General features: G+C 46.5%; 1 protein-coding gene across 1 annotated transcript; it reads left to right on the top strand.

Annotated features, from left to right (window-relative positions):
• The first annotated feature begins 27,656 nt into the window (after window positions 1-27,656).
• LOC137319152 (E3 ubiquitin/ISG15 ligase TRIM25-like) lies at window positions 27,657-42,641 on the top strand. The gene is made up of 6 exons (XM_067981497.1): window positions 27,657-28,292; window positions 28,896-28,991; window positions 30,066-30,296; window positions 30,745-30,767; window positions 37,409-37,542; window positions 40,456-42,641. Exons 1-6 carry the CDS (start codon window positions 27,732-27,734, stop codon window positions 40,974-40,976), a joined length of 1,566 nt encoding a protein of 521 aa, XP_067837598.1. The 5' UTR covers window positions 27,657-27,731; the 3' UTR covers window positions 40,977-42,641.
• The last annotated feature ends 24,507 nt before the right edge of the window (window positions 42,642-67,148 follow it).

Below are 67,148 nucleotides of genomic sequence, written 5' to 3'. Positions count from 1 at the left end.
TTCTGATTATACAGTGTTTAATAAATCTAGCACCAAGCCAACAAGTAATGAAATTTAAACAGAGCAACAACCGACACTGCGAGAACATAATAGGAGCAGGAGTAGGCCACATGGCCCCTTGCGCCTGCTCCACCATTCAATCAGATCAAGGCTGATCTTTGACCTCAACTCCACTTTCCTGCCCGATCCCCATATCCCTTGATTCCCCGAGAGTCCAGAAATCTGTCTATCTCAGTCTTGAATATATTCAACGACTCAGCATCCACAGCCCTCTGGGGCAGAGAATTCCAATGATTCACATCCCTCTGAGTGAAGAAATTCCTCCTCATCTCAGTCTTAAATGGCCGACCCCTTATCCTGAGATTGTGCCCCCTGGTTCTTAGACTCTCCAACCATGGGAAATAACCTCTCAGCATTTATCCTGTCAAGCCCCCATATAATCTTATATGTTTCAATGAGATCACCTCTCATTCTTCTAAACTCCAGAGAGTATAGGCCCATTCTACTCAGCCTCACCACGTATGACAACCCTCTCATCCCAGGAATTAATCTAGTGAACCTTTGCTGCACCGCCTCTAAGGCAAGTATGTCCTTCCTTGGATAAGACCAAAACTGTACACATGACTCCAGGTGAGGTCTCACCAAAGCCCTGGACAATTTGAAAGCCCTGAGAAAAATTGATGTCCTTTTTTAAGTTCATCGAATCATAGAAAGGTTACAGCATGGAAGGAGGCCATTCGGCCCATCGAGTCCGAGCTGGCTCAATGCAAGGGTAATCCAGCTCGTCGCACTCCCCCACCCTGCAAATTTTTTCCTTTCAAGTACTTATCCAGTTCCCTTTTGAAGGCCATGATTGAATCTGCCTCCACCACCCCCTCAGGCAGTGCATTCCAGATCCTAACCACTCGCTGTGTAAAAGTTTTCCTCATGTCACCTTTGGTTCTTTTGCCAATCACCTTAAATCTAGGTCCTCTGGTCCTTGACCGCTCTGCCAATGGGAACAGTTTCTCTCGATCTGCTCTGTCTGGATCGCAACCATCTCAGTTCCAAGGAGAACAAGCTCAGCTTCTCCAGTTTATTCACATAACTAAAGTCCCTCATCCCTGGAATCATTCTAGCAAATCTCTTCTGCACCCTCTCAAAGGCCTTCACGTCTTTCCTGAAGTGCAGTGCCCAGAACTGGACTCAATACTCCAGTTGTGGACGAACCAGTGTTTTATAAAGGTTCATCATGACTTCCATACTTTTGTACTCTATGCCTCTATTTATAAAGCCCAGGATCCCGTATGCTTATTTAACCGCTTTCTCAAACTGCTCTGCCACCTTCAACGATTTGTGCACATATACCACCAGATCTCTCGGTTCCTGTACCCCTTTTAGAGTTGTGCCCTTTAGATTATATTGCCTCTCCTCGTTCTTCCTAACAAAATGTATCACTTCACATTTTTCTATGTTAAATTTCATCTGCCACATGTCCGCCCTTGCCACCAGCCTCTTGAAGTCTATCACTATCCTCCTCACTGTTCACTACCCTTCTAAGTTTTGTGTCATCTGCAAATTTTGAAATTGTGTCCTGTACTCCCAGGTCCAAGCCATTAATATATATCAAGGAAAGCAGTGGTCCCAGCACCAACCCCTGGGGAAAACCACTATACACCTCCCTCCAGTCCAAAAAACAACCGTTCACCACTACTCTCTGTTTCCTGTCACTTACCCAATTCTGTATCGGTGTTGCTACTGCCCCATTTATTCCATGGGCCATAATCTTAATAGCAAGCCTATTATGCAGCACTTTATCAAATGTCTTTTGAAAGTCCATACACACTACATCAACCGCATTGCCCTCATCAACCCTCTCTATTACCTCATCAAAAAACTCTATCAGGTTACTTAAACATAATTTACCTTTAACAAATCCATGCTGGCTTTCCCTAATCAATCCACACTTGTCCAAGTGACTGTTAATTCTGTCCTGGATTATCGTCTCTAAAAGTTTCCCCACCTGACTGGCCTGTAGCTGCTGGGTTTACCCTTACACTCGTTTTTGAACAAGGGTGTAACATTTGCAATTCTCCAGTCCTCTGGCACCACCCCTGTATCTACGGATGTTTGGAAGATTATGGCCAGCACCTCTCCAATTTCCATTATGGAGGTGCCTTCCCTCAGATGATGCTTTAAACTGCGGCCCTGCCGGCCTGTTCAGGTGGATGGTAAAGATCCCAGGGCATTATTTGAAGAGCAGGAACGTTTTGTGTCCCGAATAACATCCCTCCCTCCAGCAACACCAGGAAATTATTGGTCATTGATCTGAATGCTGGTTATGGGATCTTGCTGTGCACAAGGTGGTGGCTGTTTGTGACAAGTCATTGCTTCCACAGTAATTGATTGTAGGTGAAGCACTTTGAGACACACAGACAGGCACCGTATCGATGCAAGTCTTGCTGTGAATTTGCAGCGTTTCTGTGTGTTTGAGGTTTCTCCAGTTGTTGCCAGTTGTGGACACGGCTTTTCTCGGATTAGATTTTGAAATGCCGGTGTTTTGTATTTAAAGGCCGAGGAGGTGAGTCCGCCCTGAGTTTCTCTGCCCTGAGAATGGAGAAGAGCCGTGACTGTGTGCGGGAGGTGCGGACAGGCTGTGCGGATCTCCATCAGCAGCGACAAGGTGAAGGTGGCGACTCCCATCTTGTCTGATGGGCTCATTTCCCCCCCGAGCTCAGCCAGTCCCACATGTTGGAGCCGGGAAGCTGAAGCCCAATCGCTCACCGGCACTGAGTGAAAACGGCAACACCTGGAACTGGCGGCAGACCTGCCGGGCCCGGGATCGTCTCTAAACCCCGCCGTTCCCACACGGACTGTCCGGTCCGGGCCCGGGATCGTCTCTAAACCCCGCCGTTCCCACACGGACTGTCCGGGCCGGGCCCGGGATCGTCTCTAAACCCCGCTGTTCCCACACGGACCGTCCGGGCCGGGCCCGGGATCGTCTCTAAACCCCGCCGTTCCCACACGGACTGTCCGGGCCGGGCCCGGGATCGTCTCTAAACCCCGCCGTTCCCACACGGACTGTCCGGGCCGGGCCCGCCCGCCATTTGTTTCTGTCGATGTTAAATTGTGTGGGTGGGGGATGGAATTGGTGCAGTGACTTGGAAAGTTGCCGATAAAACACGGAAAAGCGGCAGAGCCCGAGGAATAATTCAGCTCAGTGTTTAATTTATTGTATAATTAAGCTCAGTGTTTCATTAATTAATCAGATCGAAGGGGATAAAATTCAAATTAACTAAATAGAGGATACTAACATTAAAGGGCTCCTAATTTATATTAAAATCTGGTATTCATGTATAATAAGGAGGGGCCATGAAATAACACTGGCGAGCAAAATAAAGGAAAATCCTAAGATGTTTTATAAGTATATTAAGGGTAAGAGGATGACTCGGGAAAAAATAGGGCCCATTAGGGACAAAAATGGCAATCTGTGTGTGGAGCCGGCAGATGTAGGAGGGGTTCTAAATGAATTTTTTGCATCTGTTTTCACTATGGAGAAGGACGATGTAGACATAGAAATACGGCAGGGGGACTGTGATATACTCGAACATATTAACATCGAGCGGGAGGAGGTATTGGCGGTTTTAGCAGGCCTAAAAATGGATAAATCCCCAGGCCCGGACGAAATGTATCCCAGGCTACTGTGTGAGGCAAAGGAGGAGATTGCGGGGGCTCTAACACATATATTCAGAACCTCTCTGGCCACAGGGGATGTGCCAGAGGACTGGAGAACCGCTAATGTAGTACCATTATTCAAGAAGGGGAGTAGGGAAAAACCGGGGAACTACAGGCCAGTGAGGCTAACATCAGTGGTAGGAAAATTATTGGAAAAAATTCTGAAGGACAAAATTAGTCTCCACTTGGAGAAGCAAGGATTAATCAGGGATAGTCAACATGGCTTTGTCAAGGGAAGATCATGTCTGACTAATTTGATTGAATTTTTTGAGGGGGTGACTAGGGGGTGATGAGGGTAACGCAGTGGATGTGGTATACATGGATTTCAGTAAGGCCTTCGATAAAGTCCCCCACAGGAGACTGGTCAAGAAGGTACGAGCCCATGGAATCCAGGGTGCATTGGCACTTTGGATACAAAACTGGCTTAGTGGCAGAAGGCAGAGGGTGATGGTCGAAGGTTGTTTTTGTGACTGGAAGCCTGTGGCCAGTGGGGTACCACAGGGATCGGTGCTGGGTCCCTTGCTGTTTGTGGTCCACATTAATGACTTGGATATGAATGTAAAAGGTATGATCAGTAAGTTCGCTGATGATACAAAGTTTGGTAGGGTGGTAAATAGCGAGGAGGATAGCCTCAGTCTGCAGAACGATATAGATGGGTTGGTCAGATGAGCGGAACAGTGGCAAATGGAATTTAACCCGGAAAAGTGCGAGGTGATGCACTTTGGAGGGACTAACAAGGCAAGGGAATACACAATGAATGGGAGGACCCGAGGCAAGACAGAGGGTCAGAGGGATCTTGGTGTGCAAGTTCACAGATCCCTGAAGGCGGCAGAACAGGTAGATAAGGTGGTAAAGAAGGCATATGGGATACTTGCCTTTATTAGCCGAGGCATAGAATATAAGAGCAAGGAGGTTATGATGGAGCTGTATAAAACACTGGTTAGGCCACAGCTGGAGTACTGTGTGCAGTTCTGGTCGCCACACTACAGGAAGGATGTGATCACTTTGGAGAGGGTGCAGAGGAGATTCACCAGGATGTTACATGGGCTGGAGCGCTTCAGCTATGAAGAGAGACTGGGAAGATTGGGTTTGTTTTCCTTGGAGCAGAGGAGGCTGAGGGGGGACATGATTGAGGTGTACAAAATTATGAGGGGCACAGATAGGATGGACAGTAAGGAGCTTTTTCCCTTCGTTGAGGGTTCTATAACAAGGGGGCATAGATTCAAGGTAAAAGGCGGGAGGTTTAGAGGGGATTTGAGAAAGAACTTTTTCACCCAGAGGGTGGTTGGAGTCTGGAACTCACTGCCTGAAAGGGTTGTAGAGGCAGGAACCCTCACAACATTCAAGAAGCATTTGGATGAGCACTTGAAATGCCATAGCATACAAGGTTACGGACCAAATGCTGGAATATGGGATTAGATTAGACTGGGCTTGATGGCCGGCGCGGACACGATGGGCCGAAGGGCCTCTATCCGTGCTGTATGACTCTATGACTCTCTATGACTCTAATAAATAGGCGTTAAGGAAAAATAAAATAAACAAGTCAATAAACAAAAAACAAGGCTAATTAGCTGCTAATTAATCTGAAATCAAGCTAAATCTATCTACCAAATGTAATCTTGATCTCAAGTAATTGAATTATATCTGGAACTAAATTCATACAAATAAATAAAAACTAAAAACGACAGGGCAGGCAATGTGGCGGGACTGTGATATGTGGGAGTTGGTGGACGATCCTGGATTGCCACATCTGCAGGAAATGGGAATCGGGGAAAACTCTCCAGTGGCTGGAGTTATACCGAGCACAAAGGGAGATGTTGGTGGTTGTTGGAGGCCAATCATCTCAGCCCCAGGACATTGCTGCAGGAGTTCCTCAGGGCAGTGTCCTAGGCCCAACCATCTTCAGCTGCTTCATCAATGACCTTCCCTCCATCATAAGGTCAGAAATGAGGATGTTCGCTGATGATTGCACAGTGTTCAGTTCCATTCGCATCCACTCAGAATATGAAGCTGTCCGTGCCTGCATGCAGCAAGACCTGGACCACATCCAGGCTTGGGCTGATAAGTGGCAAGTAACATTCGCGCCAGACAAGTGCCAGGCAATGACCATCTCCAACAAGAGAGAGTCTAACCACATCCCCTTGACATTCAATGGCATTACCATCGCCGAATCCCCCACCATCAACATCCTGGGGGTCAACATTGACCAGAAACTTAACTGTACCAGCCATATAAATACTGTGGCTACAAGAGCAGGTCAGAGGCTGGATATTCTGCAGCAAATGACTCACCTCCTGACTCCCCAAAGCCTTTCCACCATCTACAAGGCACAAGTCAGGAGTGTGATGGAATACTCTCCACTTGCCTGGATGAGTGCAGCTCCAACAACACTCAAGAAGCTCGACACCATCCAGGACAAAGCAGCCCGCTTGATTGGCACCCCATCCACCACCCTAAACATTCACTCCCTTCACCACCGGCGCACTGTGGCTGCAGTGTGTACCATCCACAGGATGCACTGCAGCAACTCGCCAAGGCTTCTTAGACAGCACCTCCCAAACCCACGACCTCTACCACCTGGAAGGACAAGAGCAGCAGGCACATGGGAACAACACCACCTGCACGTTCCCCTCCAAGTCACACACCATCCCAACTTGGAAATATATCGCCGTTCCTTCATCGTCGCTGGGTCAAAATCCTGGAACTCCCTACCTAACAGCACTGTGGTGGAAACTTCACCACACGGACTGCAGCAGTTCAAGAAGGCGGCTCACCACCAGCTTCTCAATGATAATTAGAGATGGGCAATAAATGTTGGCCTTGCCAGCGATGCCCACATTCTATGAACGAATAAAAAAAATGTCTCTGCCTTCAGACATTCCAGCTCAGAGTCCTTGAGCTGGAGTCCGAGTTAGAGACACTCCAACACATAAGGGAGGGGGAGGAGTTTCTGGATAGTTTTCTCCAGAGTAGTCACACCTCAGAGGAAGGAGAAAGCCTCCGAAACTTGTGATTTTCAAATAAAACTGTTGGACTATAACCTGGTGTTGTAAGATTCCTTACATTTGTCCACCCCAGTCCATCACCGGCATCTCCACCTCAGAGGAAAGCACAGGTACAGGAAGGGGAGAGTGTAACGGTTAGTCAGCAGGGTAAGGGGAACCGAGGGGAGGTAGAGAAGGAGATCCTGCAGACACTGGTCCTGTCCAACAGGTACAATGTACTTTCTACCTGTGAGGATAAGGACACGGGCTGTGGGGTGGACAGCCAGAATGCTGAACATGGCACCGTGGAGCAGGAGGCAGTCCAAGGGGGGGAGGAGCAGAATAGAAAGGTTCTAGTCACAGGGGATTCCATAATTAGGGGGATAGATAGCGTCCTCTGCAGTCGTAACCGAGAGTCCAGGAGGGTGCGTTGCTGAACTGGTGCAAGAGTAAAGGATATCTCGGAGCAACTGGGGAGGAACGTGGAAAGGGAGTGGGAAGATCCAGTTGTCATGGTCCATGTTGGGACCAATGACATAGGGAAAAAAAGGGAGGAGGTCCTGCCAAGCGAATATCAGAAGTTAAAAACTAAATTAAAAATCAGGAGCTCACGGGCGGTAATCTCAGGATTACTACCTGAGCCATGGGCTAATTGGCCCAGGGATAGACAGGTCAGGAAGGTGAATGGGTGGCTGAAAGACTGGTGTGGGAAGGAGGGGTTCCATTTCATGGGACACTGACACCAGTACTGGGACAGGAAGGAGCTGTACCTCTGGGACGGGCTCCACCTGAACCCCAATGGGACCAGAGTCCTGGCGGAAAGGATAACTAGGTCTGTGGATAGGATTTTAAATTAGTAAGACTGGGGGGAGGGATCTGGTGATAATAACATAAGTCTGAAGATAAACGAAATAGGAGATGAGAGTAAAGGTCAGACCAAGGTAAGGAAAGGATAACAAACAGTCAGGGAACAGATACAGTTATAGAACATGAGCACAAAATGACTGTTAAAAATAAAGTGAGGGGAACAATTATTAAAAACAAATTAAATTGCCAGAACAGCAATGTGCACAGCATCCGAAACAAAATAGGGGAACTGGAGGCAATAATTTGTAGCGAGGAGCCAGGTGGAGAACGAATAACTGAAACATGGCCACATAAAGAGCAGGAATAGCAGTTAAATATTGCAGGATATAATGTGTTTAAAAAGTATCGGGAGGGAGGGGTGTGGGGTAGTTGCATTAATTGGAGACAACATAATGGCAATAGAAAAAAGGGTCATAACTCATGTAAAAGACAGAAACTGAATCCATATGGATTGAGACAAAGGATAAGAAGGGATCGATCACGTTAATGGGGATATTCTACACACCACCTAATAGTGGAAGGGAAGTGGAGGATGAAATCTGTAGACAAATCTATGAAATGAGTAAAAAACATTGAATAATAATCATGGGAGATTTCACCTCCCCCCAAATAAACGGGCAAGAAGAGGTGGGGAAAGGGGAAAGGGGAATGGAGTTTTTACAGTGTGTACAGGACTCCTTTCTTACCCAGTATGTGAGACGACCAACAAGAGAGGAATCACTGCTGGATCCAGTAATGGGAAATGAACCAGAGCAGATAAGAGAACTAAGCGTAGAGGAACATCTAGGCAATAGCGATCATAACATAATAAGATTTAAAATAATGATTGAGAAAGACACAAGACAAAGACCAAAGTAATAGATTGGGAAAAAAAGCTTATTTTGAGGGGATGAGAATGGAACTAGGGAAGGTAAACTGGGAAAAAGTGTTGACAGACAGAGAGATAGAAGAGCAGTGGGAAATATTGAAAATGGTGATAGATTTCAGGAGAAATATATTCCTCTAAAAAACAAGGACAAACTGTCCAATAATGAAACACCATGGATGAATAAAGAGAGAAGGGTAAAATTGAAACTGAAGAAAAAGGATTACTCGAAGTACATGGACAATAAAGGAGAGGATGACAAAAGGGAATACAAAGAGGTTCAGAAACAAGTCAAAAAAACAATTCGAAAAGCAAAAAGAAACTGAGATTAAATGATCAAGGAATATAAAAAGAAATAGTAAACTATTCTACAGACACATAAACAGCAAAAGAATAATCAGGATAGGGATTGGGCCACTAAGAGATACACACGATAAACTCACAGGTAATGACAGCAAAATGGCAGAAATATTGAATCGTTACTTTACCTCGGAATTTACCAGGGAGACGATCAAGGTGGGCATGATATTCGAGGAAGAGATCGAAGAAAATATAAAGACATTTAAGATCGAAAGGGGAGAGATAATTGATAAACTAATCAAACTTAGAGAGGATAAAACCCCTGGTCCGGATGGATTGCATCCACACATATTAAAAGAAGTTCGGGAAGAGATCGCAGAGGCATATTACATATATATAAACATTCATTAGAAAAGGGAATAGTTCCAGAGGACTGGAGGACAGTTAATGTGATTCCTATATTTAAAAAGGCAGACAGGACAAGTCCAGGGAATGATCAACCAGTTTGCTTAACGTTGGTGGTGGGAAAGATCATGGAATCTTTACTCAAAGATGTAATAGAAAAACATTGAGAAAATGAAAATATAATAAAGATTAGTCAGCACAGATTTCAGAAGGGAAAGTAATCCTTGACCAACCTTACTGAATTCTTTGAAAAAGTAACAAAGAGTAGACAAGGGTAATGCAGTAGATGTAATATATATGGATTTTCAAAAGGCTTTCGATAAGGTACCACATTGTAGACTCATGACTAAGGTCAGAGCATGTGGAGTCAGGGGACCACTGTTGTTCACAATTTACACTAACGATTTGGACTCGGGAATCGGAAGTACAATTTCAAAATTTGCGGGTGACACCAAATTGGGGGGTGTAGTTAATACTGAGCAGAACTGTGACAAAATACAGGAAGACATTAATAAACTTGCAGAATGGGTGTGGAATTTCAATATCGATAAGTGTGAGGTGGTGCATTTTAGTAGGAAGAATAAAGAGGCCACAGACTACATGGATAATAAGACTAAATGGGATAGAGGAGCAAATGGATCTCGGGGTACGGATACATAAATCACTAAAAGTAGTGATGCGGGTTAATAAGGCAGTAAAAAGGCAAACCACGCACTGGGGTTCATTTCTAGAGGGATAGAATTGAAAAGCAGAGAAGTTATGTTAAACTTGTATCGAACCTTGGTTAGACCACACTTGGAGAACTGTGCACAGTTCTGGTCTCCATATTATAAAAAGGATATAGAGGCACTGGAGAGGGTGCAAAATGATTTACTAGAACTGAGAGGATAGACTTATTGGGAAAGGCTGAACAGGCTGGGGCTCTTTTCTCTCGAAAAGACAAGGCTGAGGGGTGACCTGATGGAGGTCTTTAAAATTATGAAGGGGTTTGATAGGGTAGACGGAGAGGAAATATTTCCACTTGTGAGGGAATCCAAAACTACGGTCCATAGATATAAGATCGTCACTAATATATCCAATAGATGTGTTTAAAGGGAAACGAGATAAGCAGATGAGAGAGAAAGGAATAGGATATGCTGATAGGGTGAGATGAAGAGGGGAGGGAGGAGGCTTGTGTGAAGCATAAATGCCGGGATAGACCAGTTGGGCCGAATGGCCTGTTTCTGTGCTGCAGAGTCTATGGGGGAAAAAATTGGATAGGGCCTATTATTGGGTGGGGGTAGCACAATCCGCTATTACCCTGTGCCCAATGACCCCTGAGCAGGCAAGGGTAATGCAGTAGATGTAATATATATGGATTTTCAAAAGGCTTTCGATAAGTTACCACATTGTAGACTTTCGTGAGGCCTGAGGACTTACCTTTAAGCAGCGTTCCGAATCAGCGTTCAATGAGGATTCAATGCAATTTGCACTTTCCAACGGCAGGGGGAGCTCCAATCTCTTAAAGGCAGTTTGTCTCTTAAAAGTCTCTTAAAGGGAGCTGGTACCTGTTATTTGCTTAAAATAACTGTCTGCTGTCTGCATGGAAATCAGACATCGCACATGCAAAACACAGATGCAGCTCCCGTCCCTGTGTTTACAAACTGATGAGTTATGTTAAAACATTGAATAAAGGTTGCACACCATTAAATCCCACATCCTCGAATCTGCATTCCAGACCTCACCGACCTGCTGGTCCGAGTTGGTCCCAGGCCTGTGAGAGTGCGTGCACCAAGTTTCTCTGCTGATCCACTAGAGGCCTTGGTGCAAGAGGTGGACAGAAGGAGGGGCATCCTTTATCCACTGTGGGGGTGGGGGTGCAAGAGGCCCTCCAGACAAATGCCCAAAAGGCAGTGGGGGTCAGCGGGGGACGAAGTCAATGCCAGGCTCACAGCTCCACGAACATGGATGCAGTGCAGGAAGAAGTTCAATGCTTTGCCATGAGTGGTCAAGGTGAGTGAGGTCAAGTGTCCTTGGCATCTCCGATCAACTGCTCCACCCACTACACCCCCATCACCCACATACCAACAAACTCTTTCCATCAGTACTCATCTCTTACAATCAGATGCTTCCTCTCACCCTCACACATCACCACTGTTGCAAGCCACCAACCCACAACTCACAGGTCACACACACAGGCAGCTATTCAACCATGACAGGCACATCACCCAGACACACTTCTCGCTTCCTTGCAGGAAACGGTGGAGCATTACAGGAGGCAGCAAGTGACCGTGGCATTTAGTCCCTCGAGCCTGTTCCACCATTCAATGAGATCATGGTTGGTCTGTGACCTAACTCCATATACCTGCCTTAGCCCCACATCCCATAATACCCTTGGTTCACAGAAATCTATCAATCTCAGATTTAAAATTCACAATTGAGTGAGCATCAACTGCCATTTACAGAAGAGTGTTCCAAACCTCTCCCACCCTTTGCGTGGAGAAGAGTTTCTGAACTTCACTCCTGCACATCCTGGCTCTAAATGTTAGACTATGTCCCCTCATCCCAGTATTCAAATATAGGAGACCTCCAAAAACAGTTACAAATGCATCAGCAGCCAGAAGCAATAGTCCAGCAACTAACCTGTAAATCCTGCATGATCCCTTTAAATAGCGCTGGTGGGGGGTCCTCCAGGCTGTCTAAGACACGTTCAGATGGTCGGGGTTAAAACTGTACGTTGAGTTGAGCGTTAAGTTCCAAAATGGTGTCTATCACTTTAAATCAGCGTTGCACACTGATTGCATCCATTTTCTCCTCACTTTACATCCTTCTGGCGTTCGGTATTTGCACCTGCGCTAACTCCGATACCAAGATGGCGTCCGGAGCACGTCACGCTGGAAACACAGCCAAGGCGCCATCTACGATGTTGGAGAGGCCGCGTAGCACTGAATCAACGGATGCTGCACGGCCCAATTTAGCGCCCCATGTAATTCTATATAATCACTGCACCACACTTCACTAAACATCCTTCTCCCCATCCTCACACACTCAGCACTGTCACAAACTTCACTTACCCACAACTCACATCTCACACACACACTCAGCTATTCCACCATGACAGCCACATTCTCCAAACACCTCACAAGACTCTCACTAACACACTTCCCTCTTTCTTGCAGGAGAATTAGGCCCATTAGTCTAACGTCTGTTGTGGGGAAGTTACTAGAATCTGTTATTAGGGACAGAGTGACTGTCCGGTTTTTAATTTACTCTCTTTACTCTTTAGGGTAATCAGAGGTAAGATCAAACAAGGCTTTAAACTTTTCGAACCAATTGGTTTTATTAACATTAAAATACCAGTTTTACAGATAGAGATTGATACAAGCTTAATTAGAAGCACAACTCGAAACTCAGAATGGCCAATTCTTCTGCTTCGGGAGACTGAGAGGTTCATTCTCCATCACCATCCTGTGATGTGATCTTCTGGTCTGTCTCTGGTCTCTCTCGTGGACTGTCTCCTTCGATCTCACTGAAATGGCTGGTTTTAGACCTTTCTTGCTGCTCAAAACACATTGTTGTTCCTTTTCCCACTCTCTCTCTTTCCCATGGTTTAAACAAGTTGATACGACAGCATCTGATGTTTACAACAGCTTCTCACAGACTTTCAAGGCCTCACCGCTGTCTTATCTTTAACCGTCTAGACAGTCTGCTGAATAAGACTTTTCCAATGTGACCAACCTTCCCAGCATGCTGCCTTGAACAATCAGATTAACAGTTCCTTTGTTGAATTAATACTTTTAACCAAACTCAGCTCCTTTAGCAGGTAATTCATAACTGGGATTGAAAAGACCAAAATCCTTCAGTCTCCCCTCAAGTGAGTGTGAGCGATCAAACAACTGACTTTAAATCATTCAATGAATCTGAATTGTACTCACCACAGATAAGGTTAAGAATTGTTGTTACAAGAAGTTTAATCACCGTGACATCGACACAAAAGTTCTTTCAAATACGACAAATGAAAGAAAAGTGTTCCAATCATAACAAGCTGAATAATAACAAAAAGTATAGACATGATTTTCACCCAAGGGTGCTGTCCCACATTATAGACGACCTCCCACCATTCATGATTCCCAAGGGGAGAGGTCCCCTTTTCAATCTCAGCATTACGTTGTTTCATGTGCACTGTCAGTCTATCAATATTAGGGGTTTTAAACTACAGAAGTAATCTAAGAAAGTGGTTTCCCTTCTTACTTCTCAGTCTCAATCTTCAACAGCCCCTCCCTCCCCCTCCTTTGTGGGATCCTGGGGACCATTATCACCCATGGTCACCTGGGACACTGATTGTATACCCCAATTGGTGGGGCAATTTTCCTGCTTAAACCTCATGCACTTAAAGGAGCAGGATTGGGGGAGGGAGGGACTGTTGGAGAATAAGACTGAGAAGTAAGAAGGGAAACCATTTTCTTAGATTGCTCGTGTCTACTGAAGTAAAACATCCCATAATATTACCATTTCATGTTGGTCGTGAGCCCTGGAGGAACCTTACTGTCCAATAATGTCCTTTAGGGAAGGAAGCCTGCCGCCCTTACCCGGTCTGGCCTATATGTGACTCCAGACCCACAGCAATGTGGTTGATTCCTAATTGCCCTCTGAAATGACCTAGCAAGCCACTCAGTTGTAAAATCTCGCTACGAAAAGTCATAATAAGAATAAAACCGGACGGACCACCCAGCATCGGGCCACTAGGCACCGGACACGACAACGGCAAAACACCAAGCCCAGTCGACCCTGCAAGGTCCTCCTCACTAACATCTGGGGACTTGTGCCAAAATTGGGAGAGCTGTCCCACAGACTAGTCAAGCAACAGCCTGACATAGACATACTCACAGAATCATATCTTTCAGCCAACGTCCCAGACTCTTCCATCACCATCCCTGGGTATGTCCTGTCCCACCGGCAGGACAGACCCACCAGAGGTGGCGGTACAGTGATATACAGTCAGGAGGGAGTAGCCCTGGGAGTCCTCAACATTGACTCTGGACCCCATGAAATCTCATGGCATCAGGTCAAACATGGGCAAGGAAACCTCCTGCTGATTACCACTTACCGCCCTCCCTCAGCTGATGAATCAGTCCTCCTCCATGTTGAACACCACTTGGAGGAAGCACTGAGGGTAGCAAGGGCACAAAATGTACTCTGGGTGGGGGACTTCAATGTCCATCACCAAGAGTGGCTCGGTAGCACCACTACTGACCGAGCTGGCCGAGTCCTGAACGACATAGCTGCAAGACTGGGCCTGCGGAAGGTGGTGAGCGAACCAACACGAGGGAAAAACTTACTTGACCTCGTCCTCACCAATCTACCTGTCGCAAATGCATCTGTCCATGACAGTATTGGTAGGAGTGATCACCGCACAGTCCTCGTGGAGATGAAATCCCGTCTTCGCACTGAGGACACCATCCAACGTGTTGTGTGGCACTACCACCGTGTTAAATGGGATAGATTCAGAACAGATCTAGCAGCTCAAAACTGGGCATCCATGAGGTGCTGTGGGCCATCAGCAGCAGCAGAATTGTATTCCAGCACAATCTGTAACCTCATGGCCCGGCATATTCCTCACTCTACCATTACCAACAAGCCAGGGGATCAACCCTGGTTCAATGAGGAGTGTAGAAGAGCATGCCAGGAGCAGCACCAGGCGTACCTAAAAATGAGGTGCCAACCTGGTGAAGCTACAACTCAGGACTACACGCATGCTGAACAGCGGAAGCAACGTGCTATAGACAGAGCTAAGCGATTCCACAACCAACGGATCAGATCAAAGCTCTGCAGTCCTGCCACATCCAGTCGTGAATGGTGGTGGACAATTAAACAACTAACGGGAGGAGGAGGCTCTGTAAACATCCCCATTCTCAATGATGGCGGAGTCCAGCACGTGAGTGCAAAAGACAAGGCTGAAGCGTTTGCAACCATCTTCAGCCAGAAGTGCCGAGTGGATAATCCATCTCAGCCTCCTCCCGATATCCCCACCATCACGGAAGCCAGTCTTCGGCCAATTCGATTCACTCCACGTGATATCAAGAAACGGCTGAGTGGACTGGATACAGCAAAGGCTATGGGCCCCGACAACATCCCAGCTGTAGTGCTGAAGACTTGTGCTCGATTGAGGGATAAATAGTATTCAGTCCTGCACTGGAGTGTCAGCCTAGATTTAGTGCTCAAGTCCCTGGAGTGGGACTTGAACCACCACATTCATGATGGAGGGAAGGTCATTGATGAAGCAGTTGAAGACTTGTGCTCCAGAACTAGCCGCGCCTCTAGCCAAGCTGTTCCAGTACAGCTACAACACTGGCATCCACCCGACAATGTGGAAAATTGCCCAGGTATGTCCTGTCCACAAAAAGGAGGACAAATCCAATCCGGCCAATTACCGCCCTATCAGTCGACTCTCAATCATCAGCATAGTGATGGAAGGTGTCGTCGACAGTGCTATCAAGCGGCACTTACTCACCAATAACCTGCTCACCGATGCTCAGTTTGGGTTCCGCCAGGACCACTCGGCTCCAGACCTCATTACAGCCTTGGTCCAAACATGGACAAAAGAGCTGAATTCCAGAGGTGAGGTGAGAGTGACTGCCCTTGACATCAAGGCAGCATTTGACCGAGTGTGGCACCAAGGAGCCCTAGTAGAACTGAAGTCAATGGGAATCAGGGGGAAAACTCTCCAGTGGCTGGAGTCATACCTAGCACAAAGGAAGATGGTAGTGGTTGTTGGAGGCCAATCATCTCAGCCCCAGGGCATTGCTGCAGGAGTTCCTCAGGGCAGTGTCCTAGGCCCAACCATCTTCAGCTGCTTCATCAATGACCTTCCCTCCATCATAAGGTCAGAAATGGGGATGTTCACTGATGACTGCACAGTGTTCAGTTCCATTCGCAACCCCTCAGATAATGAAGCAGTCCGAGCCTGCATGCAGCAAGACCTGGACAACATCCAGGCTTGGGCTCATAAGTGGCAAGTAACATTCGCGCCAGATAAGTGCCAGGCAATGACCATCTCCAACAAGAGAGAGTCTAACCACCTCCCCTTGACATTCAACGGCATTACCATCGCCGAATCCCCCACCATCAACATCCTTGGGGTCACCATTGACCAGAAACTTAACTGGACCAGCCATATAAATACTGTGGCTACGAGAGCAGGTCAGAGGCTGGGTATTCTGCGGCGAGTGACTCACCTCCTGACTCCCCAAAGCCTTTCCACCATCTACAAGGCACAAGTCAGGAGTGTGATGGAATACTCTCCACTTGCCTGGATGAGTGCAGCTCCAACAACACTCAAGAAGCTCGACACCATCCAAGATGAAGCAGCCCGCTTGATTGGCACCCCATCCACCACCCTAAACATTCACTCCCTTCACCACTGGCGCACTGTGGCTGCAGTGTGTACCATCCACAGGATGCACTGCAGCAACTCACCAAGGCTTCTTCCACAGCACCTCCCAAACCCGCGACCTCTACCACCTAGAAGGACAAGGGCAGCAGGCGCATGGGAACAACACCACCTGCACGTTCCCCTCCAAGTCACACACCATCCCGACTTGGAAATATATCGCCGTCCCTTCATTGTCGCTGGGTCAAAATCCTGGAACTCCCTTCCAAACAGCACTGTGGGAGAACCGTCACCACACGGACTGCAGCGGTTCAAGAAGGCGGCTCACCACCACCTTCTCAAGGGCAATTAGGGATGGGCAATAAATGCCGGCCTTGCCAGCGACGCCAACATCCCGCGAACGAATAAAAATAAATAAATAAATAAATAAACTAAAAATCATTACCCCATAAACCATAGATTAAAAGTTCCCAGTCTGGTCCAATCTATCAATACATTGACTTAGTTTAGGACAGATGTGTTACCCCCCTGGGCAGTCCCAGAAGCTCTCAGCGATGCCCAGGAGACCCCGGGGGTGCAATTAGTCTCTGGTGTTAGTGCAACACGGGCGATAGTGAATGGACAGCCCATTTTACACCCCGCACGATTTTCCTTTCCACTGAAGTCAGTGTAACTCGGGCTGTCGATTCACCATCGCTGTTTTGAGCTACGGCCAAAGAACAATTTCAACCCCAGCCTCAGATTTTCAGAGCAGCTCTTTAAAGGGACCGTGACCTGTCACTACTATCATTCACTACTGAGATTAGTACAGTCACACCTGTCACTACTATCATTCACTACTGAGATTAATACAGTCACACCTGTCATTACTATCATTCACTACTGAGATTAATACAGTCACACCTGTCACTTCTATCATTCACTACTGAGGTTAATACAGTTACACCTGTCATTACTATCATTCACTACTGAGATTAATACAGTCACACCTGTCACTACTACCATTCACAACTGAGATTAATACAGTCACACCTGCCACTGATATCATTCACTACTGAGATTAATACAGTCACACCTGTCACTACTATCATTCACTACTGAGGTTAATACAGTCACACCCGCCACTACTATCATTCACTACTGAGATTAACACAGTCACACCTGTCATTACTATCATTCACTACTGAGATTAATACAGTCACACCTGTCACTACTATCATTCACTACTGAGATTAATACAGTCACACCTGTCACTACTATCATTCACTACTGAGATTAATACAGTCACACCTGTCACTACTATCATTCACTGCTGAGATTAATACAGTTACACCTGTCACTACTATCATTCACTACTGAGGTTAATACAGTCACACCTGTCACTACTATCATTCACAACTCAGATTAATACAGTCACTCCTGCCACTGATATCATTCACTACTGAGATTAATACAGTCACACCTGCCACTGATATCATTCACTACTGAGGTTAATACAGTCACACCCGCCACTACTATCATTCACTACTGAGATTAATACAGTCACACCTGCCACTACTATCATTCATTTCTGTGATTAATACAACGACAATTATGGAACTAAAGTAGTAAAATTATACAACTGAAGCAGACAATCAATTGTAACACCACGAATCACAAGCAAGCTCACCTAAAGTTACTATTTTTAGCGATAGTGACAGACCCGCACAAAGAAAAGCACAAAGACCCCACGGGTCCTTAAAAACAGCAAAGCTCTGAGTTCCTGTTGTCACCCGAGGGGCAGGCCTGGGAGTGACGTCATTACCCGAGGGGCAGGCCGGGGAGTGACGTCATGACCCGAGGGGCAGGCCGGGGAGTGACGTCGTCACCCGAGGGGCAGGCCGGGGAGTGACGTCGTCACCCGAGGGGCAGGCTGGGGAGTGACGCCGTCACCCGAGGGGCAGGCCCAGGAGTGGCGTCGTCACCCGAGGGGCAGGCCGGGGAGTGACGCCGTCACCCGAGGGGCAGGCCGGGGAGTGACGCCGTCACCCGGGGGGCAGGCCGGGGAGTGACGCCGTCACCCGAGGGGCAGGCCGGGGAGTGACACCATCATATCCAGCAACCCAGAAATGACATTTCTGGAGTGGCAGACACGGAAGTGATGTAATCCGAGTCTCAGATATCGGGATTAATTTAACAGTTTTAGGGATTTGTTCCCACAATAAAATGCTGGAAACACGGGTTCAGTGAATGTGGTTTGAAATGTGTGTAAATGTCTCAGTGAGTCAGTGACCCGGTGAAATGACAGAGTCCCGGCCTCGTAGTCTAACTGAACTCGGATCCTGCTGATTGACCAGTTCAATGGGAGGACAGTGAACTGGGAATTGTGATCGGCTCTGAGAGAATCATCATCATAAAAACCCAAACACCAGGATTTCCTGCTGAGCCTCAGATTAGACTCGTCCCCCTCTCTCTCCACACTCCCACACACAATCCCTATTCCCCAGTCCTTCCCATCAGTCTCCACATCCCAGGATTTTAAGGAGTTCGGAAAGAGATTAACAAGCAGGACCTCAAAGGTAGTAATCTCCGGATTACTCCCGGTGCCATGAGCCAGTGAATATAGAAATAGGAGGATAGAGCAGATGAATGTGTGGCTGGAGAGATGGTGCAGGAGAGAGGGCTTTAGATACCTGGGTTATTGGGACCAGTGCTGGGGGAGGTGGGACCTGTACAGGCCGGACAGGTTGAACCTCAATGGAGCTGGGACCAATGTCCTCGCGGGGTGGTTTGCTAGTGCTGTGGGGGGCGGTGGGTTTAAACTAATTTGGCAGGGGGATGGGCACCAGGATGTAGCATTGGAAAAGAGAAACAAGGGGCACAAAGGATCGGGAGAGACAGACAGCAATAGAGCAAGAAATAGTACAGTATTAGGTGGGATCAGACAAGGAGAGAGTAGAAGAAAGTCTAAGACTGGTTTGCAGTGTATGTGTGTAATCACATGAAGTGTGGTAAACAAGGTCAGTGAACTGCAGGCACAAATAGTCACACGGGAATATGATGTCATGGCGATAACGGAGACCTGGCTCAAAAAAGGGCAGGATTGGATATTAAATATTCCTGGATACAAGGTTTTCAGGAAAGAGAGGGAAGGAAAGGAAGGAGGGGGGTGGCAGTAATGATTAAGGAGAATAATGCAATGCTGGAGAGAGGATGTCCTGGAGGGGGCAAGGACAGAATCTATTTGGTTAGTTAAGAAACAATAGAGGTGCCATTACACTACTGGGAGTATTCTATAGGCCACCAACTAGTGGGAACAATACAGAGGAGCAAATTTGCAGGGAAATTACAGAGCGGTGCAAAAGCTATAGAGTAGTGATAATGGGGGACTTCAACTATCCTAATATAGTCTGGGTTAATAATAATATAAGGGGCAAAGAGGGGGAGGAATTTTTGAAATGTGTTCAGGAGAACTTTCTTGATCAGTACGTATCCAGCTCAATGAGGAAGGAGGCATTGCTGGAGTTGGTTCTAGGGAATGAGGCGGGCCAAGTGGAGCAAGTGTCAGTGGGGGAGCGTTTCGGGAACAGCAATTATAGCATCATAAGGTTTAGAATAGCTATGGAAAAGGGCATGCACCACTCTAAAGTAAAAATACTCAATTGGAGGAGGGCCAATTTCAGTGGCATGAGAACAGATCTGGCCCAGGTTTCTCTCTCTCACTTCCTGTCTAACAGGTTCCTGAGAAGCACGACACACTGATGGAACAGCCCAGGTCACTCCCATTTCAGGTCTTGCTGCATGCGGGCTCAGACTGCTTCATTATTTGAGGGGTTGCGAATGGAACTGAACACTGTGCAATCTTCAGCGAACATCCCCATTTTTGACCTTATGATGGAGGGAAGGTCATTGATGAAGCAGCTGAAGATAGTTGGGCCCAGGACACTGCCCTGAGGAACTCCCGCATCAATGTCCTGGGGCTGAGATGATTGGCCGCCAACAACCACTACCATCTTCCTTTGTGCTCGGTATGACTCCAGCCACTGGAGAGTTTTCCCCCTGATTCCCATTGACTTCAATTTTACTAGGGCTCCTTGGTGCCACACTCGGTCAAATGCTGCCTTGATGTCAAGGGCAGTCACTCTCACCTCACCTCTGGAATTCAGCTCTTTTGTCCATGTTTGGACCAAGGCTGTAATGAGGTCTGGAGCCAAGTGGTCCTGGCGGAACCCAAACTGAGCATCGGTGAGCAGGTTATTGGTGAGTAAGTGCCGCTTGATAGCACTGTCGACGACACCTTCCATCACTTTGCTGATGATCGAGAGTAGACTGATGGGGCGGTAATTGGCCGGATTGGATTTGTCCTGCTTTTTGTGAACAGGACATACCTGGGCAATTTTCCACATTGTCGGGTAGATGCCAGTGTTGTAGCTGTACTGGAACAGCTTGGCTAGAGGCGCGGCTAGTTCTGGAGCACAAGTCTTCAACTGCTTCATCAATGACCTTTCCTCCATCATGAATGTGGTGGTTCAAGTCCCACTCCAGGGACTTGAGCACTAAATCTAGGCTGACACTCCAGTGCAGTACTGAATACTATTTATCCCTCAATCAACACCAGGAAAACACATTATCTGCTCATTATCACATTGCTGTTTGTGGGATCTTGCTGTGCACAAATTGGCTGCTGTGTTTCCAGCTCACAACATTGACTGCACTTCAAAACATACCACGGGTTAGATGATGAGGAGAGATTACATAAACTAGGCTTGAATTCCCTGGAATATTGAAGGTTAAGGGGTGATTTGATTTAGGATTTTGAAAGGAATTGATCAGGTAAATAGAGAGAAACTTTTTCCGCTGGTGGGGGAGTCGAGGACAAGGGGACATAACCTTAAAATCAGAGCCAGGCCATTCAGGAGAGAAGTTAGGAAACACTTCTTCACACAAAGGGTGGTGGAAGTGTGGAACTCTCTCCCACTACAAGCAGGAGATACTCACTCAATGAATAATTAAGGGATATGGAGCCAAGGTGGGTAAATGGAGTTAGGATACAGATCAGCCATGATCTGTTGAATGCCGGAACAGGCTCGAGGGGCTGAATGGCCTACTCCTGATCCTATGAGATAGCGAGCGTGAGTGAGAGAAATAAAAAACAGGCTCGTGCTGAGCTGTGATGCTCTCCACGATCAAATATCTTGCCAGTACTCGATGTGCAAGCTTACATAGGAACATAGGAACATGAGAAGGCCATTCAGCCCCTCGTGCCTGCTCCGCCATTTGATAAGATCATGGCTGATCTGTGATCTAACTCCATTTTCCTGCCTTTGGCCCATATCCCTTAATACCTTTGGTTGCCAAAAAGCTATCTATCTCACATTTAAATTTAGCAATTGAGCTAGTATCAATTGCCGTTTGTGGAAGAGAGTTCCAAACTTCTACCACCCTTTGTGTGCAGAAATGTTTTCTAATCTCACTCCTGAAAGGTCTGGCTCTAATTTTTAGACTGTGCCCCCTACTCCTAGATTCCCCAACCAGCGGAAATAGTTTCTCTCTATCCAACCTATCTGTTGAGAGAGAGAGCACGGGCGAGGGAGAGAGAGAGAGAGAGCACGGGCGAGAGAGAGAGAGCACGGGCGAGAGAGAGAGGGAGCTCGGGCGAGAGAGAGAGAGAGTGAGAGAGAGAGCACGGGCGAGAGAGAGAGAGAGCAGGGGCGAGAGAGAGAGAGCACGGGCGAGAGAGAGAGAGAGAGCACGGGCGAGAGAGAGAGGGAGCTCGGGCGAGAGAGAGAGAGAGTGAGAGAGAGAGCACGGGCGAGAGAGAGAGCGCACGGGCGAGAGAGAGAGAGAGCACGGGCGAGAGAGAGAGAGAGAGAGCACGGGAGAGAGAGAGAGCACGGGAGAGAGAGAAAGAGAGAGCAGGGGCGAGAGAGAGAGAGAGAGTACGGGCGAGAGAGAGAGCAGGGGCGAGAGAAAGAGAGAGCACGAGAGAGAGAGCACGGACGAGGGAGAGAGAGCAGGGGCAAGAGAGAGAGAGGGAGCACTGGAGAGAGAGAGAGAGAGAGGGAGCACGAGAGAGAGAGAGTACAGGCGAGAGAGAGAGAGAGCACGGGCAAGAGAGTGAGAGAGCATGGGCGAGAGAGAGAGAGAGCACGGGTGAGAGAGAGAGATCACGGGCGAGAGAGTGAGAGAGAGAGAGAGCACGGGTGAGAGAGAGAGAGAGCACGGGCGAGAGAGAGAGAGAGAAAGCACGGGAGAGAGAGAGCACGGGAGAGAGAGAAAGAGAGAGCAGGGGCGAGAGAGAGAGAGCATGGGCGAGAGAGAGAGAGAGCACGGGCGAGAGAGAGAGGGAGCTTGGGCGAGAGAGAGAGAGAGCACAGGAGAGAGAGAGCATGGGAGAGAGAGAAAGAGAGAGCAGGGGCGAGAGAGAGAGAGAGAGTACGGGCGAGAGAGAGAGCAGGGGCGAGAGAAAGAGAGCACGGACAAGAGATCGAGAGAGAGAGCACGGGTGTGGGAGAAAGAGAGCACGAGAGAGAGAGAGCACGGACGAGGGAGAGAGAGCAGGGGCAAGAGAGAGAGAGGGAGCACTGGAGAGAGAGAGAGAGAGAGGGAGCACGAGAGAGAGAGAGTACGGGCGAGAGAGAGAGAGAGCACGGGCAAGAGAGTGAGAGAGCACGGGCGAGAGAGAGAGAGAGCACGGGTGAGAGAGAGAGATCACGGGCGAGAGAGTGAGAGAGAGAGAGAGCACGGGTGAGAGAGAGAGAGAGCACGGACGAGAGAGAGAGAGAGAAAGCACGGGAGAGAGAGAGCACGGGAGAGAGAGAAAGAGAGAGCAGGGGCGAGAGAGAGAGAGCATGGGCGAGAGAGAGAGAGAGAGCACGGGCGAGAGAGAGAGGGAGCTCGGGCGAGAGAGAGAGAGAGTGAGAGAGAGAGCACGGGCGAGAGAGAGAGAGAGAGCACAGGAGAGAGAGAGAGCATGAGAGAGAGAGAAAGAGAGAGCAGGGGCGAGAGAGAGAGAGAGAGTACGGGCGAGAGAGAGAGCAGGGGCGAGAGAAAGAGAGCACGGACAAGAGATAGAGAGAGAGAGCACGGGTGTGGGAGAAAGAGAGCACGAGAGAGAGAGCACGGACGAGGGAGAGAGAGCAGGGGCAAGAGAGAGAGAGGGAGAGAGAGCAGGGGCGAGGGAGAGAGAGGGAGCACTGGAGAGAGAGAGAGAGAGGGAGCACGAGAGAGAGAGAGTACGGGCGAGAGAAGAGAGAGAGCATGGGCAAGAGAGTGAGAGAGCACGGGTGTGGGAGAAAGAGAGCACGAGAGAGAGAGCACGGACGAGGGAGAGAGAGCAGGGGCGAGAGAGAGAGAGGGAGCACTGGAGAGAGAGAGAGAGAGGGAGCACGAGAGAGAGAGAGTACAGGCGAGAGAGAGAGAGAGCATGGGCAAGAGAGTGAGAGAGCACGGGCGAGAGAGAGAGAGCATGGGTGAGAGAGAGAGATCACGGGCGAGAGAGTGAGAGAGAGAGAGAGCAGGGGCGAGGGAGAGAGAGCACGGGCGAGAAAGAGGTAGAGAGAGAGAGCACGAGAGAGAGAGAGAGCAGGGGCGAGAGAGAGAGAGAGAACAGGTGAGAGAGAGAGCAGGGGCGAGAGAGATTGAGTGAACAGGCGAGAGAGAGAGCAGGGCGAGAGAGAGAGAGAGCACGGGCGAGAGAGAGAGAGCACGGGCGAGAGAGAGAGAGTGAGCACAGGTGAGAGAGAGAGAGCACGGGCGAGAGAGAGAGAGGGAGCACAGGTGAGAGAGAGAGAGAGCAGGGGCGAGAGAGAGAGAGAGCACGGGCGAGAGAGAGAGAAGAGAACAGGTGAGAGAGAGAGCAGGGGCGAGAGAGAGAGTGAGAGCACAGGTGAGAGAGAGAGAGAGCAGGGGCGAGAGAGAGAGAGAGAACAGGTGAGAGAGAGAGCAGGGGCGAGAGAGAGAGTGAACAGGCGAGAGAGAGAGCAGGGGCGAGAGAGAGAGGGAGCACGGGCGAGAGAGAGGGAGCACGGGCGAGAGAGAGGGAGCACGGGCGAGAGAGAGAGTGAGCACGGGCGAGAGAGAGAGACACAGCACGGGCGAGAGAGAGAGAGAGCCGGGGCGAGAGAGAGAGTGAGCACAGGTGAGAGAGAGAGAGCACGGGCGAGAGAGAGAGAGAGAGAGAGGGAGCACGGGCGAGAGAGAGAGTGAGCACAGGTGAGAGAGAGAGAGCACGGGCGAGAGAGAGAGTGAGCACGGGCGAGAGAGAGAGAAAGAGAGCAGGGGCGAGAGAGAGAGAGAGAGCAGGGGTGAGAGAGAGAGGGAGAGAGAGCATGGGTGAGAGAGAGAGAGAGAGAGCATGGGTGAGAGAGGGAGAGAGAGAGCAGGGGTGAGGGAGAGAGAGAGAGAGAGCAGGGGCGAGAGAGAGAGAGAGAGAGCAGGGTGAGAGAGAGAGAGAGAGAGCAGGGGTGAGAGAGAGAGAGAGAGAGCAGGGGCGAGAGAGAGAGAGAGAGCAGGGGTGAGAGAGAGAGAGAGCATGGGTGAGAGAGAGAGAGAGAGAGCAGGGGTGAGAGAGAGAGAGAGAGAGAGAGCAGGGGTGAGAGAGAGAGAGAGCATGGGTGAGAGAGAGAGAGAGAGAGCAGGGGTGAGAGAGAGAGAGAGAGAGCATGGGTGAGAGAGAGAGAGAGAGAGCAGGGGTGAGAGAGAGAGAGAGAGAGAGAGCAGGGGTGAGAGAGAGAGAGAGCATGGGTGAGAGAGAGAGAGAGAGAGCAGGGGTGAGAGAGAGAGAGAGAGAGCATGGGTGAGAGAGAGAGAGAGCATGGGTGAGAGAGAGAGAGAGAGCAGGGGTGAGAGAGAGAGAGAGAGAGCATGGGTGAGAGAGAGAGAGAGCATGGTGAGAGAGAGAGAGAGAGCAGGGGTGAGAGAGAGAGAGAGCAGGGTGAGAGAGAGAGAGAGAGCATGGGTGAGAGAGGGAGAGAGAGCATGGGTGAGAGAGGGAGAGAGAGCATGGGTGAGAGAGGAGAGAGAGAGCATGGGTGAGAGAGAGAGAGAGAGAGCAGGGGTGAGAGAGAGAGAGCAGGGGCGAGAGAGAGAGAGAGAGCAGGGGTGAGAGAGAGAGCATGGGTGAGGGAGAGAGAGAGAGAGCAGGGTGTGAGAGAGAGAGAGAGAGAGAGCAGGGGTGAGAGAGAGAGAGAGAGAGCAGGGGTGAGAGAGAGAGAGAGAGAGAGCACGGGCGAGAGAGAGAGAGAGTGAGAGAGAGAGCAGGGGCGAGAGAGAGAGCAGGGGTGAGAGAGAGAGAGAGAGAGCAGGGGTGAGAGAGAGAGCAGGGGTGAGAGAGAGAGAGAGAGCAGGGGTGAGAGAGAGAGAGAGAGCAGGGGTGAGAGAGAGAGAGAGAGAGCAGGGGTGAGAGAGAGAGAGAGAGAGCAGGGGTGAGAGAGAGAGAGAGCAGGGGTGAGAGAGAGAGAGAGAGCAGGGGTGAGAGAGAGAGAGAGAGAGCAGGGGTGAGAGAGAGAGAGAGAGAGAGAGCACGGGCGAGAGAGAGAGAGAGAGAGAGCAGGGGTGAGAGAGAGAGAGAGCAGGGGTGAGAGAGAGAGAGAGAGCAGGGGTGAGAGAGAGAGAGAGAGAGCAGGGGTGAGAGAGAGAGAGAGAGAGAGAGCACGGGCGAGAGAGAGAGGGAGAGAGAGCATGGGTGAGAGAGAGAGAGAGAGAGAGCAGGGGTGAGAGAGAGAGAGAGCACGGGCGAGAGAGAGAGGGAGAGAGAGCATGGGTGAGAGAGAGAGAGAGAGAGAGCAGGGGTGAGAGAGAGAGAGAGCACGGGCGAGAGAGAGAGGGAGAGAGAGCATGGGTGGAGAGAGAGAGAGCATGGGTGTGAGAGAGAGAGAGAGAGCATGGGTGAGAGAGAGAGAGAGAGAGAGCAGGGGTGAGAGAGAGAGAGAGAGAGCACGGGCGAGAGAGAGAGAGAGAGAGCAGGGGCGAGAGAGAGAGAGAGCACGGGCGAGAGAGAGAGAGAGAGAGCAGGGGTGAGAGAGAGAGGGAGAGAGAGCAGGGGTGAGAGAGAGGGAGAGAGAGCATGGGTGAGAGAGAGAGAGAGAGCAGGGGTGAGAGAGAGAGAGAGAGAGAGCACGGGCGAGAGAGAGAGAGAGAGAGCACGGGCGAGAGAGAGAGAGAGAGCACGGGCGAGAGAGAGAGGGAGAGAGAGCATGGGTGAGAGAGAGAGAGAGAGAGCAGGGGTGAGAGAGAGAGAGAGAGAGAGCACGGGTGAGAGAGAGAAAGAGAGAGAGCACGGGCGAGAAGTTAGTAAACACTTCTTCAGGCAAAGGGTGGTGAAGTGTGGAACTCTCTCCCACTAAAAGCAGTCGGTGCGAGCTCAATTCACAATTTAAAATCTGAGATCGATAGATTTTTGCTCGCCGAGGGTGTGAAAGGATATGGAGCCAGGGTGGGTAAATGGAGTAAGGATACAGATCAGCCATGATGTGATTGAATGGTGTAACAGGCTCGAGGGGCTGAATGGCCTACTCCTGTTCCTATGAGAGACAGAGCACGAGTGAGAGACAGAAATAAAAAACAGGCTCGGGCTGAGCTGTGATGCTCTCCACGGTCAAATACCCTGTCAGTACTCGATGTCCAAGTTTACATATGAATGCTGGCCACGTGAGGGTGAGGTACTGGAGACAAACACTGCCTGTTGGGCTGTGATTAGACTTTGGGTTATTGCCTCCTGAGGAGGAAGAGGGTGGAAATTAATCATTAAAAATTGTGGGGGGGGAGAGAGGAAAGATGATAATAAACACGTGGACTTCATTATGAGAAGATGGAGTTTATGATCTCTCTTTGCCCCTCTGATGAACCCTTTAACTTTTTCTGCATATTTTTCTATTCCTCCCAGAAATCTCCTTCACCTTCCTCTCTGCAGGATTTGTAAAGGTTATTTTTTCCTCTTTATATCAGTTTTAATTTGTTTCTTTAACCATTTTGGGTCTGGTCTGAGCTGATTAGTTTTCGGTTTGTGTTTACTGAGCCCAGTTTGCTGTATTCTGGATCCAGATTGTAAAATTGTAATCTTGTGTTTCTGATTTTGTTTCTGAACTGCTGCTGCAGGCCTGAAAGGGTTAATCTTCAGACAGAGTCAATCAGGAAATGAAACGAACGTCGTCACTCCCGACACCGAGTGTTTATAAGAATTTCACTTCCTGCTCTGGTTCGTCGCTCTCTCTTGTTCTGTGTGAAAGCTGCTTCAGGTGCTGTAGGAATGGAGCCCGGAGCTTTCGAGGATGAATTAACCTGTGCTGTGTGTCTCCAGGTGTACCAGGACCCGGTGGTGTTGTCCTGTCAGCACAGTTTCTGTTTGAAATGTATTGAGGGAGTTTGGGCCCAGACACCAGGCCCAGAAGGGTTTGAGTGTCCTCAGTGTCGTCGGAAATTCAACCCCAGGCCCAGTCTGGAGAGAAACTTCACGCTGTGTAATATTGTGGAAAAATACAACCAGTCACAGCCTCTTGCTAAATCATCCCGTGTCGTGTGTGATACGTGCATCAAGAATCCATCCCCAGCTGTCAAGACGTGTCTGAAATGTGAAGCTTCCTTTTGCTCCCTTCATTTAAAACCACATTTACTGAAAGAGGCCTACAAAGATCACACCCTAATCGAACCTGTGGCTGATCTTACAGACAGGCAGTGCGTTGACCATAAGAAGGTTCTTGAATTCTACTGTAAAGATGATGCAGAGTGTGTGTGTGTTTCCTGTATAATAATAGGGAAACATAAATCCCACACACTGCTGAGCCTGGATCAGGCACAAGCTGTAATTAAGGTGAGTGACACAATTCCTGATATTAAATACAGTAAGGGAGAGTTTTCCTGTAGAGCTCAGTAATTCACTGTGTGGGCACCAGTGAGAACTGGCACTCCATGGCATAGGGCTGTAGAGCAGAGCATGTTGTAGCCCTGTGTAACGCTGGGGTATTCTGCCATCTGACCAGCAGGGAGAGGACCATCACCGGTGGGGGGAGTGAGGGACACCCACGGGGGGTGACTCAGGGGCTGGGGGGAGAAACTGTTTCTCACAACAAGAGGGAATTGGTGTTTGAGAAATGCTGGTGTGACTGAGTCTGTCTCCCTTTCCCCTCGGCTGATTCCTGGAAATGGAGGAGCTGAGTCCGTGTGAAAATGCAGCACACGGTGAGTCAGTGTGAAAAGAAGCCGGTGTGTGTGTGGTTCCTCAGTTTATACAGGGCAGGGAGCGCCTCTTTACTGAGAGTCACAGAAGGGAATATTTCTGCTCAGGGCCCAGACACTGAGAATCCCCCAAACCACTTTCTATCCACACCCAGTGGGGTCACTCCTGGAACGGAATCATTTCCCTTTTACATTCCAGTTTGAATCCCGTTCAAACACTTTCCAATTGCCTTTACAGGAAGAATTGGAGAGAGAAATCGAGAGTCTTCGGGGAGTCCAGCAGAATTGTTCCAGCAAACAGCGAGACTTGGAGAGATCAGAAGCTGAAATAAAGGTGGGTAAAGTGGGACTGGATTTAGAAAGGGTTTCTCTCCCCACTGAGTCAATGAGCACATCAGAAACAGGCCTTCCAAACCAGGCTGGTTGTGTTGGGGCCGAGTCACTGATTACACTGAGTTCCCCGTGTGTTTGATGTGAGGGGGAGCTGCTTAACTCTCCCTGCACCTCCCAGGGAATATTATTACATCACTTGGGCACTGGATTTCCTGAAACAGACACAGTCAGAGGCTGGGAGTTGGAGACTTGCCCTGAAGCCTGTGTCAGATGAACATAGAAAGGAAGAGGAAGAAAAGACCATTAGCCCCAGCGAGCCTGCCCCATGCAGACAGGGTTCAATCACACACACCACTGATCCACCCCGAACCATGGACTCACCTGGGAAAGGCAAACAGAAGAGAGAAAAAACACCTGCAGACAATTCAGGACAAACTCTGGGAAATTTCTCCCCAGCTCCCTTTTAAAGGGTGGGAGTGACTCCATACCCCCGACATGTTCAGGGAGTCTGTTCCAGAGATCGAGGACTCTGGGGTCTAACCTAACTCTGTGCCTATGGATTTTATACACAGGCCCTCTAGTCCTACCATCCCGATCCATCTCAAGTACCTCACCCAACGAGTGAGTCCAATAATCCCTCGATCATTTTAAAAACCTCAATCATGTCCCTCTCGGCCTGCCTTTCTGTAAATCACCCTCCCTCTTGGAGCCGATCCTCAGAACTAAAATCCACCAGACTACGTGTCATTCTGGCCACCGTCCTCTCCAGAGTCTCAATCTCCTTCACCAGGTGGGGGCACCAAAACTGGACCCATCACTCAAGGTGTGGATGGACCAGGTGGCAGTGCCATACACAGTCTAAATACAGTGCTCTTTCACTTAAACTCAAGGCTCAAGGCAACACTCGTTAAACTCTGTTTTCTCCCCCAGTAGACCCTCCCCCACTGCTTGTCCATCTTTAACGGTGATCGAGTAGTGATCAAAACAAACTGTCCCGTCCCTGGAAAGTGCCGTGTGCTCAGGGTAAGAGCTGTGTGGAAGGGCCGTTTGTAATGAGAGTTGGTTTGGGTTTCAGACACGAATCAATGAGCTGAAAGGAAAGCTATCGAAGAGCTTCTCTGAATGGAGGAGAGAGCTGGAAGAAGATGAAGAATACGCACTGAAACTGATCGATGAGGAGGGTCTCCGAGCTCTCTCTCAGATTAGAAGCTGTTCTGAAGCATTAAACAAGAGGATGGAACAGATTACATTAATAGATGGAGAAACCCAGAGTCTGGTACAGAGGGACCATCTCTCCTTTATTCAGGTACATCTTCAATATAAACAGGGCCATGTCTGGGGAATGGGGCGTATCTGTGAGGCTGGTGAGAGGGCTGAATTGTTTGAAGATTGTTGATGGGGCCCAGAATTGGCGCTGCCCCCTCAGCCCTGCCCTGGGAGTGTTGGCGCTGCCCCCTCAGCCCTGCCCTGGGAGTGTTGGCGCTGCCCCCTCAGCCCTGCCCTGGGAGTGTTGGCGCTGCCCCCTCAGCCCTGCCCTGGGAGTGTTGGCGCTGCCCCCTCGGCCCTGCCCTCGGAGTGTTGGTGCTGCCCCAGGATGGAGTGCAGTGAAATGTGGGATTATTGCCCATTCCTGTGACTGGCCCGACCTACTGTTATACACTGAACTCTTTACTCTCAATCCCAAATTCACCCTTTGGTTCCATTGGGTGTTGATTTGTTCGTTGACTGATTTGATCTCCTCTCTTTATTCACAGAACTCGAAGCAGCTCCTTTCCAGGTAAGTTCCTCTCAGTCATACAGTACCTGCTGCTGATAGGGAACCTTCCCCTGTATCTGGGAGAAGAGTGAAAGTAGAATCACCGCTTGGAAACCTTCCCAGATAAGGTGCTTTCAAATGGTGGGAATATTGAGTGATGTTTAACTGTGGTTTGAGGGGTTATTGGCTCAGGCAGCCTGTGGGAAATGGGAGATTCCACATGTACACTGACGACCCCCAGCTCTACCTCACCACCACCTCTCTCGACCCCTCCACAGCATCTGATTTGTTACGCTGCTTGTCCGACATCCAGTATTGGATGAGGTGAAATTTCCTCCAATTAAATATTGGGAAGTTCGAAGCCATTGTCTTCGGTCCCCACCACAAACTCCGTTCCCTAGTCACCGACTCCATCCCCCTCCCTGGCCACTGTCTGAGTCTGAACCAGACTGTTCACAACCTCGGCGTTCTATTTGACCCTGAGCTGAGCCTCCGACCCCATTTCCTCTCCATCACCAACACCTCCTACTTCCACCCCATAATATCACCTGTCTCAGCATCTGCTGCTGAAACCCTCATCCGTGCTATTGTTACCTCTGGACTCGACTTTTCCAATTCTCTCCTGTCCGGCCTCCCATCTTCCACCCGCCATGACCTTCAGCTGATCCAAAACTCTGCTGCCCGTATCCTAACTCGCACCAAGTCCCGTTCACCCATCACCCTCTGCTCACTGACCGACATTGACTCCCGGTCCAGCAACGCCTGGAATTTAAAATTCTCATCCTTGTTTCAAATCCCTCCGTGGCCTCGCCCCTCCCTATCTCTGTAACCTCCTCCAGCCCTACAACCCCCTGAGAATCATACAATCATTGAATGAGAGAAATTTATGGCACAGAAGGAGGCCATTTGGCCCATCATGTCCGTGCTTGCCAAAAAAGAGCAATCCAGCCTAATCCCACTTTCCAACTCTTGGTCCGTAGCCCTGTCGGTTACGGCACTTCAAGTGCATGTCCAAGTACTTTTTAAATGCAATGAGGGTTTCTGCCTCTCCCACCCTTTCAGGCAGTGAGTTCCAGACCCCCACCACACTCTGGGTGAAAAAACTTCTCATCAACTCCCCTCTAATCCTTCTACCAATTACTTAAATTCTATGCCCCCTGGTTATTGACCTCTCTGCGAAGGGAAATCGGTCCTTCCTATCTACTCTATCCAGGCCCCTCATAATTTTATACACCTCAATTAAATCTCTCCTCAGCCTCCTCTGTTCCAAAGAAAACAACCCCAGCCGATCCAATCTTTCCTCATACCTAAAATTCTCCAATCTTGGCAACATCCTCGTAAATCTCCTCTGTTCTCTGTCCAGTGCAATCACATCTTTCCTGTAATGTGGTGACCAGAACTGTGCACTGTACTCTAGTTGAGGCCCAACTCATGTTTTATACAGTTCTAGCATAACCTCCCTGCTCTTATATTCTGTGCCTCAGTTAATAAAGGAAAGTTTCCCCTTTGCCTTCTTAACCACCTTATCTAACTGTCCTGCTACCTTCAGTGATCTGTGGACATGCACTCCAAGGTCCCTCTGTTCCTCTGCACTTCTCAGTATCCTACCATTTATTGTGTATTCCCTTGCCTTGTTTGCCCTCCCCAAATGCATTGCCTCACACTTCTCCAGATTGAATTCCATTTGTCACTTTTCTGCCGACCTGACCAGTCCACTGACCAGAGAACTCTGCGTTCCTCCAATTCTGGCCTTTTGTTCATCCCCAATTTCCTTCGCCCGACCATTGGTGGCCGTGCCTTCAGATGCCTCGGCCCTAAGGTCTGGAATTCCCTCCCTAAATCTCTCCCCCTCTCTACCTCTCCTTCCGAAAGATGCTCCTTCAAACCTACCTCTTTGACCAAGCTTTTCGTCACCTGTCCTAATATCTCCTTATGTGGCTCAGTGTGAAGCATCTTGGGACATTTCACTACTTTAAAGGCGCTATATAAATGCAAGTTGTTGTTATTGAGTGACCTGGGCTGTTCCATCGGTGTGTCGAGCTTCTCAGGAACCTGTTAGACAGGAAGTGAGAGAGAGAGAAACCTGCAGTGACCTGTATCTAACCGAGGCTTCCGAAAGGCTCCATGTGTGTCAGTGACAGCTTTATTCCATTGGGTCAGTAAGTGCTGTGTGATTGGCTTGTTCCATCAACCAGCCCATGGAGAAATGAGGAGAGGGGCAGGTCCCAGTGTCAGAGTGACAGTAAAATGTGTTGTGATTGGCTCATTCTATCCACTAACAGAGAAATGAGTCAGTGCTGAGATTTCCCAGTAATGTCACTGTGATTGGACCCTCTGGCCACGATTTTATCTCCGAGGTCCGGGTGGGTTGGGGGCGTGGGGCAAACAAAATCGGGGATTTCCGGAGCGGGAAGGAATCCCGGCTCCAACCCGCTGAAAAACACGTCCGACCCAGAGCCACCTGGGTGCGCGGGGTTCAGGAAGCTGGGACGGGACGATATTTAAACCCACAATTAACGGAGTTAAAGTCCTTGGAATTGTGATTTACATTTTATTGATGCAGGGAAACGATATCAACGCTGCCTCAACGTGTTTCCTGTGCTGTGTGAAGCACGCCATGGAAACGGAGGTGAGTTGCAGCCGGCAGCCATTTGGCCATTGAAATCCCTGTTTGACAGATGGGGATAAAAGGTGAGTTATTGCAGCAGGGCACTCAGTTCTCTCAGACAAACTATTGGCTGGGAGTTCTTTGTGTTTAGTCTGAGAATTCTTGGTTCACACTCAGAATTGTTCTGTTTACACATATTTACCTACATTTTGGACCCCCTCAAACTGGTAACATCAGGATGGGGGGGCACGATGGCTGCATTCACCAGTATATCTGAGGAGGAGGCACATCACCATCCTCGCCAGGCACGGCCTGCAGATCCACCACTTGCAGCTCCACAAGACAGAGGTACGTCACAGGGACCCGCACAAGAGCAGAGAGGGGAAAAACAGAGGGCCTGACATCGCAGGAGGCACTACCCTCGTGAGAGGGTCTACAGACCGAGCCTGAGCTTCCTGGACTCTCTGAGAAGCAGTGCATACGGAGGCTGAGAGTGAGTCACCAGGTGGTCGCAGACATCTGAAGCCTCCTTCATGCAGAGCTGCTCCCGGCTGGGCCTGGTGGCATCGCATTGCCCGTCTCAGTTAAAGTCACCACTGCCCTTAACTCCTTCACCTCCGGATCCTTCCAGGGTGTCACCGGTGACATCATCGGGGTCTCTCATTCGTCTGCCCACAAGTGCATAAGACAGGTCTCCGATGGTTTGTTTTGCAGGGTGTCTCACCACGTCAACTTCCCCATGGACGATCTCAGCCAGACGGAGAGGGCAGTGGGTTTCCACTCACTGTGCTGGCTTCCCACGGGTACAGGGTGCAATTGATTGCACACACGTAGAAATCCGAGCACCTCCACACGAGCCAGGACTGTTCACCAACAGAAAGGGATATCACTCCCTCAACACGCAGCTCGTTTGTGATCACCGGAAAAGATTTCTTCACGTGTGCACCAGATTCCCTGGCAGCTGCCACGATTCCTTCATTCTGCGGGAATCCAACATCCCGGCCCTCTTCCACGCACCAAACAGACTTAAGGGCTGGCTCCTCGGAGACAAGGGAAAGCTCCTGCAGACGTGGCTCATGATACCTGTGAGAAACCCCATCAGCGAGGCACAGAGTCAGTACAACGACAGTCACATCACCACCAGGTCTGTCATTCAACATGCGATGTGATGGGCTTCAGGTGCCTGGGTCGATCTGGGGGAGAGCTTCAATACGCACCAGCGAGAGTGGGGAGAATTATAGTCGTCTGTTGTGTCCTGCACAACATCGCGCAACAGAGAGGATTACCAGTGGATGAGGCCACAGCCATCAACATTGAGGAGGAGGGGCAGGAGGACGAGGATGAGGAGGGTGGGCAGCCCATCGTCAGAGCAGTGGCTCACCTGGCTGCTCGTGAGGCCAAGGAGTCACTGATATTTGACCGATTCTCATAAGGACATCTGCAAAGTGAGGATAGTCCAGTCCTCAGACCACCTGGAACGAGCACCACCAACACCAGTACCCCCGGCCCACACAAAACAGTCCAACAACCACACATACACCCACTGTAAACACACCCACTGGGTGGCATCAAGTCTCACCGTTCATGATGAAGCACATGAAAGGGCCCTATCACAAAAGGGACTCAAGAATGGGCAAGATGTGGCAGTAGTGGTGAGAATGATAACATTTAATGTGACTTTAACAAAAACCAAATATAAATGATAAACCTGACAGTCTGTCAGACACTCTTGTGCAAACCCCCGGTGATCACAAAACCTTCGCCTTCCTCTTCCTCCTACTTCTACCTGGTGCATCCCCTGTGGCTGTAACAGAGGTAGTGGCAGGTTGCACAGATTCATACCCTGACTGTTAAGATGCTCTCGGCCGACGCTCTCTGGGTTTTGGAGCCCATGAGGGTCCCTCCAAAGACTGCTCCACCTGCACCTGTGCAGGGGCAGACTCAGCAACCTGGAGAGGAGGCAGCATTGTGGGTATTCGTTGAGAGGGGGGCAAAGGGTGAGACATAGGAACGCTTTGAGTGGTGTCCCCACTTCCATGTCCCCTTTTGCCAACATCCCTCTACTGGGTCAGGGCCACATCACTCCTACCACCCTGCTGACAACAGTTTGGAGGACATGTGTGATGCCTGGTAAGGCCACTTCTAAAGTTTCTGTCTGCCTGTTTAAGGTGGCAGACATGTTGGCATCCAGAGTCCGCATGCCCATCGTCAGGGCCTGAATGGACTCATTTGTGAGCCGTGCTTGATGCTCAATGGAGGCTAGCCTTCTGTCCATCGCAGACATTCCCGCACGTACCTGTGACACGATCTCAGATATTCCCGCACGTACCTGTGACACTATCTCAGATATTCCCACACGTCCCTGTGACACTATCTCAGATATTCCCGCACGTACCTGTGACACTATCTCAGATATTCCCACACGTACCTGTGACACTATCTCAGATATTCCAGCACGTCCCTGTGACACTATCTCAGATATTCCCACATGTACCTGTGACACTATCTCAGATATTCCCACAATATCTCAGAGATTGTTCAGATATTCCCACATGTACCTGTGACACTATCTCAGATATTCCCACAATATCTCAGAGATTGTGTGTGATGAATGTTAAAGTTGTGTCACCAGATGTTTGTGGGGTGCCAGTCTCGCCGTCCCCGATGGACAGGCACTCGAGGGTGCGTCTGATCTGCAGGGCCTCCTCCTCCACCTCTGTGAGGAACACTATTAGTTGTGGCCCCCCCTCCAGTCCTCACCCTCTCCCGTGTATTTTGAGCTCTTCTCCGACGAGGGGAGAAAGTACAGACGTGTGAGTGAGTGAGGGTGAAGTGGTCAGCCAATGAATGCATTGCTTTGGGTGAGACTGACCGTGAAAGAGGTGCATCAGAGGGTGAGTATCAGACAGAGACATCACATTGGATGAGGATTGGGGTGAGTGGTAGTGGTGGGGGGACTAATGGGGAGGTGAGGAAGTGCTGAGGAAGTGAAGGTAAGTTGAGGATGAGCCTTAAGTGGGTGTGAGGAGTGATGTGATGGCAGTGCAGAGTGAGAGGGGGTGAGGGTGGGGGAGTGATGTACACCAAGGATTGCAGGAGAATCAGTGAGTGTGCTCTCTTTTGCTGACCTGGTTAGGTCATTGAAACGCTTCCTGAACTGCACCCAAGTGCGGGAGATGTTGCTCCTGCTGGTCACCTCCTCAGCCACCTCGAGCCAGGCCTTCTTGGTGGCAGAGGCAGGCCACTTCCTCCTGTCCGCCGAGTAAAATATTTCCCTCCTCCTCCTCACCCCGGCCAGCAGCACCTCAAGTGAGGAGTCACTAAATCGTGGAGCTGCCTTGTCCCTCTGCTGCTCCATTCTGCCTGGTTGTTCCTTTGTGCAGCAAAAGCCATTGCATCAATGGCCCTTTAAATACGGACACTCCAACTGACAGCAGGTCATGTGGGTGCGCAGTCCGCCCGCTGCGCAGCTTTCAGACGGCAAACCCGCCACCAACGTTAAGGGCCATCAATGAAGTCGCGATCGTGTGGGGAAAGGTGGGGATTAATTTTTCGGGTTTCCCGCGGGCCCCTTGACCCCCCGCTGCCATCCCACAGGCAGATTAAAATCATGGCCTCTGTGAGGGAATCCCACCGATCCCAGGTCCCTGGGAGGCTGTTCCTTCTCCTCTCCTCACTTCACATGATTGTAGAGTGTGATCCTGCAGAGAGGGGGGAGCACAGACTGGAGACCCTCGGGATAATAATAATTATTAATAATGGAAAGATGAGGGCTCCAGTACAGAGAAACTGGATTGAACACAGACGGCTTTGAAAATCACAAACTGAGCTGAAGTGGCAGCAAACCAGGATCCCACTGCACGTGTGGAGATCAGTGTGAATGCAGGGAGACTGCAAATCCCGGGATTCTGCCATTTTCAGGATGGGTTGCTGCGGGGTCTCAGTACGAGCATTAGAAGGGGTGCAGGTTGTTGCACTGATCACTCGTTCCCCTTTGGGTTTCTGATCTGAAATGTCCCCACTGATAAAAACATTCTCTCCTCTTTCATTCCAGAGTGACTGAGACTCAGAGAGTCACAGACCCAGATGTTCCAGCGCTCACCCTGAACCTGTCCAATATATCTCAACTTATCCAGAAGAGGCTGAATGGATCGGAAAAGTATCACTCCGACATATTGGGAATCATTGGTGAGAACGTGCAGCTTTTCTCCAATATAAGGGACTGAGAGCAGGTCGGGTTAGTTGTGTTCAGACAGCTGGGAATATCCAAAATAATTCAGGAACTTAGAAAGACACAGACACACACGTCCTGTCACAGAGACTCGCACAGACACACACGTCCTGTCACAGAGACTCGCACAGACACACACGCCCTGTCACAGAGACTCACACAGACACACACTCCCTGTCACAGAGACTTACACAGACACACACGCCCTGTCACAGAGACTCACACAGACACACACGCCCTGTCACAGAGACTCACACAGACACACACGCCCTGTCACAGAGACTCACACAGACACACACGCCCTGTCACAGAGACTCACACAGACACACACGCCCTGTCACAGAGACAAAGACAGACACATACAGATGCAGAGACAATCAATAAATACACAAATATAAACATAGAGAGAGAGATTGAAATCAATGGAAGTCCTGATGCTGACTGATTTAAGGAACATTGACTGTTCCCACAGTTGGCATCAAAAGGATTTATTTATTGAATTGTTCCCATCCCTGCCCTGTCTGTTTCACTCTCTGTATTACTGTGACTCTCTATTCCATTCCCTTTAATACCCGCCCTATCTGTTCCACTCTCTAATACTTGACTGATCTGTTTCACTCTGTAATTCCCACCCCGTTTTCCTGTCGGTTTCACCGACTGTAATACCTGCCCCGTCAGTTTCACTGTGTTCGGGTCTGTCACACCCGTGCTGTCTGGTTCACTCTACACAATACACAGTCGGTCTGTTTTGTTCTCTGTACAGGTGAAAAATAGTAATTAGTATTTATCAAGAAGCAAAACTATACAGAAGCAAGAGCCAATCAGTGGATGAGATGACAAAACAGGACTTAACTTGTTCCCACACATCGATTGGCTTCCTGGGTCCAACAGAACAAGTGTTTTTGAGTATTTGCTGCCCTTTTCTCAGAGTCTTTATACCTCACTGGGTCACAATTCCCAATCACCGTGTGCTTTGTTTACAGTGCCAGCTTCCACCGAATGCAGGGGCCCATCGAACGTAACTCCTCCCCCACACAGCTCCTCTGGAGCAGCCTCTGTCCCAGGGAGCGTCCTCCAGCTGTCGACTGGGATCACGGGAAGAGCGGGAATATCCCAAGGTCTGTTTATAATCTTACACAAGGATCACGGGGGCAGTGATTCATTTCTGTTTAACTCTTTGTTTTGCTCTGGTGTTTCTTCAGTCAGGGTTTAGCTCAGAGGATTCGAGGGTCGAGTTCCTGCACCTCTTTCCTCTCCACAACTCGGAATTGGTCCGAGTCTCAGACTCAGGGCTGGAGGGGGGTCCTGGGGAACTCACAGTGAACAGGGACTAACGGAAGGGGCATAAGATTCATCCGAATTCTCAGGTGAATCCGCGGTACTGTTTGTAAACTGATGGAGGCTTTAATCAAGCTGTGGGCAGGATGGGACAGTAACAGGAGGGAGAGAGCCCAGGGCACACTCCTGTATTCAGGATGGGACAGTAACAGGAGGGAGAGAGCCCAGGGCACACTCTTGTATTCAGGATGGGACAGTAACAGGAGGGAGAGAGCCCAGGGCACACTCCTGTATTCAGGATGGGATAGTAACAGGAGGGAGAGAGCCCAGGGTACACTCCTGTATTCAGGATGGAACAGTAACAGGAGGGAGAGAGCCCAGGACACACTCCTGTATTCAGGATGGGACAGTAACAGGAGGGAGAGAGCCCAGGGCACACTCCTGTATTCAGGATGGAACAGTAACAGGAGGGAGAGAGCCCAGGACACACTCCTGTATTCAGGATGGGACAGTAACAGGAGGGAGAGAGCCCAGGGCACACTCCTGTATTCAGGATGGGACAGTAACAGGAGGGAGAGAGCCCAGGGCACACTCCTGTATTCAGGATGGAACAGTAACAGGAGGGAGAGAGCCCAGGGCACACTCCTGTATTCAGGATGGAACAGTAACAGGAGGGAGAGAGCCCAGGGCACACTCCTGTATTCGGGATGGGACAGTAACAGGAGGGAGAGAGCCCAGGGCACACTCCTGTATTCGGGATGGGACAGTAACAGGAGGGAGAGAGCCCAGGGCACACTCCTGTATTCGGGATGGGACAGTAACAGGAGGGAGAGAGCCCAGGGCACACTCCTGTCTTCGGGATGGGACAGTAACAGGAGGGAGAGAGCCCAGGGCACACTCCTGTATTCAGGATGGAACAGTAACAGGAGGGAGAGAGCCCAGGGCACACTCCTGTCTTCGGGATGGGACAGTAACAGGAGGGAGAGAGCCCAGGGCACACTCCTGTATTCAGGATGGAACAGTAACAGGAGAGAGAGCCCAGGGCACACTCCTGTATTCAGGATGGAACAGTAACAGGAGGGAGAGAGCCCAGGGCACACTCCTGTATTCAGGATGGGACAGTAACAGGAGGGAGAGAGCCCAGGGCACACTCCTGTATTCAGGATGGAACAGTAACAGGAGGGAGAGAGCCCAGGGCACACTCCTGTGAGCTGTGTGTTCCCAGTACAGCCGGTGCTGAGATTGTGGGGCTGGAACTGTGAGTCTGTGGGATGTGTTGTGTGCCGGTGAATCCCCTCCATTGTGTCTGGGAGAACGTGAGCACAGTGCCAGGGGCTTGTGTGATTAAACTGACTGCTACTGTGTGTCTCCACTGCAGTGTTTGCACTGAGTGTACAGCACTGGGACCCACACACTGCTGTTTAACAGGGATTCTGATTGAAGGCCATTGATTTAACATGGGATGAATCCAGTCTAAGAGGTAATATGGGGCTGACACTGTCTGGGAAATACTGACACTCCCACCCTGCAGCTGTCAATCATTGATCTGAGTGGAATAACCCTGTCTGACCAATCTCTTCCCTCCTCTCTAGGGCAAAGGTCACCGATGAGCCTGGATCCAAAGACAGTAAACTGGAACTTGGTTCTGTCTGATGATCTGAGATCAGTAACACGGACTGAATGGGAACAGCCCTACCCACCTCACCCAGAGAGGTTTAAAGACTGTCCTCAAGTCCTCTGCTCCCAGAGTTTCTCCTCAGGATCCCATTCCTGGGATGTGGAGACTTATGGGAAGGACTGGGGAATCGGGATTGTGTGTGGGAGTGTGGCGAGGGAGGGGGACGAGTCTAATCTTAGGCTCAGCAGGAAATCCTGGTGTTTGGATTTTCATTATGGTTCTCTCACAGCCGCTCACTATTCCCAGTTCACTCACCTCCCACTGACCCCGTCGAACATCAGGATCCGAGTTCAGTTGGACTACGAGGCCGGGACTCTGTCATTTCACCGGGTCACTGACTCACTGAGACATTTACACACATTTCAAACCACATTCACTGAACCCGTGTTTCCAGCATTTTATTGTGGGAATAAATCCCTAAAACTATTAAATTAATCTGAGAATTGGATGACATCACTTCCTGTTTCTGGATCCTGAGGTGACGTCACTTCCAGCTTTGCCCCTCTGATGATGTCACTTCCAGGTTTGCCCCTCTGATGATGTCACTTCCAGGTTTGCCCCTCTGATGATGTCAATTCCATGTCTGCCCCTCTGATGATGTCACTTCCATGTCTGCCCCTCTTAATGATGTCACTTCCATGTCTGCCCCTCTGATGACGTCACTTCCAGGTCTGCCCCTCTGATGACGTCACTTCCAGGTCTGCCCCTCTGATGACGTCACTTCCAGGTCTGCCCCTCTGATGACTTCACTTCCAGGTCTGCCCCTTTGATGACATCACTTCCAGGTCTGCCCCTCTGATGACATCACTTCCAGGTCTGCCCCTCTGATGACATCACTTCCAGTTCTGCCCCCTGATGACATCACTTCCTTGTCTGCCCCTCTGATGATGTCACTTCCAGGTTGGCCCCACTGATGATGTCACTTCCAGGCCTGCCCCCTCTGATGATGTCACTTCCAGGCCTGCCCCCTCTGATGATGTCACTTCCAGGCCTGCCCCATCTGATGATTTCACTTCCAGGTCTGCCCCCCTCTGATGATGTCACTTCCAGGTGTGACACTTCTCTGTTGCAATTGATTTTTTTCTTCAGTTGTATAATTTTACTTTAGTTCCAGAATTGTCGTGGGATTAATCTCAGTAATGAATCGTAGTAACGGCCGGTGTGACTGTATTAATCTCAGTAATGAATCGTAGTAACGGCAGGTGTGACTGTATTAATCTCAGTAATGAATCGTAGTAACGGCCGGTGTGACTGTATTAATCTCAGTAATGAATCGTAGTAATGGCCGGTGTGACTGTATTAATCTCAGTAATGAATCGCAGTAACGGCCGGTGTGACTGTATTAATCTCAGTAATGAATCGTAGTAACGGCAGGTGTGACTGTATTAATCTCAGTAATGAATCGTAGTAACGGCCGGTGTGACTGTATTAATCTCAGTAATGAATCGTAGTAACGGCAGGTGTGACTGTATTAATCTCAGTAATGAATCGTAGTAACGGCCGGTGTGACTGTATTAATCTCAGTAATGAATCGTAGTAACGGCCGGTGTGACTGTATTAATCTCAGTAATGAATCGTAGTAACGGCCGGTGTGACTGTATTAATCTCAGTAATGAATCGTAGTAACGGCAGGTGTGACTGTGTTAATCTCAGTAATGAATCGTAGTAACGGCAGGTGTGACTGTATTAATCTCAGTAATGAATCGCAGTAACGGCAGGTGTGACTGTATTAATCTCAGTAATGAATCGTAGTAACGGCAGGTGTGACTCTATTAATCTCAGTAATGAATCGTAGTAACGGCGGGTGTGACTGTATTAATCTCAGTAATGAATCGTAGTAACGGCCGGTGTGACTGTATTAATCTCAGTAATGAATCGTAGTAACGGCCGGTGTGACTGTATTAATCTCAGTAATGAATCGTAGTAACGGCCGGTGTGACTGTATTAATCTCAGTAATGAATCGTAGTAACGGCCGGTGTGACTGTACTAATCTCAGTAATGAATCGTAGTAACGGCCGGTGTGACTGTATTAATCTCAGTAATGAATCGTAGTAACGGCCGGTGTGACTGTATTAATCTCAGTAATGAATCGTAGTAACGGCCGGTGTGACTGTATTAATCTCAGTAATGAATCGTAGTAACGGCGGGTGTGACTGTATTAATCTCAGTAATGAATCGTAGTAACGGCCGGTGTGACTGTATTAATCTCAGTAATGAATCGTAGTAACGGCCGGTGTGACTGTATTAATCTCAGGAATGAATCGTAGTAACGGCAGGTGTGACTGTATTAATCTCAGGAATGAATCGTAGTAACGGCCGGTGTGACCGTATTAATCTCAGGAATGAATCGTAGTAACGGCAGGTGTGACTGTATTAATCTCAGTAATGAATCGTAGTAACGGCAGGTGGGATTGTATTAATCTCAGTAATGGATCGTAGTAATGGCCGGTGTGACTGTATTAATCTCAGTAATGAATCGTAGTAACGGCCGGTGTGACTGTATTAATCTCAGGAATGAATCGTAGTAACGGCAGGTGTGACTGTATTAATCTCAGTAATGAATCGTAGTAACGGCAGGTGGGATTGTATTAATCTCAGTAATGAATCGTAGTAACGGCCGGTGTGACCGTATTAATCTCAGTAATGAATCGTAGTAACGGCCGGTGTGACTGTATTAATCTCAGTAATGAATCGTAGTAACGGCAGGTGTGACTGTATTAATCTCAGTAATGAATCGTAGTAACGGCCGGTGTGACTGTATTAATCTCAGTGGTGAATCGTAGTAACGGCCGGTGTGACTGTATTAATCTCAGTAATGAATCGTAGTAACGGCCGGTGTGACTGTATTAATCTCAGTGGTGAATCGTAGTAACGGCCGGTGTGACTGTATTAATCTCAGTAATGAATCGTAGTAACGGCCGGTGTGACTGTATTAATCTCAGTAATGAATCGTAGTAACGGCCGGTGTGACTGTATTAATCTCAGTAATGAATCGTAGTAACGGCCGATGTGACTGTATTAATCTCAGTAATGAATCGTAGTAACGGCCGGTGTGACTGTATTAATCTCAGTAATGAATCGTAGTAACGGCAGGTGTGACTGTATTAATCTCAGTAATGAATCGTAGTAACGGCCGGTGTGACTGTATTAATCTCAGTAATGAATCGTAGTAACGGCAGGTGTGACTGTATTAATCTCAGTAATGAATCGTAGTAACGGCCGGTGTGACTGTATTAATCTCAGTAATGGATCGTAGTAACGGCAGGTGTGACTGTATTAATCTCAGTAATGAATCGTAGTAACGGCCGGTGTGACTGTATTAATCTCAGTAATGAATCGTAGTAACGGCCGGTGTGACTGTATTAATCTCAGTAATGAATCGTAGTAACGGCCGATGTGACTGTATTAATCTCAGTAATGAATCGTAGTAACGGCAGGTGTGACTGTATTAATCTCAGTAATGAATCGTAGTAACGGCCGGTGTGACTGTATTAATCTCAGTAATGAATCGTAGTAACGGCCGGTGTGACTGTATTAATCTCAGTAATGAATCGTAGTAACGGCCGGTGTGACCGTATTAATCTCAGTAATGAATCGTAGTAACGGCCGGTGTGACTGTATTAATCTCAGTAATGAATCGTAGTAACGGCAGGTGTGACTGTATTAATCTCAGTAATGAATCGTAGTAACGGCCGGTGTGACTGTATTAATCTCAGTAATGAATCGTAGTAACGGCCGGTGTGACTGTATTAATCTCAGTAATGAATCGTAGTAACGGCCGATGTGACTGTATTAATCTCAGTAATGAATCGTAGTAACGGCCGGTGTGACTGTATTAATCTCAGTAATGAATCGTAGTAACGGCAGGTGTGACTGTATTAATCTCAGTAATGAATCGTAGTAACGGCCGGTGTGACTGTATTAATCTCAGTAATGAATCGTAGTAACGGCAGGTGTGACTGTATTAATCTCAGTAATGAATCGTAGTAACGGCCGGTGTGACTGTATTAATCTCAGTAATGGATCGTAGTAACGGCAGGTGTGACTGTATTAATCTCAGTAATGAATCGTAGTAACGGCCGGTGTGACTGTATTAATCTCAGTAATGAATCGTAGTAACGGCCGGTGTGACTGTATTAATCTCAGTAATGAATCGTAGTAACGGCCGATGTGACTGTATTAATCTCAGTAATGAATCGTAGTAACGGCCGGTGTGACTGTATTAATCTCAGTAATGAATCGTAGTAACGGCAGGTGTGACTGTATTAATCTCAGTAATGAATCGTAGTAACGGCAGGTGTGACTGTATTAATCTCAGTAATGAATCGTAGTAACGGCCGGTGTGACTGTATTAATCTCAGTAATGAATCGTAGTAACGGCAGGTGTGACTGTATTAATCTCAGTAATGAATCGTAGTAACGGCAGGTGTGACTGTATTAATCTCAGTAATGAATCGTAGTAACGGCAGGTGTGACTGTATTAATCTCAGTAATGAATCGTAGTAACGGCCGGTGTGACTGTATTAATCTCAGTAATGAATCGTAGTAACGGCAGGTGTGACTGTATCAATCTCAGTAATGAATCGTAGTAACGGCAGGTGTGACTGTATTAATCTCAGTAATGAATCGTAGTAACGGCAGGTGTGACTGTATTAATCTCAGTAATGAATCGTAGTAACGGCAGGTGTGACTGTATTAATCTCAGTAATGAATCGTAGTAACGGCAGGTGTGACTGTATTAATCTCAGTAATGAATCGTAGTAACGGCAGGTGTGACTGTATTAATCTCAGTAATGGATCGTAGTAACGGCAGGTGTGACTGTATTAATCTCAGTAATGAATCGTAGTAACGGCAGGTGTGACTGTATTAATCTCAGTAATGAATCGTAGTAACGGCCGGTGTGACTGTATTAATCTCAGTAATGGATCGTAGTAACGGCAGGTGTGACTGTATTAATCTCAGTAATGAATCGTAGTAACGGCCGGTGTGACTGTATTAATCTCAGTAATGAATCGTAGTAACGGCCGGTGTGACTGTATTAATCTCAGTAATGAATCGTAGTAACGGCCGGTGTGACTGTATTAATCTCAGTAATGAATCGTAGTAACGGCAGGTGTGACTGTATTAATCTCAGTAATGAATCGTAGTAACGGCCGGTGTGACTGTATTAATCTCAGTAATGAATCGTAGTAACGGCCGGTGTGACTGTATTAATCTCAGTAATGGATCGTAGTAACGGCCGGTGTGACTGTATTAATCTCAGTAATGAATCGTAGTAACGGCCGGTGTGACTGTATTAATCTCAGTAATGAATCGTAGTAACGGCCGGTGTGACTGTATTAATCTCAGTAATGAATCGTAGTAACGGCAGGTGTGACTGTATTAATCTCAGTAATGAATCGTAGTAACGGCCGGTGTGACTGTATTAATCTCAGTAATGAATCGTAGTAACGGCCGGTGTGACTGTATTAATCTCAGTAATGAATCGTAGTAACGGCCGGTGTGACTGTATTAATCTCAGTAATGAATCGTAGTAACGGCAGGTGTGACTGTATTAATCTCAGTAATGAATCGTAGTAACGGCCGGTGTGACTGTATTAATCTCAGTAATGAATCGTAGTAACGGCAGGTGTGACTGTATTAATCTCAGTCATGAATCGTAGTAACGGCCGGTGTGACTGTATTAATCTCAGTAATGAATCGTAGTAACGGCAGGTGTGACTGTATTAATCTCAGTAATGAATCGTAGTAACGGCAGGTGTGACTGTATTAATCTCAGTAATGAATCGTAGTAACGGCAGGTGTGACTGTATTAATCTCAGTAATGAATCGTAGTAACGGCAGGTGTGACTGTATTAATCTCAGTAATGAATCGTAGTAACGGCCGGTGTGACTGTATTAATCTCAGTAATGAATCGTAGTAACGGCCGGTGTGACTGTATTAATCTCAGTAATGGATCGTAGTAACGGCAGGTGTGACTGTATTAATCTCAGTAATGGATCGTAGTAACGGCAGGTGTGACTGTATTAATCTCAGTAATGAATCGTAGTAACGGCAGGTGTGACTGTATTAATCTCAGTAATGAATCGTAGTAACGGCAGGTGTGACTGTATTAATCTCAGTAATGAATCGTAGTAACGGCCGGTGTGACTGTATTAATCTCAGTAATGAATCGTAGTAACGGCAGGTGTGACTGTATTAATCTCAGTAATGAATCGTAGTAACGGCCGGTGTGACTGTATTAATCTCAGTAATGGATCGTAGTAACGGCCGGTGTGACTGTATTAATCTCAGTAATGGATCGTAGTAACGGCAGGTGTGACTGTATTAATCTCAGTAATGGATCGTAGTAACGGCAGGTGTGACTGTATTAATCTCAGTAATGAATCGTAGTAACGGCCGGTGTGACTGTATTAATCTCAGTAATGAATCGTAGTAACGGCAGGTGTGACTGTATTAATCTCAGTAATGAATCATAGTAACGGTAGGTTTGACTGTATTAATCTCAGTAATGGATCGTAGTAACGGCCGGTGTGACTGTATTAATCTCAGTAATGAATCGTAGTAACGGCAGGTGTGACTGTATTAATCTCAGTAATGGATCGTAGTAACGGCCGGTGTGACTGTATTAATCTCAGTAATGGATCGTAGTAACAGCAGGTGTGACTGTATTAATCTCAGTAATGGATCGTAGTAACGGCCGGTGTGACTGTATTAATCTCAGTAGTGAATCGTAGTAACGGCAGGTGTGACTGTATTAATCTCAGTAATGAATCGTAGTAACAGCAGGTGTGACTGTATTAATCTCAGTAATGAATCGTAGTAACGGCCGGTGTGACTGTATTAATCTCAGTAATGAATCGTAGTAACGGCAGGTGTGACTGTATTAATCTCAGTAATGAATCGTAGTAACGGCCGGTGTGACTGTATTAATCTCAGTAATGAATCGTAGTAACGGCCGGTGTGACTGTATTAATCTCAGTAATGAATCGTAGTAACGGCAGGTGTGACTGTATTAATCTCAGTAATGGATCGTAGTAACGGCAGGTGTGACTGTATTAATCTCAGTAATGAATCGTAGTAACGGCCGGTGTGATTGTATTAATCTCAGTAATGAATCGTAGTAACGGCAGGTGTGACTGTATTAATCTCAGTAATGAATCGTAGTAACGGCCGGTGTGACTGTATTAATCTCAGTAATGGATCGTAGTAACGGCCGGTGTGACTGTATTAATCTCAGTAATGGATCGTAGTAACGGCAGGTGTGACTGTATTAATCTCAGTAATGGATCGTAGTAACGGCAGGTGTGACTGTATTAATCTCAGTAATGAATCGTAGTAACGGCCGGTGTGACTGTATTAATCTCAGTAATGGATCGTAGTAACGGCCGGTGTGACTGTATTAATCTCAGTAATGAATCGTAGTAACGGCAGGTGTGACTGTATTAATCTCAGTAATGAATCGTAGTAACGGCCGGTGTGACTGTATTAATCTCAGTAATGGATCGTAGTAACGGCCGGTGTGACTGTATTAATCTCAGTAATGAATCGTAGTAACGGCAGGTGTGACTGTATTAATCTCAGTAATGAATCGTAGTAACGGCCGGTGTGACTGTATTAATCTCAGTAATGAATCGTAGTAACGGCCGGTGTGACTGTATTAATCTCAGTAATGAATCGTAGTAACGGCCGGTGTGATTGTATTAATCTCAGTAATGAATCGTAGTAACGGCCGGTGTGACTGTATTAATCTCAGTAATGAATCGTAGTAACGGCCGGTGTGACTGTATTAATCTCAGTAATGAATCGTAGTAACGGCCGGTGTGACTGTATTAATCTCAGTAATGAATCGTAGTAACGGCCGGTGTGATTGTATTAATCTCAGTAATGAATCGTAGTAAAGGCAGGTGTGACTGTATTAATCTCAGTAATGAATCGTAGTAACGGCCGGTGTGACTGTATTAATCTCAGTAATGGATCGTAGTAACGGCCGGTGTGACTGTATTAATCTCAGTAATGGATCGTAGTAACGGCAGGTGTGACTGTATTAATCTCAGTAATGGATCGTAGTAACGGCAGGTGTGACTGTATTAATCTCAGTAATGAATCGTAGTAACGGCCGGTGTGACTGTATTAATCTCAGTAATGGATCGTAGTAACGGCCGGTGTGACTGTATTAATCTCAGTAATGAATCGTAGTAACGGCAGGTGTGACTGTATTAATCTCAGTAATGAATCGTAGTAACGGCCGGTGTGACTGTATTAATCTCAGTAATGGATCGTAGTAACGGCCGGTGTGACTGTATTAATCTCAGTAATGAATCGTAGTAACGGCAGGTGTGACTGTATTAATCTCAGTAATGAATCGTAGTAACGGCAGGTGTGACTGTATTAATCTCAGTAATGAATCGTAGTAACGGCCGGTGTGACTGTATTAATCTCAGTAATGAATCGTAGTAACGGCAGGTGTGACTGTATTAATCTCAGTAATGAATCGTAGTAACGGCAGGTGTGACTGTATTAATCTCAGTGATGAATCGTAGTAACGGCCGGTGTGACTGTATTAATCTCAGTAATGAATCGTAGTAACGGCAGGTGTGACTGTATTAATCTCAGTGATGAATCGTAGTAACGGCCGGTGTGACTGTATTAATCTCAGTAATGAATCGTAGTAACGGCAGGTGTGACTGTATTAATCTCAGTAATGAATCGTAGTAACGGCAGGTGTGACTGTATTAATCTCAGTAATGAATCGTAGTAACGGCAGGTGTGACTGTATTAATCTCAGTAATGAATCGTAGTAACGGCAGGTGTGACTGTATTAATCTCAGTAATGAATCGTAGTAACGGCAGGTGTGACTGTATTAATCTCAGTAATGAATCGTAGTAACGGCAGGTGTGACTGTATTAATCGCAGTAATGAATCGTAGTAACGGCAGGTGTGACTGTATTAATCTCAGTAATGAATCGTAGTAACGGCAGGTGTGACTGTATTAATCTCAGTAATGAATCGTAGTAACGGCGGGTGTGACTGTATTAATCTCAGTAATGAATCGTAGTAACGGCAGGTGTGACTGTATTAATCTCAGTAATGAATCGTAGTAACGGCGGGTGTGACTGTATTAATCTCAGTAATGGATCGTAGTAACGGCCGGTGTGACTGTATTAATCTCAGTAATGAATCGTAGTAACGGCAGGTGTGACTGTATTAATCTCAGTAATGAATCGTAGTAACGGCAGGTGTGACTGTATTAATCTCAGTGATGAATCGTAGTAACGGCCGGTGTGACTGTATTAATCTCAGTAATGAATCGTAGTAACGGCAGGTGTGACTGTATTAATCTCAGTAATGAATCGTAGTAACGGGCAGGTGTGACTGTATTAATCTCAGTGATGAATCGTAGTAACGGCCGGTGTGACTGTATTAATCTCAGTAATGAATCGTAGTAACGGCAGGTGTGACTGTATTAATCTCAGTAATGAATCGTAGTAACGGCCGGTGTGACTGTATTAATCTCAGTAATGAATCGTAGTAACGGCCGGTGTGACTGTATTAATCTCAGTAATGAATCGTAGTAACGGCAGGTGTGACTGTATTAATCTCAGTAATGAATCGTAGTAACGGCCGTGTGACTGTATTAATCTCAGTAATGAATCGTAGTAACGGCAGGTGTGACTGTATTAATCTCAGGAATGAATCGTAGTAACGGCAGGTGTGACTGTATTAATCTCAGGAATGAATCGTAGTAACGGCAGTGTGACTGTATTAATCTCAGTAATGAATCGTAGTAACGGCAGGTGTGACTGTATTAATCTCAGGAATGAATCGTAGTAACGGCGGGTGTGACTGTATTAATCTCAGTAATGAATCGTAGTAACGGCGGGTGTGACTGTATTAATCTCAGTAATGAATCGTAGTAACGGCCGGTGTGACTGTATTAATCTCAGTAATGAATCGTAGTAACGGCAGGTGTGACTGTATTAATCTCAGTCATGAATCGTAGTAACGGCCGGTGTGACTGTATTAATCTCAGTAATGGATCGTAGTAACGGCCGGTGTGACTGTATTAATCTCAGTAATGAATCGTAGTAACGGCAGGTGTGACTGTATTAATCTCAGTAATGGATCGTAGTAACAACCGGTTGTGACTGTATTAATCTCAGTGATGAATCGTAGTAACGGCCGGTGTGACTGTATTAATCTCAGTAATGAATCGTAGTAACGGCAGGTGTGACTGTATTAATCTCAGTAATGAATCGTAGTAACGGCCGTGTGACTGTATTAATCTCAGTAATGAATCGTAGTAACGGCAGGTGTGACTGTATTAATCTCAGTAATGAATCGTAGTAACGGCAGGTGTGACTGTATTAATCTCAGTAATGAATCGTAGTAACGGCAGGTGTGACTGTATTAATCTCAGTAATGAATCGTAGTAACGGCAGGTGTGACTGTATTAATCTCAGTAATGAATCGTAGTAACGGCCGGTGTGACTGTATTAATCTCAGTAATGAATCGTAGTAACGGCCGGTGTGACTGTATTAATCTCAGTAATGAATCGTAGTAACGGCAGGTGTGACTGTATTAATCTCAGTAATGAATCGTAGTAAGGGCCGGTGTGACTGTATTAATCTCAGTAGTGAATCGTAGTAACGGCAGGTGTGACTGTATTAATCTCAGTAATGAATCGTAGTAACGGCAGGTGTGACTGTATTAATCTCAGTCATGAATCGTAGTAACGGCCGGTGTGACTGTATTAATCTCAGTCATGAATCGGAGTAACGGCAGGTGTGACTGTATTAATCTCAGTAATGAATCGTAGCAACGGCAGGTGTGACTGTATTAATCTCAGTAATGAATCGTAGTAACGGCAGGTGTGACTGTATTAATCTCAGTAATGAATCGTTGTAACGGCCGGTGTGACTGTATTAATCTCAGTAATGAATCGTAGTAAGGGCCGGTGTGACTGTATTAATCTCAGTAGTGAATCGTAGTAACGGCAGGTGTGACTGTATTAATCTCAGTAATGAATCGTAGTAACGGCAGGTGTGACTGTATTAATCTCAGTCATGAATCGTAGTAACGGCCGGTGTGACTGTATTAATCTCAGTCATGAATCGGAGTAACGGCAGGTGTGACTGTATTAATCTCAGTCATGAATCGTAGTAACGGCCGATGTGACTGTATTAATCTCAGTAATGAATCGGAGTAACGGCAGGTGTGACTGTATTAATCTCAGTCATGAATCGTAGTAACGGCCGGTGTGACTGTATTAATCTCAGTAATGAATCGTAGTAACGGCAGGTGTGACTGTATTAATCTCAGTAATGAATCATAGTAACGGCCGGTGTGACTGTATTAATCTCAGTAATGAATCGTAGTAAGGGCCGGTGTGACTGTATTAATCTCAGTAATGAATCGTAGTAACGGCAGGTGTGACTGTATTAATCTCAGTAATGAATCGTAGTAACGGCAGGTGTGACTGTATTAATCTCAGTAATGAATCGTAGTAACGGCAGGTGTGACTGTATTAATCTCAGTAATGAATCGTAGTAACGGCCGGTGTGACTGTATTAATCTCAGTAATGAATCGTAGTAACGGCCGGTGTGACTGTATTAATCTCAGTAATGAATCGTAGTAACGGTAGGTGTGACTGCATTAATCTCAGTAATGAATCGTAGTAACGGCAGGTGTGACTGTATTAATCTCAGTAATGAATCGTAGTAACGGCAGGTGTGACTGTATTAATCTCAGTAATGAATCGTAGTAACGGCCGGTGTGACTGTATTAATCTCAGTAATGAATCGTAGTAAGGGCCGGTGTGACTGTATTAATCTCAGTAATGAATCGTAGTAACGGCAGGTGTGACTGTATTAATCTCAGTAGTGAATTGTAGTAACGGCAGGTGTGACTGTATTAATCTCAGTAATGAATCGTAGTAACGGCAGGTGTGACTGTATTAATCTCAGTAATGAATCGTAGTAACGGCAGGTGTGACTGTATTAATCTCAGTAATGAATCGTAGTAACGGCCGGTGTGACTGTATTAATCTCAGTAATGAATCGTAGTAACGGCCGGTGTGACTGTATTAATCTCAGTAATGAATCCTAGTAACGGCCGGTGTGACTGTATTAATCTCAGTAATGAATCGTAGTAACTGCCGGTGTGACTGTATTAATCTCAGTAATGAATCGTAGTAATGGCAGGTGTGACTGTATTAATCTCAATAATGAATCGTAGTAACGGCAGGTGTGACTGTATTAATCTCAGTAATGAATCGTAGTAACGGCAGGTGTGACTGTAATAATCTCAGTAATGAATCGTAGTAACGGCAGGTGTGACTGTATTAATCTCAGTAATGGATGTGGTAACGGCAGGTGTGACTGTATTAATCTCAGTAATGAATCGTAGTAACGGCTGGTGTGACTGTATTAATCTCAGTAATGAATCGTAGTAACGGCAGGTGTGACTGTAATAATCTCAGTAATGAATCGTAGTAACGGCAGGTGTGACTGTATTAATCTCAGTAATGAATCGTAGTAACGGCCGGTGTGACTGTATTAATCTCAGTAATGAATCGTAGTAACGGCGGGTGTGACTGTATTAATCTCAGTAATGGATCGTAGTAACGGCGGGTGTGACTGTAATAATCTCAGTAATGAATCGTAGTAACGGCAGGTGTGACTGTATTAATCTCAGTAATGGATGTGGTAACGGCAGGTGTGACTGTATTAATCTCAGTAATGAATCGTAGTAACGGCAGGTGTGACTGTATTAATCTCAGTAATGAATCGTAGTAACGGCCGGTGTGACTGTATTAATCTCAGTAATGAATCGTAGTAACGGCAGGTGTGACTGTAATAATCTCAGTAATGAATCGTAGTAACGGCAGGTGTGACTGTATTAATCTCAGTAATGAATCGTAGTAACGGCCGGTGTGACTGTATTAATCTCAGTAATGAATCGTAGTAACGGCAGGTGTGACTGTATTAATCTCAGTAATGGATCGTAGTAACGGCAGGTGTGACTGTATTAATCTCAGTAATGAATCGTAGTAACGGCAGGTGTGACTGTATTAATCTCAGTAATGAATCGTAGTAAGGGCCGGTGTGACTGTATTAATCTCAGTAGTGAATCGTAGTAACGGCAGGTGTGACTGTATTAATCTCAGTAATGAATCGTAGTAACGGCAGGTGTGACTGTATTAATCTCAGTCATGAATCGTAGTAACGGCCGGTGTGACTGTATTAATCTCAGTCATGAATCGGAGTAACGGCAGGTGTGACTGTATTAATCTCAGTAATGAATCGTAGCAACGGCAGGTGTGACTGTATTAATCTCAGTAATGAATCGTAGTAACGGCAGGTGTGACTGTATTAATCTCAGTAATGAATCGTTGTAACGGCCGGTGTGACTGTATTAATCTCAGTAATGAATCGTGGTAACGGCAGGTGTGACTGTATTAATCTCAGTCATGAATCGTAGTAACGGCCGGTGTGACTGTATTAATCTCAGTCATGAATCGGAGTAACGGCAGGTGTGACTGTATTAATCTCAGTCATGAATCGTAGTAACGGCCGATGTGACTGTATTAATCTCAGTAATGAATCGGAGTAACGGCTGGTGTGACTGTATTAATCTCAGTCATGAATCGTAGTAACGGCCGGTGTGACTGTATTAATCTCAGTAATGAATCGTAGTAACGGCAGGTGTGACTGTATTAATCTCAGTAATGAATCGTAGTAACGGCCGGTGTGACTGTATTAATCTCAGTAATGAATCGTAGTAAGGGCCGGTGTGACTGTATTAATCTCAGTAATGAATCGTAGTAACGGCAGGTGTGACTGTATTAATCTCAGTAATGAATCGTAGTAACGGCAGGTGTGACTGTATTAATCTCAGTCATGAATCGTAGTAACGGCAGGTGTGACTGTATTAATCTCAGTAATGAATCGTAGTAACGGCCGGTGTGACTGTATTAATCTCAGTAATGAATCGTAGTAACGGCCGGTGTGACTGTATTAATCTCAGTAATGAATCGTAGTAACGGTAGGTGTGACTGCATTAATCTCAGTAATGAATCGTAGTAACGGCAGGTGTGACTGTATTAATCTCAGTAATGAATCGTAGTAACGGCAGGTGTGACTGTATTAATCTCAGTAATGAATCGTAGTAACGGCCGGTGTGACTGTATTAATCTCAGTAATGAATCGTAGTAAGGGCCGGTGTGACTGTATTAATCTCAGTAATGAATCGTAGTAACGGCAGGTGTGACTGTATTAATCTCAGTAGTGAATCGTAGTAACGGCAGGTGTGACTGTATTAATCTCAGTAATGAATCGTAGTAACGGCAGGTGTGACTGTATTAATCTCAGTAATGAATCGTAGTAACGGCAGGTGTGACTGTATTAATCTCAGTAATGAATCGTAGTAACGGCCGGTGTGACTGTATTAATCTCAGTAATGAATCGTAGTAACGGCCGGTGTGACTGTATTAATCTCAGTAATGAATCGTAGTAACGGCCGGTGTGACTGTATTAATCTCAGTAATGAATCGTAGTAACTGCCGGTGTGACTGTATTAATCTCAGTAATGAATCGTAGTAATGGCAGGTGTGACTGTATTAATCTCAATAATGAATCGTAGTAACGGCAGGTGTGACTGTATTAATCTCAGTAATGAATCGTAGTAACGGCAGGTGTGACTGTAATAATCTCAGTAATGAATCGTAGTAACGGCAGGTGTGACTGTATTAATCTCAGTAATGGATGTGGTAACGGCAGGTGTGACTGTATTAATCTCAGTAATGAATCGTAGTAACGGCCGGTGTGACTGTATTAATCTCAGTAATGAATCGTAGTAACGGCAGGTGTGACTGTAATAATCTCAGTAATGAATCGTAGTAACGGCAGGTGTGACTGTATTAATCTCAGTAATGAATCGTAGTAACGGCCGGTGTGACTGTATTAATCTCAGTAATGAATCGTAGTAACGGCGGGTGTGACTGTATTAATCTCAGTAATGGATCGTAGTAACGGCGGGTGTGACTGTAATAATCTCAGTAATGAATCGTAGTAACGGCAGGTGTGACTGTATTAATCTCAGTAATGAATCGTAGTCACGGCAGGTGTGACTGTATTAATCTCAGTAATGAATCATAGTAACGGCCGGTGTGACTGTATTAATCTCAGTAATGAATCGTAGTAACGGCAGGTGTGACTGTAATAATCTCAGTAATGAATCGTAGTAACGGCAGGTGTGACTGTATTAATCTCAGTAATGGATGTGGTAACGGCAGGTGTGACTGTATTAATCTCAGTAATGAATCGTAGTAACGGCCGGTGTGACTGCATTAATCTCAGTAATGAATCGTAGTAACGGCCGGTGTGACTGTATTAATCTCAGTAATGAATCGTAGTAACGGCAGGTGTGACTGTATTAATCTCAGTAATGAATCGTAGTAACGGCCGGTGTGACTGTATTAATCTCAGTAATGAATCGTAGTAACGGCAGGTGTGACTGTATTAATCTCAGTAATGAATCGTAGTAACGGCAGGTGTGACTGTATTAATCTCAGGAATGAATCGTAGTAACGGCGGGTGTGACTGTATTAATCTCAGTAATGAATCGTAGTAACGGCGGGTGTGACTGTATTAATCTCAGTAATGAATCGTAGTAACGGCCGGTGTGACTGTATTAATCTCAGTAATGAATCGTAGTAACGGCAGGTGTGACTGTATTAATCTCAGTCATGAATCGTAGTAACGGCCGGTGTGACTGTATTAATCTCAGTAATGGATCGTAGTAACGGCCGGTGTGACTGTATTAATCTCAGTAATGAATCGTAGTAACGGCAGGTGTGACTGTATTAATCTCAGTAATGGATCGTAGTAACAACCGGTGTGACTGTATTAATCTCAGTAATGAATCGTAGTAACGGCCGGTGTGACTGTATTAATCTCAGTAATGAATCGTAGTAACGGCAGGTGTGACTGTATTAATCTCAGTAATGAATCGTAGTAACGGCAGGTGTGACTGTATTAATCTCAGTAATGAATCGTAGTAACGGCAGGTGTGACTGTATTAATCTCAGTAATGAATCGTAGTAACGGCAGGTGTGACTGTATTAATCTCAGTAATGAATCGTAGTAACGGCCGGTGTGACTGTATTAATCTCAGTAATGAATCGTAGTAACGGCCGGTGTGACTGTATTAATCTCAGTAATGAATCGTAGTAACGGCAGGTGTGACTGTATTAATCTCAGTAATGAATCGTAGTAAGGGCCGGTGTGACTGTATTAATCTCAGTAGTGAATCGTAGTAACGGCAGGTGTGACTGTATTAATCTCAGTAATGAATCGTAGTAACGGCAGGTGTGACTGTATTAATCTCAGTCATGAATCGTAGTAACGGCCGGTGTGACTGTATTAATCTCAGTCATGAATCGGAGTAACGGCAGGTGTGACTGTATTAATCTCAGTAATGAATCGTAGCAACGGCAGGTGTGACTGTATTAATCTCAGTAATGAATCGTAGTAACGGCAGGTGTGACTGTATTAATCTCAGTAATGAATCGTTGTAACGGCCGGTGTGACTGTATTAATCTCAGTAATGAATCGTAGTAAGGGCCGGTGTGACTGTATTAATCTCAGTAGTGAATCGTAGTAACGGCAGGTGTGACTGTATTAATCTCAGTAATGAATCGTAGTAACGGCAGGTGTGACTGTATTAATCTCAGTCATGAATCGTAGTAACGGCCGGTGTGACTGTATTAATCTCAGTCATGAATCGGAGTAACGGCAGGTGTGACTGTATTAATCTCAGTCATGAATCGTAGTAACGGCCGATGTGACTGTATTAATCTCAGTAATGAATCGGAGTAACGGCAGGTGTGACTGTATTAATCTCAGTCATGAATCGTAGTAACGGCCGGTGTGACTGTATTAATCTCAGTAATGAATCGTAGTAACGGCAGGTGTGACTGTATTAATCTCAGTAATGAATCGTAGTAACGGCCGGTGTGACTGTATTAATCTCAGTAATGAATCGTAGTAAGGGCCGGTGTGACTGTATTAATCTCAGTAATGAATCGTAGTAACGGCAGGTGTGACTGTATTAATCTCAGTAATGAATCGTAGTAACGGCAGGTGTGACTGTATTAATCTCAGTAATGAATCGTAGTAACGGCAGGTGTGACTGTATTAATCTCAGTAATGAATCGTAGTAACGGCCGGTGTGACTGTATTAATCTCAGTAATGAATCGTAGTAACGGCCGGTGTGACTGTATTAATCTCAGTAATGAATCGTAGTAACGGTAGGTGTGACTGCATTAATCTCAGTAATGAATCGTAGTAACGGCAGGTGTGACTGTATTAATCTCAGTAATGAATCGTAGTAACGGCAGGTGTGACTGTATTAATCTCAGTAATGAATCGTAGTAACGGCCGGTGTGACTGTATTAATCTCAGTAATGAATCGTAGTAAGGGCCGGTGTGACTGTATTAATCTCAGTAATGAATCGTAGTAACGGCAGGTGTGACTGTATTAATCTCAGTAGTGAATCGTAGTAACGGCAGGTGTGACTGTATTAATCTCAGTAATGAATCGTAGTAACGGCAGGTGTGACTGTATTAATCTCAGTAATGAATCGTAGTAACGGCAGGTGTGACTGTATTAATCTCAGTAATGAATCGTAGTAACGGCCGGTGTGACTGTATTAATCTCAGTAATGAATCGTAGTAACGGCCGGTGTGACTGTATTAATCTCAGTAATGAATCGTAGTAACGGCCGGTGTGACTGTATTAATCTCAGTAATGAATCGTAGTAACTGCCGGTGTGACTGTATTAATCTCAGTAATGAATCGTAGTAATGGCAGGTGTGACTGTATTAATCTCAATAATGAATCGTAGTAACGGCAGGTGTGACTGTATTAATCTCAGTAATGAATCGTAGTAACGGCAGGTGTGACTGTAATAATCTCAGTAATGAATCGTAGTAACGGCAGGTGTGACTGTATTAATCTCAGTAATGGATGTGGTAACGGCAGGTGTGACTGTATTAATCTCAGTAATGAATCGTAGTAACGGCCGGTGTGACTGTATTAATCTCAGTAATGAATCGTAGTAACGGCAGGTGTGACTGTAATAATCTCAGTAATGAATCGTAGTAACGGCAGGTGTGACTGTATTAATCTCAGTCATGAATCGTAGTAACGGCCGGTGTGACTGTATTAATCTCAGTAATGAATCGTAGTAACGGCGGGTGTGACTGTATTAATCTCAGTAATGGATCGTAGTAACGGCGGGTGTGACTGTAATAATCTCAGTAATGAATCGTAGTAACGGCAGGTGTGACTGTATTAATCTCAGTAATGGATGTGGTAACGGCAGGTGTGACTGTATTAATCTCAGTAATGAATCGTAGTAACGGCAGGTGTGACTGTATTAATCTCAGTAATGAATCGTAGTAACGGCAGGTGTGACTGTAATAATCTCAGTAATGAATCGTAGTAACGGCAGGTGTGACTGTATTAATCTCAGTAATGAATCGTAGTAACGGCCGGTGTGACTGTATTAATCTCAGTAATGAATCGTAGTAACGGCAGGTGTGACTGTATTAATCTCAGTAATGAATCGTAGTAACGGCAGGTGTGACTGTATTAATCTCAGTAATGAATCGTAGTAACGGCAGGTGTGACTGTATTAATCTCAGTAATGAATCGTAGTAACGGCCGGTGTGACTGTATTAATCTCAGTAATGAATCGTAGTAACGGCCGGTGTGACTGTATTAATCTCAGTAATGAATCGTAGTAACGGCAGGTGTGACTGTATTAATCTCAGTAATGAATCGTAGTAAGGGCCGGTGTGACTGTATTAATCTCAGTAGTGAATCGTAGTAACGGCAGGTGTGACTGTATTAATCTCAGTAATGAATCGTAGTAACGGCAGGTGTGACTGTATTAATCTCAGTCATGAATCGTAGTAACGGCCGGTGTGACTGTATTAATCTCAGTCATGAATCGGAGTAACGGCAGGTGTGACTGTATTAATCTCAGTAATGAATCGTAGCAACGGCAGGTGTGACTGTGTCAATCTCAGTCATGAATCGTAGTAACGGCCGGTGTGACTGTATTAATCTCAGTCATGAATCGGAGTAACGGCAGGTGTGACTGTATTAATCTCAGTAATGAATCGTAGTAACGGCAGGTGTGACTGTATTAATCTCAGTAATGAATCGTTGTAACGGCCGGTGTGACTGTATTAATCTCAGTAATGAATCGTAGTAAGGGCCGGTGTGACTGTATTAATCTCAGTAGTGAACCGTAGTAACGGCAGGTGTGACTGTATTAATCTCAGTAATGAATCGTAGTAACGGCAGGTGTGACTGTATTAATCTCAGTCATGAATCGTAGTAACGGCCGGTGTGACTGTATTAATCTCAGTCATGAATCGGAGTAACGGCAGGTGTGACTGTATTAATCTCAGTCATGAATCGTAGTAACGGCCGATGTGACTGTATTAATCTCAGTAATGAATCGGAGTCACGGCAGGTGTGACTGTATTAATCTCAGTCATGAATCGTAGTAACGGCCGGTGTGACTGTATTAATCTCAGTAATGAATCGTAGTAACGGCAGGTGTGACTGTATTAATCTCAGTAATGAATCGTAGTAACGGCCGGTGTGACTGTATTAATCTCAGTAATGAATCGTACTAAGGGCCGGTGTGACTGTATTAATCTCAGTAATGAATCGTAGTAACGGCAGGTGTGACTGTATTAATCTCAGTAATGAATCGTAGTAACGGCAGGTGTGACTGTATTAATCTCAGTAATGAATCGTAGTAACGGCAGGTGTGACTGTATTAATCTCAGTAATGAATCGTAGTAACGGCCGGTGTGACTGTATTAATCTCAGTAATGAATCGTAGTAACGGCCGGTGTGACTGTATTAATCTCAGTAATGAATCGTAGTAACGGTAGGTGTGACTGCATTAATCTCAGTAATGAATCGTAGTAACGGCAGGTGTGACTGTATTAATCTCAGTAATGAATCGTAGTAACGGCAGGTGTGACTGTATTAATCTCAGTAATGAATCGTAGTAACGGCCGGTGTGACTGTATTAATCTCAGTAATGAATCGTAGTAAGGGCCGGTGTGACTGTATTAATCTCAGTAATGAATCGTAGTAACGGCAGGTGTGACTGTATTAATCTCAGTAGTGAATCGTAGTAACGGCAGGTGTGACTGTATTAATCTCAGTAATGAATCGTAGTAACGGCAGGTGTGACTGTATTAATCTCAGTAATGAATCGTAGTAACGGCAGGTGTGACTGTATTAATCTCAGTAATGAATCGTAGTAACGGCCGGTGTGACTGTATTAATCTCAGTAATGAATCGTAGTAACGGCCGGTGTGACTGTATTAATCTCAGTAATGAATCGTAGTAACGGCCGGTGTGACTGTATTAATCTCAGTAATGAATCGTAGTAACTGCCGGTGTGACTGTATTAATCTCAGTAATGAATCGTAGTAATGGCAGGTGTGACTGTATTAATCTCAATAATGAATCGTAGTAACGGCAGGTGTGACTGTATTAATCTCAGTAATGAATCGTAGTAATGGCAGGTGTGACTGTAATAATCTCAGTAATGAATCGTAGTAACGGCAGGTGTGACTGTATTAATCTCAGTAATGGATGTGGTAACGGCAGGTGTGACTGTATTAATCTCAGTAATGAATCGTAGTAACGGCCGGTGTGACTGTATTAATCTCAGTAATGAATCGTAGTAACGGCAGGTGTGACTGTAATAATCTCAGTAATGAATCGTAGTAACGGCAGGTGTGACTGTATTAATCTCAGTAATGAATCGTAGTAACGGCCGGTGTGACTGTATTAATCTCAGTAATGAATCGTAGTAACGGCGGGTGTGACTGTATTAATCTCAGTAATGGATCGTAGTAACGGCGGGTGTGACTGTAATAATCTCAGTAATGAATCGTAGTAACGGCAGGTGTGACTGTATTAATCTCAGTAATGGATGTGGTAACGGCAGGTGTGACTGTATTAATCTCAGTAATGAATCGTAGTAACGGCAGGTGTGACTGTATTAATCTCAGTAATGAATCGTAGTAACGGCCGGTGTGACTGTATTAATCTCAGTAATGAATCGTAGTAACGGCAGGTGTGACTGTAATAATCTCAGTAATGAATCGTAGTAACGGCAGGTGTGACTGTATTAATCTCAGTAATGGATGTGGTAACGGCAGGTGTGACTGTATTAATCTCAGTAATGAATCGTAGTAACGGCCGGTGTGACTGCATTAATCTCAGTAATGAATCGTAGTAACGGCAGGTGTGACTGTAATAATCTCAGTAATGAATCGTAGTAACGGCAGGTGTGACTGTATTAATCTCAGTAATGAATCGTAGTAACGGCCGGTGTGACTGTATTAATCTCAGTAATGGATCGTAGTAACGGCGGGTGTGACTGTATTAATCTCAGTAATGAATCGTAGTAACGGCAGGTGTGACTGTATTAATCTCAGTAATGAATCGTAGTAACGGCCGGTGTGACTGTATTAATCTCAGTAATGAATCGTAGTAACGGCAGGTGTGACTGTAATAATCTCAGTAATGGATCGTAGTAACGGCGGGTGTGACTGTATTAATCTCAGTAATGAATCGTATTAACGGCAGGTGTGACTGTATTAATCTCAGTAATGAATCGTAGTAACGGCCGGTGTGACTGTATTAATCTCAGTAATGAATCGTAGTAACGGCAGGTGTGACTGTAATAATCTCAGTAATGGATCGTAGTAACGGCGGGTGTGACTGTATTAATCTCAGTAATGAATCGTAGTAACGGCAGGTGTGACTGTAATAATCTCAGTAATAGATCGTAGTAACGGCGGGTGTGACTGTATTAATCTCAGTAATGAATCGTAGTAACGGCAGGTGTGACTGTAATAATCTCAGTAATGGATCGTAGTAACGGCGGGTGTGACTGTATTAATCTCAGTAATGAATCGCAGTAACGGCTGGTGTGACTGTATGAATCTCAGTAATGAATCGTAGTAACGGCAGGTGTGACTGTGTCAATCTCAGTAATGAATCGTAGTAACGGCCGGTGTGACTGTATTAATCTCAGTAATGAATCGTAGTAACGGCAGGTGTGACTGTATTAATCTCAGTAATGAATCGTAGTAACGGCAGGTGTGACTGTATTAATCTCAGTAATGAATCGTAGTAACGGCAGGTGTGACTGTATTAATCTCAGTAATGAATCGTAGTAACGGCCGGTGTGACTGTATTAATCTCAGTAATGAATCGTAGTAATGGCCGGTGTGACTGTATTAATCTCGGTAATGAATCGTAGTAACGGCCGGTGTGACTGTTATAATCTCGGTAATGAATCGTAGTAACGGCAGGTGTGACTGTATTAATCTCAGTAATGAGTCGTAGTAACGGCAGGTGTGACTGTATTAATCTAAGTAGTGAATGATAGTAGTGACAGGTGTGACTGTATTAATCTCAGTAATGAATCGTAGTAATGGCCGGTGTGACTGTATTAATCTCGGTAATGAATCGTAGTAACGGCAGGTGTGACTGTATTAATCTCAGTAATGAGTCGTAGTAACGGCAGGTGTGACTGTATTAATCTCAGTAATGAATCGTAGTAACGGCAGGTGTGACTGTATTAATCTCAGCAATGAATCGTAGTAACGGCCGGTGTGACTGTATTAATCTCAGTAATGAATCGTAGTAACGGCAGGTATGACTGTATTAATCTCAGCAATGAATCGTAGTAACGGCCGGTGTGACTGTATTAATCTCAGTAATGAATCGTAGTAACGGCCGGTGTGACTGTATTAATCTGAGTAATGAATCGTAGTAACGGCAGGTGTGACTGTATTAATCTCAGTAATGAATCGTAGTAACGGCCGGTGTGACTGCATTAATCTCAGTAATGAATCGTAGCAACGGCAGGTGTGACTGTATTAATCTCAGCAATGAATCGTAGTAACGGCAGGTGTGACTGTATTAATCTCAGTAATGAATCGTAGCAACGGCAGGTGTGACTGTATTAATCTCAGTAATGAATCGTTGTAACGGCCGGTGTGACTGTATTCATCTCAGTAATGAATCGTAGCAACGGCAGGTGTGACTGTATTAATCTCAGTAGTGAATGATAGTAGTGACAGGTCACGGTCCCTTTAAAGAGCTGCTCTGAAAATCTGAGGCTGGGGTTGAAATTGTTCTTTGGCCGTAGCTCAAAACAGCGATGGTGAATCGACAGCCCGAGTTACACTGACTTCAGTGGAAAGGAAAATCGTGCGGGGTGTAAAATGGGCTGTCCATTCACTATCGCCCGTGTTGCACGAACACCAGAGACTAATTCCACCCCCGGGGTCTCCTGGGCATCGCTGAGAGCTTCTGGGACTGCCCAGGGGGGTAACACATCTGTCCTAAACTGAGTCAATGTATTGATAGATTGGACCAGACTGGGAACTTTTAATCTATGGTTTATGGGGGAATGATTTTTAGTTTATTGAACAGTAAGGTTCCTCCAGGGCTCACGACCAACATGAAATGGTAATATTATGGGATGTTTAACTTCATTAGACACGAGGGAGTGACTGAGTGTGTGAGGTATAAACAGGAAAATTGCCCCACCAATTGGGGTCTACAATCAGTGTCCCAGGTGACCATGGGTGATAATGGGACATTTTGTGATGACCAAAACCAGCGGGTCGGGAAAAAGATGTGTGAGTGACCGGTGAGAAACAAAGATCACCTGGGAACAACCCCCAAAGGACATCAATCAGGGATCAATGCACAATCCAGTGAAAGTCAGGGAAGGGGAGTTAAGAATAGTTCATTGACAGCTTTCTCTTGGAGATGGTTGTGTCCTTGCTTATACTGAACAGTGAGAAGAATATTTTATAACCTGGCCACTACCCGAGACATCGGGACCGTGCAGGAGGAGATAAGCAAAGACCTCCAGACACCCCCCGATCTGTTGATAAGACAGACTGAAAGTGCAGGAATGGTTTGTATTTGATGTCACGTTTGGGATGATTTTGGGAAACCGCTGTGTGTAAATGTGATATGTTGCGTGTGAGGCAACTCGTATGTGGAATGCATGATGAAGATGCACTGAAGAACGGGTCTCAGACACGCTCAGTCACGTTGACAACATCACTGCATGAAATGGTTAATGTGCTCAGGAGAGTGAGAACATCTACTGGGTCACTACTGATCTGAACTTTTTTAATCAAGGCACTGACACAAACTCCATTAACCGACCAGTTAATGAAACAATCAGGATCGAGTTAAACACACTGGTACCTGTCAGAGGGATTGAAGTTAAAGTAAAGAGGGACAGAGAATTTGGATTTCCAAAATTCAGGGTTGGGTTTCTTTGAGTTAACAATGAAATTGGGACAACTGAGGGCCGGAGAGAAATAATATTTCGCCTGAATTATCCACAAGATGGATAATGGGAAAAAGGGGAGCTGGAGGATCTTTGAAGTCCAAGATTTCTTGATAATATGGGAGTATTTGGGGGAGCCGAGTTTCTGTAGTTTTCTGTACAATGTATTATGATTTTCTTTGTCTCTATCATGATATGTAATATTAACCAAATGAAACTTCGATTAGAAGAGCAAATGGCTGGAGATCGGTCTGTGATGCTAACAAGATGAGGACCTTGGATAAGGCCCCCAGGATCCCACAAAGGAGGGGGAGGGACGGGCTGTTGAAGATTGAGACTGAGAAGTAAGAAGGAAAACCACTTTCTCAGATTACTTCTGTAGTTTAAAACCCCTAATATTGATAGACTGACAGTGCACATGAAACAACATAATGCTGAGATTGAAAAGGGGACCTCTCCCCTTGGGAATCATGAATGGTGGGAGGTCGTCTATAATGTGGGACAGCACCCTTGGGTGAAAATCATGTCTATACTTTTTGTTATTATTCAGCTTGTTATGATTGGAACACTTTTCTTTCATTTGTTGTATTTGAAAGAACTTTTGTGTCGATGTCACGGTGATTAAACTTCTTGTAACAACAATTCTTAACCTTATCTGTGGTGAGTGCAATTCAGATTCATTGAATGATTTAAAGTCAGTTGTTCGATCGCTCACACTCACTGAAGGATTTTGGACTTTTCAATCCCAGTTATTAATTACCTGCTAAAGGAGCTGAGTTTGGTTAAAAGTATTAATTCAACAAAGGACCTGTTAAACTGACTGTTCAAGGCAGCATGCTGGGAAGGTTGGTCACATTGGAAAAGTCTTATTCAGCAGACTGTCTAGACGGTTAAAGATAAGACAGCGGTGAGGCCTGGAAAGTCTGTGAGAAGCTGTTGTAAACATCAGATGCTGTCGTATCAACTTGTTTAAACCATGGGAAAGAGAGAGAGTGGGAAAAGGAACAACAATGTGTTTTGAGCAGCAAGAAGGGTCTAAAACCAGACATTTTGGTGAGATCGAAGGAGACAGTCCACGAGAGAGACCAGAGACAGACCAGAAGATCACAGCACAGAATGGTGATGGAGAATTAACCTCTCTGTCTCCCGAAGCAGAAGAATTGGCCATTCTGAGTTTCGAGTTGTGCTTCTAATTAAGCTTGTATCAATCTCTATCTGTAAAACTGGTATTTTAATATTAATCAAACCAATTGGTTAGAAAAGTTTAAAGCCGTATTTGATCTCACCTCTGATTCCCCAAAAGAGTAAAGAGAGTAAATTAAAAGCCCTCCAGTCACTCTGTCCCTAATAACAGATGTTGATGCTCAGTCGTTGAGTGTATTCAAGACTGGGATCAACAGATTTTTGGATACTGAGGGAATCAAAGGATATGGGGAAAGGTGAGAAAGTGGAGTAGTTAGAAGATCAGCCATGATCTTATTGAATGGTGGAGCAGGCTCGAGGGGCCGTGTGGCCCACTCCTGCTCCTGTTTCTTATGTTCTTATTCGAGAAACTTCCCCACAACAGGTGTTACACTAATTGGCCTAATTGTCCTGCAAGAAAGGGAAGTGTGTCAGTGAGAGTCAAAAGGAAAGAAAGATTTGCATTTATATAGCGCCTTCCATTACCTCGGTACGTCCCAAAGTACTTGACAGACAATGAAGTGTTTTTGAAGTGTGGTCACTGTTGTAATGTCGAAAAAGCGGCAGCCAATTTGTACACAGCAAGATCCCATAAACAGCAATGTGATAATGACCAGATAATCTGCTTTAGTGATGTTGGTTGAGGATAAACATTGACCAGGAGACTGCTCTTCTTTGAAATGGTGCTGTGGGATCTTTTACATCCACCTGAGAGGGCAGATAGGGCCTTGGTTTAACATCAGATCCGAAAGACGGCACCTCCAACAGTGTAGCACTCCCTCAGTACTGTACTAGAGTGTAAGTCCAGGCTCAAGTTGCTGGAGTGGGACTTGAACCCACAACCTTCTGACTCAGAGGTGAGAGTGCGATCACTGAGCCATGTGAAACAGTCTTGTGAGGTGTTTGGAGAATGTGGCTGTCATGGTGGAATAGCTGAGTGTGTGTGAGATGTGAGTTGTGGGTCAGTGAAGTTTGTGACAGTGCT

This window comes from Heptranchias perlo, unplaced genomic scaffold, assembly GCF_035084215.1.
Source record: "Heptranchias perlo isolate sHepPer1 unplaced genomic scaffold, sHepPer1.hap1 HAP1_SCAFFOLD_746, whole genome shotgun sequence".
Classification (NCBI taxonomy): Eukaryota; Metazoa; Chordata; class Chondrichthyes; order Hexanchiformes; family Hexanchidae; genus Heptranchias; species Heptranchias perlo.
Note: the sequence above shows the minus strand (reverse complement) of the source record. Positions and strands in the feature narration are given on the sequence as shown.

What these genes read in the sequence shown, in the direction of transcription:
- LOC137319152 (XM_067981497.1), top strand. Translation starts at nt 27,732, where the DNA reads ATGGAGCCCGGAGCTTTCGAGGATGAATTAACCTGTGCTGTGTGTCTC. An exon ending in TCGAAGCAGCTCCTTTCCAG is followed by an intron (nt 30,768 to 37,408) that starts GTAAGTTCCTCT and finishes CTTTCATTCCAG; the next exon opens with AGTGACTGAGACTCAGAGAG. An exon ending in CGACATATTGGGAATCATTG is followed by an intron (nt 37,543 to 40,455) that starts GTGAGAACGTGC and finishes CCTCCTCTCTAG; the next exon opens with GGCAAAGGTCACCGATGAGC.